The sequence below is a fragment of the Cucurbita moschata genome, unplaced genomic scaffold (assembly GCF_002738365.1).
Source record: "Cucurbita moschata cultivar Rifu unplaced genomic scaffold, Cmos_1.0 Cmo_Scf00001, whole genome shotgun sequence".
Classification (NCBI taxonomy): domain Eukaryota; kingdom Viridiplantae; phylum Streptophyta; class Magnoliopsida; order Cucurbitales; family Cucurbitaceae; genus Cucurbita; species Cucurbita moschata.
The window spans coordinates 5,430,501-5,502,589 of record NW_019268517.1 but is presented as its reverse complement, the minus strand read 5'-3'; the positions used below and the strand labels follow the sequence as shown (position 1 = coordinate 5,502,589).

Here is a 72,089-nt window from a genome sequence, read left to right as displayed (position 1 = left end):
CTAGTTTGCTGCGAGGTTGATGATTTCTTACGTGGTCTTCCTCTAAGAATGTAGCGTTTGTTGATACAAACACTCTATTTTCTTGAGGGTCATAACCACCTTTCGTCTCTTTGAGGAATCCTACGAATAGAACTAATTTTGAACGACGTTCTAATTTCTTGGGGTTTTGCAACAACACATTGTTGGCTCATTGGCCCTTGATCTCACATTAATTAATTTCAATCAATTAATTGATTGATGTTTTGATGATAACAAACCTACTTTTAATTATTAACTATTTTCAGTTTTTTGAACTGTCCACAGTATACGATCGGGAATAACGATTACAACGACTTTTCAATTACTCAAATCAGAGCTAAAACGAAGAAATTAGAGTCGAGACAACATACCTGACGTGATGATGTGGCAGCAAAATCAAAATGATGGACAAATCAAAATATATCAAAATATGACATTTATAATGTTGGAAGAGTAACAAACGGTGGAGCTTTTCTTATTATTATATTTCTAAATGAAATTATTTTTACAAAATATAAATTTGAATCTAACCGTTACTCACATCGATTTTTATTATTAGTATATTATATTATTATATTATTATATTTTAAAATTTTGGTAGTTACTCATATAATTTTTATTATTATTATATTATTATATTTATAATAAATTTTGAATTTTCATTTGACCGTTACTCACATAACTTTTTATTATTATTATATTAAAAATTGTAAATAAATGAATTTGGAAAATTTTCTTATTTATTTACTTTTAATCTCTACCTTCCATTATTCCTAACACAATCCAATGGTCAAATATTAATTCCTACATTTTGCCATTTTTCTCTTCTATATAAACTCATCTTCCCCTACATTTTCAAATACACAACTTACATACATTCTCTAATCCTCATTTGTTCAAAGTCTCCATTGTTTGTTGCTCTCTCCAAGCTTACAAGTTTATTTCTCTTCATCTTATTCTTGAGAGGGATTATTATTGTATTGTGAGGAAATAGTTGTGAGTGTCCCAAATTGTAAATCTACTATTTGAGAGAGTTGTGGTGTGTTATTATCAAACTCAAATACTTGTACCGGTTTGATCCTGCGCTGTGGAAAGAATTGAGTTTGCTCTTGAACTCGAAAAAAAAGCGGTGTAGCGGTTTGGCTCTGATCCGTGGAAAGAGTTGAGAAAGTTCTTTATTCAAATTCCCAAGAGGCGCTTGGGGAGTGGAGTAGGTCGAGTTTGACCGAGCCACTATAAAATTACGGTGTCATTTTCTCTAACTCTTTCCTATTTAATTTTAAAATTATTATTGTGAATTATTGCATGTTCTACTTGATTATTGTTTTGACTTGAATTATTTTGTTCTAGTAATTATCATCTTCTACTTCTTTGTAAAAAGTTTAATCATTAAAAAAAATTAATCACGTTTAAACACTTTTACCGTTAAAACCCTATTCACCCCCCTCTAGGGTTGCCATACCGATCCAACACACATGTGCTTGACATCCCCAAATTCTGAAGTGACGTAAACTACCTTTACGCCCTTTCCATAACTCATATCGTTTTCTAACTTATCATAGCCTTAACGTTCTTATACCTATCACAGACATATCATTACGTGAATGTACCTTAGTCATATCATCACAAGAACGTAACCTAACGCTATAGTTCTATCAATTCTAACGCTATCGTTCTATAAATCCTAACGCTATCGTTCTGTCAATCTATCACAACCTATCCCTTTCTACCCGTAACCTAACCGTATTCTTTCATCAATCTCTCTTATCCATATCACTTCGGTATGTAACCTAACCTTAACGTTTCATGAATGTATTTTACTCCTATCGTTATATTTCGTTTTGTGCATCCTTCTCGTATCCTATCTTAAGCTTATCATTGAACACATCGTACCGTAATTATTATCAAACAATTCACGTATTATAACATATACATAACAAATATCGATTCACAGACAATTTACACATATCAATATATATGACACGTGCAGAACCACGGGGCACGTGTCAACAACAAATATAACCATGCAGATAGTAAGGTCACTTACCTGGCTAGCTTAAGTCGTTGTAACAAATGTGATGTGATTTGCTAGAATTCATATAAATGATTGACATTTAGTTTCTAACTCAAAGCTAAACCATTGTAAGAATTCGAAGATCTAACTATAATTGGCTTTGATTTCTAAAAAAACAATAGGATAAAAGAAAATGAAGACGTAAATCTCCCTGTGAATTACAACTCTCTCTCTTTTTTTTTTGTCAAGTAAATTGGACTATTATTATTTTTCTGTTTTTTTTTGGAGTAATGGTTGCTTTCTGGCTTAAGGATGGGTTAAGGAATTATAATGGTGCCAAGGGATGAGAGGTTAGCAGAGAGAAGTGGGGGAAATGTTGTTTTATTTTGTTTATTTATTTATAATTATTTTTTATTTGTTTATTTCTTTATTTATTTTTGGGCTATTACAAAATCCTTCGGGCGCTTGCTTGGACCCTCTAATCAAGCTAATTTGTAACGACGTCTGGAAGTCATGGAACCCCATAGTGTCATGTACTATTCAAACTTTATAGCTTGGCTAATTATCATAGGTTTAATGTATGGAGCATAGCTGCAGAGTATAAACTATTTATTGGTCTGTTTTTTTTTAGGCTTCAACTCTAGCCGACCAAGGAGAGACTTGAAATATAAATATATCTAAGAATAGCTCAACAATCCTCACATTTGTGTAGATCAAGGTAGGTCTTAAACAAAGATACTCTAATTTTTCATACGTTAATAACTTCGCCTAAGAAATGGCTTTAATGTTGGCTTGGTTGAATGACTTGTATGATGTACAAATGACGAATTTTTCATGATTTTTTGATGTGTTTTATGTTATGTTATGTTTACGCAATGATACAAGATGTACTATAATATGATTATGTCATGTTATGGAACTATGTTGTGATATTAATATTGTATGATGCACGAACCTCCATATATTCACTACATAAACTACGATAACATGTCCGTCGTGATATTATGCACGCTCCTTTCCCTCCATAGCTCCTGCCAACGTGAGTGCAAGCTAGCCCAACTAGTAGACTTAGAGGATACATATACGAGTCTGCTAGGTGGATCTATGTGTGCATGTGTAGAGAAATATTACACATTCAACTCTATCCAGACTTAAAAATAGAGATCGTTGCGTGTATTTGCATTTTCCGACCGCAACAGTGTGATTATTTACTGAGTATTTTTTAAATTATCGAACCAAGTGCTATTTTTTTCAGGTGAAGGTAAGACAACCATGTAGTGTCACTATGTAGGCTATGAGAAGGAAGTTATGATAGTTGCATTTTCTATTCAAGTCATAGCCCTTTGGTTAGATATTAAAATTAGTTACATAACATTAATGTTTAAAATGTTAATGTTGACAAAAAAATATCGAAGTCTTGATTTTATGGAAATGTCAATGTCAATAGATAATTTTGAAAAAAAAAATATAAAACAAAAAAATAATAAATTAAATTAATTAAAAAAAATCTATTTTACGATTTTAAATATATTAAAATACATATTATTAACTCGAGATAAAAGAGGCATATGATGATGTAATTAATATGAATTTTAAAGTTTAACAATTCAAAAATTATGAAAAGGTTGTAATGATTAATTATTAGAAAAAAAACTTAATTGCCCAACTTAGTGAACAGGAATTATTCATCATCTTTTTCAAAATTAAAATTAAAGTTGGATCTATAAATAATTAAATAAAGAAAGAAAGAAAAGAAAAAGAAAAATGTAGGAATTATCTCTACAATTTGTTTTTCATGGACCGAGTATTGACAAGGACCATTATATTCTTTTTTCATTAATGTCCATATCTAATATTGTCAACCAAATCCACTTTTTAATCGTTTGTTTAAAAATTGACCTTATATTTAATGAAAATATCAACACATCATATTAATAATAATCCTCTTCCTCGTTTAAAAAAGTAAATTCTTATACGACGGTTTAAATGTTCTTATAAAATTTTCAAAAGTTCCCATAGACTACGAGATATTACGTCGGGTTGAAAATGAGAACGAAACATTTCTTAAAATAATGTGGAAACATGTCTCACAGAAACATTTTAAAACAGTGAGACTAACGGCGATACGTAATAGGCCAAACTAGATAATCCCTACTAATGGGAGCTTAGGCTATTACAAATGGTATTAGAGCCAGACACCGAGCGGTGTGCCAACAAAGATGCTAGCCCCCAAGGGGGTGGATTGTGAGATCCCACGTCAGTTGGAGAGGAGAACGAAGTATTCTTTATAGGAATGTGAAAACCTCTCCCTAACAAACATGTTTTAAAACCGTAAGGCTGATGGGGATACATAACGAGTCAAAACGGATAATATCTACTAGCCGCATACTTGGGCTGTTACACTCACATCCATATTTTCATTAAATTGAGGTCTTACATTTTTTGTCAACATTGTCATTTAAAACTTGAGTGTTAATATTACTCTCTTTAATATTTCGTCATGAAAATTTTAAAGTTAAAGGTTTATTATGATTTCATGCAAGTAACACAGATGAGACAAGATTTGAGGGTAATAGATGATAATCTAGAAATTATTTTTATCACAACAATGGGTAACAAATTATTTATAGACAAGTGGGAAAATAATTATTTTACTGTGGTTGTCATGGCTTTCTAACATTGCATGGGTAACAAATTTTGATTTGTTAACTTATTTGATTTGGTTTGGTGTTTCTTATATTTTATTTTTTACTCACTCATTCCCATTAAGGTTTAGCTTCTCCTTTAGTCTCAAGTTAATGTTTTATGTAACGATCCTAAATTTCTACATACTCAAAGTCGCTATTAAGTCTCATGCTTTTCTCTTAAATGCCGAATATAGCCCTTAGATACTCATCATAAATGACGGAAAATTTAAAACACATTAAGAAAACTTCAAGCTACTAGAACACATTGTCGGTCTTACGTGTTTCAAAACATAAGGTTGGAATTTAAAATTAAAACAAAAATAATTACAAATGAAATAAAAGCGTTCTATACTGACCTAAGACTAAGAATTTAAACATGCAACTACCCTATGCATGTGCCATAGTATCTATTTCTGATGTCGTCGTCGTCTGTACATGGGCGTCTTGTCTCTACCTGAAAAATGATATGTGGCACACGGCTTGAGTATTTCGAAAAATACTCAGTAAGTCACCCACTGTAGGGGTCATGCTGATGCAAACACATGCAACATGCTCTTGGGATTCAGCTCTAGCGCATCTAGGAGTGACCTCCAATCTCGAACAAATTGGATGTGTAGTACTTCTTTACACACGACCCACACACGACCCACACGTGCGAGTGTGAATCTGTAACGACCCAAAATCTTCTACTTAATTTAAGGTTGCTACTGTATACGTACCATAAACATTGAATGCGGAAGATTTCATTTAAATTCCATAAAACATAACCTTTATCTTAAAACATAGCCATGGACTTACGGGTTTTGAAAACATCTTTAAAACAACGCAACAAAAGACACGAAATAAAATAAATATGCGTTTAAGTTTAAAACATTCTATTCTAGCCTAAGTCTAAGAAAATTGATATGAACCACAACCAAGGAATTTCCATACCTCAAGGTCCAATTACAAGGACGAGAGCTAAGAAGCTACAACAAACCTTATACAGTTATATTCAAGTTATGGTGAGCTCATCAAAGAAAATTCTAGAAGACACAGGAGACCTCCCTTATATGTTGTGCAGAGTTACTTCAAGAAAGAGATGAATTAAATGCACTTTAAGTTGCATTTAATGAACTCTGCTGAATTTATGAAACTAGTCCAAGGATGAGTCAATAAGCACATTTTATTAATTGCATTATTTAATTATAGTTTAACTATTTGTTTGTCTAGTTTTAAATATAGAAGTTAAGGTTATATTGTAACCCACATAGGTTACTATATTCCACCATTAACTAGCCATTTTAATACGGAGGTTATGGTATTTTTCATTTACTAGCCCATTTAATTTGGGAGTTATGTATCACATAGGTTAAGGTTGTAAGGGCTATATAAAGCCTCATTTTCTTTGATTAGACATCAGATTTTGGAATTAAGAATAAAATTTCTATTTTAGCTTTGTTGAGAGCTAAACTTTCTTTGCAAATTCTTGGTTTAGAACTTGCATGTAGAGTCATTCAAGTGGTATTAATCAAACCTTTGTGGAGTGATTCGAATCATGAGTTTAGAAACGAGTTTTCTTTACTCTTGATCTTGATCATCAAGGTAATCTGAATCTTATTCTCCTTGTATTGATTCCTTATCCATATCATTTTGGTATCAGAGCTTTAGGCTCAAGATCGGATATATGTTTCATTGCGCTTATCTCTTTTAATTCTCTTATAATTTTTTTTTTGCTCAGTTTGGGTAGAATGTTCATATTCTATCACAAAAATATATAACAAAAAAAAAAATACATTTCATATGTTCTTTAAAGTGTTAGAACGGGATCTTATCAACACTTTGCTTTTCTTTAAGATATTCTAAATCAATTTTCTTGTTGGTAAATTGATTAGATTTTGCCGATGAGTAGGAAAAAAAAACCATTGAAAGAAATGAAATTTTTTGATGTTAAATGTCTTTCTTTTTTCCTCTTGATTATTATACGTAACTCTCATATGTTACTACGTCTAAATTAGTCCTTAATGATTTTCTTTCTTTAATTCGTTTCTTTGTCGTTATTCGGATTGCTCCTTCAAATACCCTTGTTTATGTGTTGAGTGTGCTGTCGATTCACTTTGAATTGCACTTAGCTCTATAACATAGCTTGTCTCACATCCCAATTTGTTTTTTGGAGTGTGATTTAGGTGTGCTCAATTGTGAGGGTGAGTTTGTAAGGGAGTGACACATTGATTCGAGTGTTGAGTGCTAAACACAAGTGAACTACATTTACAAGTGTATGCACGTGAGGAAGCGCTTGTGAGGTCTTTTCTTTTCTTTTACCTTTCTTTTGTAGCATGGAAAATCCAGACGACAATACTGACATTACTAATGCACGATTGAGAGAAGAACAACAACGAACCATGGAAAGTCTAATTCGAGGAATAAAAGAGTTGACTGATCGAATAGGAAGATTGGAGATTCAAAATCAAGCTCGACAGAGGATTCCACTACTTACGCCCTCAACCGATACATATGAGGGCGACAATTCTGATCACCATGAGGATAATCCACATGCGGTTGGTCATGGCTTGATGTGAGGGAGAGACCATGGAAGAAGGTATCATAATTTACAACAACGAGTTCCTTATGATGATAGAATTGATCGTAACGTGGGGAGCATCAAATTAAAACTTCCCAAGTTTTATGGAAAAACCGATCCAGAGTAGTACCTTCAATGGGAGAAAACGGTGGAGTCGGTGTTCAACTGCTATAATTTTAGTGATGAAAAGAAGGTACTATTATGCATTGCTCAATTCAAACAATATGCTCAAATTTGGTGGGATAAATTAATGTCAAGTAGGAGAAGAAATCTTGAAGCACCAATTGATTCATGGGTCGAGTTCAAAGAGTCCATGAGGAAGTGTTTTGTTCCACAATATTTTCCACGGGACATGGTGCAAAAGCTTCAAGCATTGAAACAAGGACGCAAATCTGTTGAAGATTATTACAAGGAGATGGATACATTGATGAATCGCCTTGAACTCGATGAGGACATGGAGGCTCTCATGGCACGGTTTCTTAATGGGTTAAACACAGAGATTGCGGACAAGACTAATTTACAGCCTTATTCTAATATTGAGGAGTTGTTGCACATTGCAATTAAGATCGAGAGGCAAATCCAATGAAGGTCTCAACGGTATTCTTCTAAAACTTTTCCCAATTCTACTTCTACATGGAAAAAGGATAGTAAGAACATTGATTATAAGCATAGAAATCAAGAGATTAATGAGAAGCCTCAAGCTAAATTTGAGAAAGGAGAGAGTTCTAGAACAGGGAAAGAAAATGTAGAAAAGTCTAATGTTCGAAATAGAGATTTAAAGTGTTGGAGATGTCAAGGGGTAGGACACTATAGTAGAGATTGCCCAAATGCAAGAATTATGACCATCAAGGAGGGAGAAATTGTTACGGATGACGAGGCACATGACGACATAAATGAGGAAACTGATGAGAGTGAGGAGTTTAGTGAGGAGGACCCTACACATATATCTTTGGTTACTCGACGAGCTCTAAACACTCACATTAAGGAGGACGACCTAGACCAAAGGGAGAACTTGTTTCAAACTCGGTGTCTTGTTCAATCTGTACCTTGTAGTGTTGTAATTGATAGCGGTAGTTGCACCAATGTTGTGAGTTCCATTCTGGTCAAAAGACTTAACTTAAAGACAACCACATCCAAGACCCTACAAGCTTCAATGGTTGAATGATTGTGGGAAAGTACGGGTAACTCAACAAACTCTTGTTTCTTTTACTATTGGAAAACATGTTGATGATGTTTTATGTGATGTTGTATCCATGCATGTTGGAGATTTACTACTGGGGAATTGCAAACTTGAAAAGAAAAGGCAAGAGGTTGATGCAAAAGCAGAGATTGAAAAAGATTCAAGTGAAAAAAAGAGCTTGAGGGAAAAGCAAGAGAGTAACACTCAGCCTAGAGAAAAAAAGGAGAGAAAAGCCAAATCAGTAAGCTTGTATGTTAGATCAAGTGAGGCTAGGAATGTTTTGCTCTCTAACCAGACTATTCTTGTACTTATGTGCAAGGGATCTTGTTACTTTACTAACATGCTTAACCCTTCTTTGCCTAATGATTTTGTGGTGCTTTTGCAAGAGCTTGAAGATTTATTTTCCAAGGAGATGCCTAGTAGTTTGCCACCAATTAGAGGGATTGAACACATGATTGACTTCATTCCTGGCGCGCCCATTCCAAACCAACCAGCTTATAGGACTAATCCAAAGGAGGCTGAAGAGATACAAAGGCGAGTAAGTGAACTCCTTGCTAAAGGGTATGTACTTGAATGTTTGAGTTCTTGTTCTGTTCCAGTTATTCTTGTACCTAAGAAAGATAATTCTTGGCGTATGTGTGTTGATTGTAGGGCTATAAACAAGATAACCATAAAGTATAGGCATCCAATTCCCAGATTAGATGATATGCTTGATGAATTGCATGGATGTAGTCTTTTTACTAAGATTGATTTAAAATCGGGTTATCATCAAATTCGCATGCATATTGGGGATGAGTGGAAAACAGCTTTTAAAACCAAGTAAGGTTTTTATGAATGGTTGGTTATGCCTTTTGGATTAACTAATGCACCTAGTACATTCATGAGACTAATGAACCATGTCTTACGAGAATACTTAGGTAAGTTTGTGGTTGTTTATTTTGATGACATCCTTGTTTACTCTAAATCTTTAAATGATCATATTACCCATGTACGCAATGTTTTGACTACTTTAAGAAACGAATGTTTGTACGTAAATTTAATGAAATGTAGCTTTTGCATGGAAAAAGTTCACTTTCTTGGGTTTGTAGTTTCATCTAATGGTGTTGAGGTTGATGAGGAGAAAGTGAAGGCTATAAAAGATTGGCCTACACCTAAAAATGTAAATGAGGTAAGAAGTTTTCATGGTCTTGCAAGTTTCTACCATAGGTTCATTAAGAATTTTAGTACAATTGCTTCACCCTTGAATGAACTTGTTAAGAAAAATGTATCTTTTATATGGGAAAAAAATCAAGAACTTGCTTTTAATACTTTGAAAGAAAAATTGAGTTCTGCTCCCTTGCTTGCATTACCTAATTTTGAGTCTAGTTTTGAAATTGAATGTGATGCTAGTGGAGTAGGGATAGGTGTTGTATTAATGCAAAATCAAAGACCTTTAATGTTATTTAGTGAGAAGTTGACTGGTGCATCTTTGAGGTATCCAACTTATGACAAAGAGTTTTATGCTTTGGTTCGTGCATTGCAAACCTGGCAACATTATCTTTGTCCTAAGGAGTTCATTATTCATACGGATCATTAATGTTTAAAGCATTTGAGAGTACAAAATAAACTCAACAGACGACATGCTAAGTGGTTAGAATTTATTGAAACATTCCCATATGTCATAAAATATAAACAAGGTAAGGAGAACATTGTTGTAGATGCTTTATCACGAAGGTATGTCCTCTTCAATACTTTGAATGCTAGGTTGTTGGGTTTTGAACTCATAAAGGATTTGTATCAACATGACATGTTCTTTTCTCCTTTTGTTGAATCTTGTGAAAAAGGACTCATTGTGGATAATTACTTGTTGTTAGATGGATTTTTGTTCCGAAAAGGCAAACTTTGCATACCATCTTGTTCCATCCGTGAGCTACTTGTGAGGGAAGCTCATGGAGGTGGTTTAATGGCACACCATGGAGTTTCTAAAACTTATGATATGCTCTCTGAACATTTTTTTTGGCCTAAAATGAGACATGATGTTCATAAAGTTTGTGCTCGTTCCATAGCATGTAAACTAGCTAAGTCTAGGCTTCAACCACATGGTTTATACTCCCCATTACCGGTTCCTAATGGTCCATGGATTGATATATCAATGGATTTTGTTTTAGGTTTACCTAGGACGATAGCATCTTTGTTGTGGTTCATCGATTTAGTAAAATGACTCATTTTATTCCTTGTCACAAAACTGATGATGCAAAACATATTGCAGACCTGTTCTTTACGGAAGTTGTACGAGTATGGGCTCACCAGCTAGTTCGCAGACCGCTGGGCCACTTTCCTTATCCAGTGGGCATACTCTAGGAGCCCCTTAGGCCGAACATCCGCTAGAACTAGTAACCGTCACGGCAGCGCAATGCAAAGCATAACGATCGTTGTCCTGCAATTGGATGTACGCGTCCGTACCCTCGTGATGGGATATGGGTATCCCCCAAATGCATGAGCACACATAATGCATGAGGTCCCAAAACTTTTCAATTTTCATTATCCTTTAATACAACCCCGCTAGCATTATGTACTTATCATGTCATTTTTCATATTGTTTCAGATATCGTTCATCATTTATATCATATCGTTTCTCATTCTTCAGTTCTCGTATCATACATAATTCCAACGGGGTTATATTTCATGTCATTTATCATAATTTCATGTCATTCATATCATGCTGTATACACAGTTTAAGAGATGTAACATAACGTTCTATGCTTTTATCATAACATTTCATCATATACACATCATACCATGACATATTGCATCACAATGTATCATATCATAAACAAGTCATAACATAAACACTTCGTAGTCATATCGTCTTCTAACTTATCATAGCCTTAACGTTCTTATACCTATCACAGACATCATTACGTGAACGTACCTTAGTCATATCATCACAAGAACGTAACCTAACGCTATCGTTCTATCAATCTATCACAACCTATCACTTCTACTCGTAACCTAACCGTATTCTTTCATCAATCTCTCTTATCCATATCACTCCGGTATGTAACCTAACCTTAACGTTTCATGAATGTATTTTACTCCTATCGTTATATTTCGTTTTGTGCATCCTTCTCGTATCCTATCTCAAGCTTATCATTGAATACATTGTATCGTAATTATTATCAAACAATTCACGTATTATAACATATACATAACAAATATCGATCCACAGACAATTCACACATATCAATATATATGACACGTGCAGGACCACGGGGCACGTGCCAACAACAAATATAACCATGCCGATAGTAAAGTCACTTACCTGGCTAGCTTAAGTCGTTGTCACAAATATATCATTAATGAATGTTCGATTCCATCCTTTAGAATCCGAGTCAACCTATATGAGCGCATGTAATCAGTTTCAGGTTTGAACTCTATAACATTATTTCTCTAATTTACATTGGTCCATTCTTAAAAGTCTTGAAATGTTATATATCTATATTTATATTTTTATTAAAGATCTTATTTTTCGGTTATGTTGTATAAGAGAGTAGATACTGCTATTTTAAGCCTTTACTACTTTCTGTATTTACCTTTCCCTCTATATTTAGTTTCTGTATTTACCTTTACTACTCTCTGTATTTACCTTTACTACTCTCTATCTTTACCTTTCCCTCTATATTTAGTTTGTGGTTTTGAATTCCCTAATCTTCTCTTTTTATCTGTTGCAATTTGTTCTCATGTGTTGAGGAATTATAATTGAGGGAATGGATGAGAGGTTAGTGGAGAGGAGTGGGGAAATGTTGTTTTATTTTGTTTATTTATTTATTATTATTATTCTTTTAACCATTTTTTTATAATTTTTTTTATTTGTTTATTTCTTTATTAGTTTTTGGGCTATTACAGAATCCTTGGGGTGCTCGCTTGGACCCTCTTATCAAGCTAATTTGTAACGACGTCTGGAAGTCAACGGAACCCCATAGTGTCATGTACTATTCAAACTTGATAGATTGGCTAATTATCATAGGTTTAATGTATGGAGCACAATTGCGAGTATAAACTATTTATTAGGCTGTTTTTCTTGAGACTTCAACTCTAGCCGAGAAAGCAGAGACTTAAAATATAAATATATCTAAGAATAGCTCAACAATCCTCACATTTGTGTAGATCAAGGTAGGTCTTAAACAAAGATACTCTAATTTTCCATACATTAATAACTTCGCCTACGAAATGGCTTTAATGTTGGCTTGGTTGAATGACTTGTATGATGTACGAATGATGAATTTTTCATGATTGTTTGATGTGTTTTATGTTATGTTATGTTTATGCAATGATACAAGATGTACTATAATATGATTATGTCATGTTATGGAACTATGTTGTGATATTAATATTGTATGATGCACGAACCTCCACATCTTACACTACATAAACTATGATATCATGTCCATCGTGATATTATGCACGCTCCTTTCCCTCCATAGCTTCTGCCAACGTGAGTGCAAGCTAGCCCAACAAGTAGACTTAGAGGATACGTATACAAGTCTGCTAGGTGGATCTATGTGTGCATGTGTAGAGAAATATTACACATTCAACTCTATCTAGACTGAAAAGTAGAGATCGTTGCATGTATTTGCATTTTCTGACCGCAACCGTGTGATTATTTACTGAGTATTTTTTAAATTATCAAACCAAATGCTAGTTTCTTCAGGTGAAGGTAAGACATGTTGAATTTTATGTTCTAAAACTCATAGTTTTTAAACAAAAATATATTCTATTTTCAATAAAGTTATTATTGTTGTTTATTCAATAAAGATTGTTACTGAATAAAGTGAACTTTACGATCATTAATCTAAATCCAATAAACTAAGAATACTCTGGTTATAGTATGATTACTTGAACTATATGTAGAGACATAAGAGTGGATCATGTTCAAGTATATAGTCAAAATGATCTATAGTATAAGGATAAGGCTGAGTACCTTATTCTAGGGACACTATGTATGCGACCCACTTTTGTATATGATATAAACAATGTGATCACTAAATTGTACATGTGGAGACATGTGAGTGAGAGCGTCCTATGCAATGAGTATTGCATAAGATCGAGAAGAAAACCACTCTCACTTTATAATGTCGTTTACTGTTGAGACTGATTTTCTTTTTATTCGATGACCTGGGTAACTCGATCTTAATCCTGAGCTAACCATGAACTCCTATTTATTCGGAATTATCCTTAGATTTGCATGGGTGAGAGTGGCTAGAGTTTGCCGACTCAATAGGCCTCCCATTTCAGGGGTAAGATTGGGTGAATAGCTGGGGACGTGGGGTGCAAGATGAAATTCGCTCCTACCCACTTTTAGGTATAGAAGAGAGGTAGTTCCCTTAAGCACTGACTCCAGGTCTTGAACAAGGGGCCCCACCCTCTCATTGGCCTGAGAGGGATTCGATTTACTGGTTGGACCACAAACCAATTGTTCATAAGAGGATCAGTGGGACATAAGGAACAAGAAGTAACTTCAAGGGTAAAATGGTAAATTGACCCAACTCTAGTTACGAACAACCTGTGAAGGATCGACTTACTAATCATGGTTATATCAAATGGACAGAAATATATCTATAGTGAGGGGAGTGCAACTACTAGGCTATAGTGGAGTGTTCTAGTAGTTAACGAATGTTGGTTAACAAGGTTAATGAGTTTAACCGGTTAATCTTGGATCGTTGGAGCCCATGATCTATAGGTCCATTAGGTCCCTCTGCTAGCTCATATCGGACTAAACCATAGAACAGTGTGACGAGTGAGTTCAAAGTGTTCGAATTCAAATTAGGGAATATGCGCTACATATATATGATATATTTAACCGCGTTTTTGTTTTATTTACGAATTAAACAAAAAGAGAGAATCTAAGATATTTAAATAAGATTTAAATATCTTAATCAAATATGTATCGGAATTGATTGAGATTGGCATTTGAATTAATATTAAATATTAATTAAATAATTTAATTAATCATTTAATATTACTTTAATTTAAAATTAATTATTCAAATTAATTGTTGAATTAAAATGAAGAAAGTCAAAATGTTGACTTGATTTAATGGAAAAATCCATGTTAGTGGAATTTTGAGGTGCCAAAATTTGGTTTAACCAAACTTGCATGCTTGTCAAATAAACCCCACAAATTTTAGTGTAATTTTGAGTGTCAAAATTTGGTTTAACCAAACTTGCATGCTTGCCAAATAAACCCCACAAATTTTAGTGTAATTTTGAGTGTCAAAATTTGGTGAACTCAAATTTGCATGAACATGCAAACATAACTCTATAAATAGAGTGATCATGGTACATGGAAGGTCTTCCTTGGTGAAAACCCTTGAGAAAAACCTCTCACAAACACTCTCTTCATACATACAAAATCCCTCCAAAGTTTAGTCACTCACCGAATTCCACAATCCCGTTCTAAGGCCGGAGGATAGTGGAGAAGACACTAGTGCTGGTTCGAAGGCAGTTCGTGAGGAAAAAGGAACTTGAACTACAAAAGGTTAGTTTTCAAACTCCTTAAGTTTTAATACTTACGAACATGCTAGTTATTTACTAACTATAATTGATGTTCTAAAAGTGCCTAAGATCCAAATTGCTTCCGCATGTGCTATATTAACACCATCAAGAAAACCATGTAGTGTCACTATGTAGGCTATGAGAAGGAAGTTATGATAGTCGCATTTTCTATTCAAGTTATAGCCCTTTGGTTAGATATTAAAATTAGTTACTTAACATTAATGTTTAAAATGTTAATGTTGACAAAAAAACTATCGAAGTCTCAATTTTATGGAAATGTCAATGTCAATAGATAATTTTGAAAAAAAATATATAAAACAAAAATAATAATAAATTAAATTAATAAAAAAACCTATTTTACAATTTTAAATATATTAAAATACATACTATTAACTCGAGATAAAAGAGGCATATGATGATGTAATTAATATGAATTTTAAAGTTCAACAATTCAAAAATTATGAAAAGGTTTTAATGAATAATTATTAGAAAAAAAAATTAATTGCCCAACTTAGTGAACAGGAATTATTCATCATCTTTTTCAAAATTAAAATTAAAGTTCGATCTATCAATAATTAAATAAAGAAAGAAAGAAAAGAAAAAGAAAAATGAAGGAATTATCTCTTTCATTGACCCTCAAGTATTCACAAGGACCATTATATTCTTTTTTCATTAATGTCCATATCTAATATTGTCAACCAAATCCACTTTTTAATCGTATTGTATAAATTGACCTTATATTTAATAAAAATATCAACACATAATATTAATAATAATCCTCTTCCTCGTTTAAAATAGTAAATTCTTACACGACAGTTTAAATGTTCTTATAAATTTTTCAAATATTCCCATAGACTACGAGATATCACGTCGGGTTGAAAAAGAGAACGAAACATTTCTTAAAATAATGTGGAAACATGTCTCACAGACACATTTTAAAACAGTGAGACTGACGGCGATACGTAATGGGCCAAAGTAGATAATCATTGCTAACGGCAGCTTAGGCTATTACAAATGGTATTAGAGCCAGACACCGAACGGTGTGCCAACAAAGACGCAGGCCCCCAAGGGGGTGGATTGTGAGATCCCACGTCAGTTGGAGAGGAGAACAAAGCATTCTTTATAGGAATGTGAAAACCTCTCCCTAAAAAACATGTTTTAAAACCGTAAGGCTGACGGCGATAAGTAATGAGTCTAAACGGATAATATCTACTAGCCGCGTACTTGGGCTGTTACACTCACATCCATATTTTCATTAAATTTAGGTCTCTACATTTTTCGTCAACATTGTCATTTAAAACTTGAGTGTTAATATTACTCTCTTTAATATTTCGTCATGAAAATTTTAAAGTTAAAGGTTTATTATGATTTCATGCAAGTAACACAGGTGAAACAAGATTTGAGGTTTCAAACATATGCATCGTCAAATTTGTAATAAGACACAAGAGAACAGACAAACAACGTTGTTTATTTGCAAAAACTACGTATCATTATGTTACATTGCATTGTAATGAAACTATAAAAAGATGGTGGAATTCTGAGAAGATTTCCAAATCCATCATAACACAACGTACGACCAAACTGATTATTTAAACACGACATTGAAATGGAAAATTGAAGAAGAAACCAGAAAGGGAAATGAAAGGATTTGGTTTCAAGCAGGGCATTGGAAGCCAGACGGAACCTTCTTTCCACAGTAGTTCAAAAGCAAGCTGAGGGAAACTGAGAGGTCAATCTGGAGTCCCAAGGCTCTGGCCTTCACCGCAGTGCAAAGGCACACAGCTGCTTCCAGGTCAACAAGGCCTTGGATTAGGGTGCAACATGGGGATTTTGGTGGTGAGCCGATCACTATGTGCACTAGACCGTCCAGCAAGTCGGCGCAGACGCCGAGCTTGAGGGTGTCCTTGTGGCACTTGAGGAGTGATGGTGGCTGCCTTGAAGGGGTGGGCTTGTGGGGCTTGGGTGGCGGCGATGGGCAAGGGACATACGTGGAGCTGACCATAGTGAAGAAGAGGAGGTTGACAAGGAGGAGGAGGGCAATGGGTGAAGAGAGCTTGGAAGCCATTGGTGGAGAGATATTGAAGGGTTTGTAGGTTTGTGTGATGGCTTGTGAAGAATTATGAGAAGGGTTAGGGTTTTTATAGATGAGGTTTGAGAATTTGTTGTATTTTAACACAAAAATTCCTTATAAATTGCTGGATACTAAACACCCAATTTTTTCATTTATTTATTAAGTTTTGAGGAATTGATTTGAGGGTGATGAGTTTTCAATTAGTTTGTCTGTTTCTAAAATATTATAAAAAATGTCAAATGGCTTGCAAAATAGACCAAGTGATGTTTGATTATAAGATATCAAATATTTTTAAAGGAAATTACGGTTGGAAAATAATATTTGATAGAAGCCATTGGAGACAAGTGGGTAACAGATGATAATCTAGAAATTATTTTTAGTACAAATAATTTTTAAAAATATAATATGGTTTTTTTTTTTTTTTAAATATAACTATGAGATCCCACATTAGTTGGAAGGAGGAACGAAACATTTTTTTTATAAGGGTTTGGAAAAATTGGCGGCCATATATAATGAGTCAAAGCGGATAAATATATGTTAACAATGAGTTTTGGCATATATTGATGTTAGTATGACACATAACAGTACAACTTCTAAAACATGACAAGACTAAGATTGTTATTACTTGCATGCTTGAAAGTCTTTTAAATTTTACTTAAGATTAAAATGGTTGTGGATAAAAGATCTATAAAAAAAAAGAAAAAAGTTAGACTTCGATAACATGAAACTCATCCTTGTCTCAAATGAAAACGAGTTTGCATGAGATATTAGAAGAATGAAAATTAGTAATATAAACAAAACTCTATTGAAACTCTCTATAGCAATCATTGTGCTGCTTAAGATTTCTTTGCTTTTACCTAAAAAATAGAAAATATTGAGTGTGAAACATATTTAGTAAATAATCATACTTCTAGGATTAGGAGATACAATCATAAACAATGGAGAAGTGCCTAGAGTTATTCCAAGCTTAAGGTGTATGTGTGTTATTTCTCAATCTCCATACTATCATTTATTTTATTTCTAGCCAACGCCAATTTGGAGAACACGATGAAGAAAAAAGAAAATGGAGGAAGTCGATTTGTAGTTAGTTTTGGAACTATTCCTCGACAAGTAGGATAAAACGAACATCAACTCAACAAATTTAGTGAACCCTGCACATGTCATTGTTATGACTGTTTGCATGTATTATGTGATGCTATGCTATGTTATAAATTACGCTATGTCCTATTATGTTCTGTTATAAGCTATGCTATAATACGACTATACCATGTTACCATGTTGTGGAATTATATTTATGATATTGATGATATGATTCATAAAACTCCATACACCAAACTAGGTAAATTATTTTAATTAGGGAAGATATGACAATTATTATGTATGCATGTCTCACAGACTTGTTATGTCATGAATGAATGGAGGTATGACTTGAATCATAAACTTGTGCCATAGTTTTAAGCTATGGAGACCTCATGCATTTATGTGTGTCATTTGCATCAGGATACTTTTCCATTGTGATTAATACGAATGCGTACATTACGATATCTATGTTTGTCCTGATATTACGTGGGTCCTTTCTCTATGTTGTTTCCGGTAGCTTGAGCGTGCACTAACCCGACGAATGAGGCCTAGGGAATATATACATGAGTCTGTCCGGTGAGGCTATGTGCGCGTGCGTAGGCCGTGTGTATGAAAGTACTACACATTCAACCCTACCCGGACTGAGTTTAAACCATGTCATGATTGTTTTATGAAATGATAGGTCCCACCATATTGCAATTGATTGCATTTTTTTTACTTCCATAGTGGGGTTACTTATGGATTTTTCTTAAAATATGAAGTCATGTGTTACTCTTTTTTTTTAGGTAAAGGTAAGGCACTCTTGTATAGATGACGACGTCTGGTGAAGGCCATGAGAATGAAGCCTAGTAGTTGCACTCCCCTCATTATAGATATATTTCTGTCCATTTGATATAACTATGATTAGTAAGTCGATCCTTCACAGGTTGTTCGTAACTAAAGCTGTGTTAATTTACCGTTTTACCCCTGAAGTTACTTCTTGTTCCTTATGTCCCACTTATCCTCTTATGAATAATTGGTTTGTTGTCCAACCAGTAAACCGAATCCCTCTCAGGCCAATGAGAGGGTGGGGCCCCTTGTTTAAGACCTAGGGTCAGTGCTTAAGGGAACTACCTTTCTTCTATCCCTAAAAGTGGGTAGGAGCGAATTCCATCTTGCACCCCACGTCCCCAGCTATTCACCCAGTCTTAGCCCTGAAATGGGAGGCCTATTGAGTCGGCAAACTCAAGCCACTCTCACCCATGCAAAGCTAAGGATAATTCTGAATAAACAGGAGTTCATGGTAAGCTCAGGATTAAGATCGAGTTACCTAGGTCATTGAATGAAAAGAAAATCAGTCTCAACAGTAAATGACATTATAAAGTGAGAGTGGTTTTCTTCATGGTCCGATCTTATGCAATACTCATTGCATAGGACACCCCACTCACATGTCTCCACATGTACAATTTAGTGATCACATTGTTTATATCATATACAAAAGTGGGCCGCATCCATAGTGTCCCCAGAATGAGGTACTCAGCCTTATCCTTATACTATAGATCATTTTGACTATATACTTGAACTTGATCCACTCTTATGTCTCTACATATAGTTTAAGTAATCATACTATAGCCAGAGTGTTCTTAGTTTATTGGCTTTAGATTAATGATCGTAAAGTTCACTTTATTCAATAACAATCTTTACTGAATAAACAACAATAATAACTTTATTGAAAATAGAATATGTTTTTGTTTACAATAAGTTTTAGGACATAAAACCCAAAAAAATCCCACTTGGACTAAAACTCTAGTGGAGTTTTATAACGTTGTGTAGAGAGAAAGACATAAATACAATAAACTAGGGCATCACATACTCATGGCTTTTCTCCCACTTGCCCTAGATTACATAACTCGTAGTCCTAGACTCACTAGGTGCCCTTCAAACACTTTAGCAGTGAGGGGCTTTGTAAATGGATCAGCAATGTTGTGCTCTGAAGCTATCTGTGTGACGATCACATCTCCTCGTTGCACAATCTCCCTTATGAGATGATATTTGCCCTCAATATGTTTTCCTTGCTTATGGCTTCTAGGTTCTTCTGAATTTGCAACTGCTCCACTGTTATCACAATAAAGAGTGACAGGAAGATGCATATTTGGAATGACTTCCAAATCAGTTAAGAACTTTCTAAGCCATACAAATTCTTTCGCTGCTTCACAAGCAGCAACATACTCAGCCTCCATGGTGGAATCAGCAATGCAACCTTGCTTTATGCTTCTCCATATTATTGCTCCTCCGTTCAGAGTGAAGACAGATTCTGATGTCGATTTCCTTGAATCTACATCGGTCTGAAAACCTGAGTCAGTTTACCCTATAAGGATCAGATCCTTAGCACAGTACATTAGCATATAGTCCTCGTTCTCCTAAGATACTTGAGGATATTCTTAACGGCAGTCCAATGAGCACGTCCCGGATTGGACTGATATCTGCTGACAATTCCTACAGCATAGCATATGTCGGGTCGGGTACATAGCATGGCATACATCAGACTACCGGCTGCTGATGCATAGGGAATGTGTCTCATATCCTCAACTTCTTGAGGTGTCTTAGGACTTTGTTCCTTCGACAAATGAACTCCATGCCTAAAAGGTAATAATCTTTTCTTGGAGTCCTGCATCTTATATCGAATCAACATTTTTTCGATGTACGATGCCTGAGACAATGCTAGTGTTTTGTTCTTGCGATTTCGAACAATTTGGAGTCCAAGAACAAATTGAGCCTCTCCCAAATCTTTCATTTTGAATTGTGTCTCTAACCAATGCTTAATGTCAGTCAGAAATCCCACATCATTTCTAATGAGTAAGATATCGTCAACGTACAACACCAGGAAAGCTACTGTAGAGTTGACTATCCTTTTATAAACACAAGGTTCGTCAACATTCTGTTTAAAGCCATAAGATTTGATCGCAGTATCAAACTTTATATTCCAGGATCGAGATGCTTGCTTCAACCCATAAATGGATCTTTTAAGCTTGCAAACCCTTTACTCGTGATCCTGTTCAATGAACCCCTCTGGTTGAGCCATATAGATACTCTCTTCAAGATTGCTGTTTAAAAAGGCTGTCTTAACATCCATTTGCCAAATTTCATAATCATAAAATGTGGCAATAGACAAGAGTATTCTAATCGATTTAAGCATAGCAACAGGAGAGAAGGTTTCTTTATAGTCCACCCCCTCTCTTTGGGTATAACCCTTTACTACTAGTCGAGCTTTAAAGGTCTGTACCTTACCAGTTTTGTCTCGTTTCCACTTATAGATCTATTTCAACCAATAGGTTTTACCCCATCTGATTGATCTACAAGTTTCCAGACTGAATTGAAGTACATTGACTCTATTTCAAGATTCATGGCTTTAATCCACTGATCTCTATCTTCATCATTCATTGCCTGTTTATAGGTCAATGGATCCTCAACGCCATCATCAGGTATGATGACTTGAGTTTCTGCCAAAGCCAAGTAACGATCGGGTTGAGTTATAACCCTCCCACTACGTCGAGGCATTCTCAACTCTTGAGAAGGATGTGATTGACCAGAAGTGTCATCTCCATCAACAACTCTTGTTGAAGAACCAGCTTGATCAACAACTCTTGTTGTTCTATCAATTGCTTCGTTAGAAATCTCACTTAATACTAGTTTGCTGCGAGGTTGATGATTTCTTACGTGCTCTTCCTCTAAGAATGTAGCGTTTGTTGATACAAACACTCTATTTTCTTGAGGGTTATAAAACAAACCACCTTTCGTCTCTTTGGGATATCCTACGAATAGAACTAATTTTGAACGACGTTCTAATTTCTTGGGGTTTTGCAACTACACATTGTTGGCTTATTGGCCCTTGATCTCACATTAATTAATTGATTGATGTTTTGATGATAACAAATCTACTTTTAATTATTAACTATTTTCAGTTTTTTGAACCGTCCATAGTATAAGGTCGGGAATAACGATTACAACGACTTTTCAATTACTCAAATCAGAGCTAAAACAAAGAAATTAGAGTCGAGACAACATACCCGACGTGATGATGTGGCAGCAAAATCAAAATGATGGACAAACCAAAATATATCAAAGTATGACATTTATAATGTTGGAAGAGTAACAAATGGTGGAGTTTTTCTTATTATTATATTTCTAAAAATTATTTTTATAAAATATAAATTTGAATCTAACCGTTACTCACTCGATTTTTATTATTACTATATTATATTATTATATTATTATATTTTAAAATTATGGTAGTTACTCACATCATTTTTATTATTATTATATTATTATATTTATAATAAATTTTAAATTTTCATTTGACCGTTACTCACATAACTTTTTATTATTATTATATTATATTATTATTATATTAAAAATTTTAAATAAATGAATTTGGAAAATTTTCTTATTTATTTACTTTTAATCTCCACCTTCCATTATTCCTAACAAAATCCAATAGTCAATATTAATTCTACATTTTGCCATTTTTCTCTTCTATATAAACTCATCTTCCCCCACATTTTAAAATACACAACTTACATACATTCTCTAATCCTCATTTGTTCAAAGTCTCCATTGTTTGTTGCTCTCTCCATGCTTACAAGTTTATTTCTCTTCATCTTATTCTTGAGAGGGATTATTATTGTATTGTGAGGAAATAGTTGTGAGTGTCCCAAATTGTAAATCTACTCTTTAAGAGAGTTGTGGTGTGTTATTATCAAACTCAAATACTTGTACTAGTTTGATCCTGCGCCGTGGAAAGGATTGAGTTTGCTCTTGAACTTGTAAAAAGAGCGGTGTAGCGGTTTGGCTCTGATCCGTGGAAAGAGTCGAGGAAGTTTTTTATTCAAATTCCCAAGAGGCGCTGGGGGAGTGGAGTAGGTCGAGTTTGACCAAACCACTATAAAATTACGGTGTCATTTTCTCGAACTCTTTCCTATTTTATTTCAAAATTATTATTGTGATTTATTGCATGTTCTACTTGATTATTGTTTTGACTTGAATTATTTTGTTCTAGTAATTATCATCTTCTACTTCTTTGTAAAAAGTTTAATCATTAAAAAAAATTAATCACGTTTAAACACTTTTACCGTTAAAACCCTATTCACCCCCCTAGGGTTGCCATACCGATCCAACACACACGTGCTTGACATCCCCAAATTCTGAAGTGACGTAAACTACCTTTACGCCCTTTCCATAACTCATATCGTTTTCTAACTTATCATAGCCTTAACGTTCTTATACCTATCACAGACATATCATCACATGAACGTACCTTAGTCATATCATCACAAGAACGTAACCTAATGCTATCGTTCTATCAATTCTAACGCTATCGTTCTATCAATCCTAACGCTATCGTTCTATCAATCTATCACAACCTATCCCTTTCTACCCGTAACCTAACCGTATTCTTTCATCAATCTCTCTTATCCATATCACTCCGGTATGTAACCTAACCTTAACGTTTCATGAATGTATTTTACTCCTATCGTTAAATTTCGTTTTGTATAACCTTCTCGTATCCTATCTCAAGCTTATCATTGAACACATCGTACCGTAATTATTATCAAACAATTCATATAACCATACATATCAATATATATGACACGTGCAGAACCACGGGGCACGTGTCAAAATCAAATATAACCATGCAGATAGTAAGGTCACTTACCTGGCTAGCTTAAGTCGTTGTAACAAATGTGATGTGATTTGCTAGAATTCATATAAATGATTGACATTTAGTTTCGAACTCAAAGCTAAACCATTGTAAGAATTCGAAGATCTAACTATAATTGGCTGTGATTTCTAAAAAAAACAATAGGATAAAAGAAAATGAATATTTAATATATACCTTATTGATTAGATCTATCTTCACGTAAATCTCCCCGTGAATTACAACTCTCTCTCTCTTTTTTTTTTTGGTCAAGTAAATCTGACTATTATTATTTTTCTGTTGTTTTTTTTTGGGGGAAATGTTGTTTTATTTTGTTTATTTATTTATAATTATTATTTATTTCTTTATTTCTTTATTTATTTTTGGGCTATTACAAAATCCTTCGCTTGCTTGGACCCTCTAATCAAGCTAATTTGTAACGACGTCTGGAAGTCAGCGGTACCCCATAGTGTCATGTACTAATCAAACTTGATAGCTTGGCTAATTATCATAGGTTTAATGTATGGAGCACCGCTGCGAGTATAAACTATTTATTGGTCTATTTTTCTCGAGGCTTCAACTCTAGCCGACCAAGGAGAGACTTGAAATATAAATATATCTAAGAATAGTTCAACAATCCTCACATTTGTGTAGATCAAGGTAGGTCTTAAACAAAGATACTCTAATTTTTCATACGTTAATAACTTCGCCTACGAAATGGCTTTAATGTTGGCTTGGTTGGATGACCTGTATGATGTATGAATGACGAATTTTTCATGATTGTTTGATGTGTTTTATGTTATGTTATGTTTATGCAATGATACAAGATGTACTATAATATGATTATGTCATGTTATGGAACTATGTTGTGATATTAATATTGCATGATGCACGAACCTCTATATATTACACTACATAAACTACGATATCATGTCTGTCGTGATATTATGCACGCTCCTTTCCCTCCATAGCTTCTGCCAACGTGAGCGCAAGCTAGCCCAACAAGTAGACTTAGAGGATACGTATACGAGTCTGCTAGGTGGATCTATGTGTGCATGTGTAGAGAAATATTACACATTCAACTCTATCCAGACTGAAAAGTAGAGATCGTTGCATGTATTTGCATTTTCCAACCGCAACAGTGTGATTATTTACTGAGTACTTTTTAAATTATCAAACCAAGTGCTATTTTTTTCCGGTGAAGGTAAGACAACCATGTAGTGTCACTATGTAGGCTATGAGAAGGAAGTTATGATAGTTGCATTTTCTATTCAAGTTATAGCCCTTTTGTTAGATGTTAAAATTAGTTACTTAACATTAATGTTTAAAATGTTAATGTTGACAAAAAAAATATGGAAGTCTCCATTTTATGGAAATGTCAATGTCAATAGATAATTTTGAAAAAAAAAATATATAAAAAAATAATAATAATAAATTAAATTAGTAAAAAAAAAAACTATTTTACGATTTTAAATATATTAAAATACATATTATTAACTCGAGATAAAACAGACATATGATGATGTAATTAATATGAATTTTAAAGTTCAACAATTCAAAAATTATGAAAAGGTTGTAATGAATAATTATTAGAAAAAAAAAATTAATTGCCCAACTTAGTGAACCAGGAATTATTCATCATCTTTTTCAAAATTAAAATTAAAGTTGGATCTATAAATAATTAAATAAAGAAATAAAGAAAAGAAAAAGAAAAATGTAGGAATTATCTCTACAATTTGCTTTTCATTGACCGTGACAGAGAGTATTGACAAGGACCATTATATTCTTTTTTTCATTAAAATGTCCATATTTAATATTGTCAACCAAATCCACTTTTTAATGTATGGTATAAAAATTGACCTTATATTTAATAAAAATATCAACACATCATATTAATAATAATCCTCTTCCTCGTTTAAAATAGTAAATTCTTATACGACGGTTTAAATATTCTTATAAATTTTTCAAAAGTTCCCATACACTACGATATATCACATCGGGTTGGAAAAGAGAACGAAACACTTCTTAAAATAATATGGAAACTGTTGGGTTTTATGTCCTAATCGGGTTGGAAAAGAGAACGAAACACTTCTTAAAATAATATGGAAACTGTTGGGTTTTATGTCCTAAAACTCATAGTTTGTAAACAAAAACACTTCTTAAAATAATATGGAAACTGTTGGGTTTTATGTCCTAAAACTCATAGTTTGTAAACAAAGATATATTCTATTCTCAATAAAGTTATTATTGATGTTTATTCAGTAAAAATTGTTATTGAATAAAGTGAAATTTACGATCATTAATCTAAATCCAATAAACTAAGAACACTCTGGCTATAGTATGATTACTTGAACTATATGTAGAGACATAAGAGTGAATCAAGTTCAAGTATATAGTCAAAATGATCTATAGTATAAGGATAAGATTGAGTACCTTATTCTGGGGACACTATGGATGCGGCCCACTTTTGTATATAATATAAACAATGTGATTACTAAATTGTACATGTGGAGACATGTGAGTGGGGGCATCCTATGCAATGAGTATTGCATAAGATCGGACCATGAAGAAAACCACTCTCACTTTATAATGTCGTTTACTGTTGAGACTAATTTTCTTTTCATTCGATAACCTAGGTAACTCGGTTTTAATCCTGAGCTAACCATGAACTCCTGTTTATTCGGAATTATCCTTAGATTTGCATGGGTGAGAGTGGCTCTAGTTCGCCGACTCAACAGGCCTCCCATTTCAGGGGTAAGACTGGGTGAATGGCTGGGGACGTGGGGTGCAAGACGGAATTCACTCCTACCCACTTTTAGGGATAGAAGAAAGGTAGTTCCCTTAAACACTGACTCTAGGTCTTGAACAAGGGGCCCCACCCTCTCATTGGCCTGAGAGGGATTCGGTTTACTGGTTGGACCACAAATCAATTGTTCATTAGAGGATCAGTGAGACATAAGGAACAAGAAGTAACTTCAGTGGTAAAACGGTAAATTGACCCAGCTCTAGTTATGAACAACCTGTGAAGGATCGACTTACTAATCATGGTTATATCAGATGGACAGAAATATATCTATAGTGAGGGGAGTGCAACTACTAGGCTATAGTGCAGTGCCTTAGTAGTTAACGAATGTTGGTTACCTAGGTTAATGAGTTTAACCGGTTAATCTTGGATCGTTGGAGCCCATGATCTATAGGTCCATTAGGTCCCTCTGCTAGCTCATATCGGACTAAACCATAGAATAGTGTGACGAGTGAGTTCGAAGTGTTCGAATTCAAATTAGGGAATATGCGTTACATATATACGATATATTTAACCGCAATTTTGTTTTATTTATGAATTAAACAAAAAGAGAGAATCTGAGATATTTAAATAAGATTTAAATATCTTAATCAATTATGTGTCGGAATTGATTGGGATTGGCATTTGAATTAATAATAAATATTAATTAAATAGGAAAGCCTCTTTCTTTCAATAAGTTTTGTGGGTAATATGCAATGTATATTACACAGAAATTAGCATAATTCGCCCTTGCAAAAATATAGGATGGGTCAGAACAAAAACAAGATATGGCAAGACTTAAGATTGTGTGCTATATCACGCTTGTAATTATCATTATCATCCATGGGACGGTAAAGACGATGACAATAAGTGTCATTCGCATCCCATGTAGGATAAGACAATTACTTACACGAAAATAGCGATTCTACTGTACATGTGTCCAGCAGTCGTATATTTAGTGTTTGAGTATCGCAGAGTCGGGGTCCAATTGTGTGTTTTTCTTCCACATAATAGTGCCTTGAGAAGCCTTACTCGCCCTGCAATAAAGCAGTTACGGAAGGAAATGCCACTAAGCCTTCTGTCTTGGCGCACAGTGGATGGTGCCCTACTAAACTGTTCGTATCTCTGTAAAGTAAGTAAGCAAAAACCTTAACAGAGAGGCCAATGATATTATGGGAAAATGAAGAAAACCATAATATCAAGGTGGGGTACGTGCAGTGTCAGACATAAGGAGTATTTAGCTTTCTTTTGAGCTTCTTATATGGTCAAAAAACACGAGAAAGCAAGACTTAATAAGCTTATCGTCACTCGCCCAGCAATAAAGCTGTCACCGAAGGAAATGCCACTACGCCTTCGGCATTGGCACTCAGTGGATGGAGCCCTACGGATTGATCATTCCTGATTTATGTTAACAACAACGAAAACCATCCATCAGAAATGAATACGTACCAACCCGCGATAGGAGTATCAGATAATAGCCTATTCACAGTAAAAGGTCAAAAAGCTCAAGATGCAAGACTTAATAAGTTTTTCCTCACTCACCCTGCAGCCTTATCTCTGCAGTAACCGAAGGAAATGCCACTACGCCTTCGGCGTTGGCACTCAGTGGATGGAGCCTTACATGAAAGATTGTGACCCTGATGATATATGTTAACAACTACGTCAACCATCACATCCGAGTTTTACAAAGCAATCTTAGTAAGGAGTTAGGTGGGAGCTTATTCACTGTCTAACGTCAAACCTCAGTATCTCTACGCCGCGCTGCAGCCTTATCTCTGCAGTAAGCGAAGGAATTGCCACTACGCCTTCGGCTTGTGCGCACAGTGGAGGGTGCCTAACCGTAAAGGAGGGTCCGGTCAACGATGATCACACATCAAAACCATCGGTGTCAGAAGGTTAAGGAGTCGGTATAAATCGGTTTGACGTTAGTCGTTATTGTTATTGAGAATGGTGATGTATCTTTGATTGTGGTATCAGATAGTAGGATTTAGTGATGTTTTTATGATTTTTGATGTTTGTAATGGGGAATGTGATATGGGTAAGGATAGATGGTTTGTAGGGGTCTTATGATGAGGGCGTTTTATTGTTAGTTTGTGAAAGTGTGAACGTAGGTGGTTGTAGGTGTTTGTAATTTATGTTTCTGAAGGGGTTTATGGAGGTGTATATTTATCGTAATGTGTATTGTTTGTGTTTGTGTGTTTCCGCGGGGTGCTGTAATGGGCTTTGTACCCCTATAGGGTATCATTTTTCGTGGAGTACTTTTTAATCATTTAATATTACTTTAATTTGAAATTCATTATTCAAATTAATTGTTGAATTAATATGAAGAAAGTCAAAATGTTGACTTTCATCTAATGGAAAAATCCATGTTAGTGGAATTTTGAGGTGTCAAAATTTGGTTTAACCAAACTTGCATGTTTGCCAAATAAACCCCACAAGTTTGAGTGGAATTTTGAGTGTCAAAATTTGGTTAACTCAAACATGCATGCTTGCCACATAATCCCAAACATTTGAGTGGAATTTTAAGTGTCAAAAATTGGTGATCTCAAGTTTTCATGAACATGCAAACATGACTCTTTAAATAGAGTGATCATGATACATGGAAGGTCTTCTTTATCTTGGTGAAAAACCTTGAGAAAAACCTCTCACAAACACTCTCTTCACATATACAAAATCCCTCCGAAGTTTAGTCACTCACCGGATTCCACAATCCCGTTCTATGGCCGGAGGATAGTGGAGAAGACACTAGTGGTGGTTCAAAACCGGTTCGTGAGGCAAAAGAAGTTTGAACTACAAGAGGTTAGTATTTAAACTCATTAAGTTTTAATACTTATGAACATGCTAGTTATTTACAATAATTGATGTTCTAAAAGCGCCTAAGATCTAAATTGCTTCCGCATGTGTTATATTAACACCATCAGAAACATGTCTCACAGACACATTTTAAAACAGTGAGACTGACGGCGATAAGTAATGGGCCAAAGTAGATATCCCTGCTAACGGGAGCTTAGGCTATTACAAATGGTATCAGAGCCAGACACCGAGCGGTGTGCCAACAAAGACGCTGGCCCCCAAGGGGGTGGATTGTGAGATCCCACGTCAATTGGAGAGGAGAACGAAGCATTCTTTATAGGAATGTGAAAACCCCTCCCTAACAAACATGTTTTAAAACTGTAAGGCTGACGATGATACATAACGAGTCAAAACAGATAATATCTACTAGCCGCGTACTTGGGCTGTTACATTGACATCCATATTTTCATTAAATTGAGGTTTCTATATTTTTCGTTAACATCGTCATTTAAAACTTGAGTGTTAATATTACTCTCTTTAATATTCCGTCATGAAAAATTTGAAGTTAAAGGTTTTTTATGATTTCATACAAGTAACACAGGTGAAACAAGATTTGAGGTTTCAAACATATGTATCGTCAAATTTGTAATAAGACACAAGAGAACAGACAAACATATACATCGTCATTGCATTGTAATGAAACTATAAAAAGATGGTGGAATTCTGAGAAGATTTCCAAACCCATCATAACACGACGTACGACCAAACTGATTATTTAAACACGATATTGAAATGGAAAATTGAAGAAGAAACCAGAAAGGGATTGAAAGGATTTGGTTTCAAGTAGGGCATTGGAAGCCTGACGGAACCTTCTTTCCACAGTAGTTCAAAAGTAAGCTGAGGGAAACTGAGAGGTCAATCTGAAGACCCAAGGCTTTGGCCTTCACCGCAGTGCAAAGGCACACAGCAGCTTCCAGGTCAACAAGGCCTTGGATTAGGGTGCAACATGGGGATTTTGGTGGTGAACCGATCACTACGTGCACTAGACCGTCTAGCAAGTCGGCGCAGACGCCGAGCTTTAGGGTGTCCTTGGGGCACTTGAGGAGTGATGGTGGCTTCCTTGAAGGGGTGGGCTTGTAGGGCTTGGGTGGCGGCGGTGGGCAAGGGACATACGTGGAGCTGACCATAGTAAAGAAGAGGAGGTTGACGAGGAGGAGGAGGGCAATGGGTGAAGAGAGCTTGGAAGCCATTGGTGGAGAGATATTGAAGGGTTTGTAGGTTCGTGCGATGGCTTGTGAAGAATTATGAGAAGGGTTAGGGTTTTTATAGATGAGGTTTGGGAATTTGTTGTATTTTAAGACAAAAATTCCTTGTAAATTGCTTGATAAAAAATACACAACTTTTTCAATTAGTTTGTCTATTTCTAAAATATTATAAAAATGTCAAATAGCCTGCAAAATAGACCAAGTGATGTTTGATAATAAGGTATCAAATATTTTTAAAAGAAATTACGGTGGTATGTATGGTTGGAAAATAATATTTGATAGAAGCCCTTTAAGACAAGTGGGTAATAAATGATAATCTAGAAATAATTTTAGCACAATAATGGGTAACAAATTATTTTTAGACAAGTGGGAAAATAATTATTTTATTGTGGTTGCCATGGCTTTCTAACACTGCATGGGTAACAAATTTTGATTTGTTAACTTATTTGATTCGGTTGTGTGTTTCTCGTATTTTATTTTTTATTCACTCATTCCCATTAAGGTTTAGCTTCTCCTTTAGTCTCAAGTTAATGTTTTATGTAACGATCCTAAATTTCTACATACTCAGAGTCGCTACTAAGTCTCATGCTTGTCTCTTAAATGCGGAATATAGCTCTTAGATACTCATCATAAATAACGAAAAATTTAACACACATTCAGAACACATTTTCGGTCTTACGTGTTTCAAAACATAACGTTGGAATTTAAAATAAAAAAAAAGACAATTACAAATGAAATAATTTAAATAATGAAATAAAAGCGTTCTATACTGACCTAAGACTAAGAATTTAAACATGCAACTACCCTATGCACATGCCACATTATCTATTTTCGATGTCGTCGTCGTCCGTCATGGGCGTGTTGTCTTTACCTGAAATATGATATGTGGCACATGGCCTGAGTATTTCGAAAAATACTCAGTAAGTCACCCACTATAGGGGTCATGCTGAGGCAAACACATGCAACATGCTCTTGGGATCGAGCTCTAGCGCATCTAGGAGTGACCTCCAATCTCGAACAAATTGGATGTGCAGTACTTCTTTACCCACGATCCACACGTGCGAGTGTGAATCTGTAATAACCCGAAATTTTCTACTTAATTTAAGGTCGCTATTGTATACGTACCATAAACATTGAATGCGGAAAATTTCATTTAAATTCCCAAAACATAACCTTTATCTTAAAACACAGCCATGGACTTGCGTGTTTTGAAAACATCTTTAAAACGACGCAAAAAAAGACACGAAATAAAATAAATATGCGTTTAAGTTTAAAACATTCTATTCTAGCCTAAGTCTAAGAAAATAAATACCACTATTCTATGCATGTGCACTGGTCTCGAGTTGCGATGCCGTAGTCAGCCGTACATGAATGCCTTGCCTTAACCTGAAAAATGTAGTAGCACATTGTTTGAGTATTTAAAGAAGTACTTGGTAAGTGACCCCACTATTGAGGTTAAATGCAACAATCACATGCAATGAAATGATGGGCTTATCTTTCATTTCGTTTTGTTTTCCCTACGGTGCTGTCCTAACGGATATTTTGGACGTGTACTATATACTCTACACACAGCCCATACGTGCGAGTATGGGCTCACCAGTTAGTTCGCAGACCGCTGGGCCACTTTCCTTATCCGGTGGGCATACTCTAGGAGCCCCTTAGGCCAGACACCCACTAGAACTAGTTGTTAGATTATAGAGCCTGATGCTTATTTATAGCTTGGTCAATGGTTATATTTGGTAAAGCTATATTTGGTAAAGCTATATCCGGTAAAGCTATATATAGTAAATAGTTATATATAGTAGATGGTAAAATCGGGTAAAGCTATATATAGTAAATAGCTATATATAGTAGATGGCTAAATCTGGTAAAGCTATATATAGTAAACTAAACCATATATATATCTCGTCCGGTAGAGCTTTGAGATGTACTTTCTCTCAGTTTTGATCGAAGGGGAAGAAGTAAACCGAAGGGCCAAACAAAGCGCAATCAAAATAAAAGAACCGAGAAAAATCTTCAAATAGACCAAACGTAACGTGTTGGAATTGTGGAGAAAAAGGTTACTTTCGGACAGGTTGTACAAGACCAAAGAGGAAGCAGAATCACAAATCTGGAGATGATGATGATTCTATAAATTCAGTAGAAGACATTGAGGATGCTCTAATCCTCAGTGCGGACAATTCGATAGAATCCTGGATTTTGGATTCAGGTGCATCTTTTCATTCGTCTCCAAATAAAGAGTTGTTCCGAAATTTCAAGTCTGAAAATTTCGAGAAGGTGTATCTTGCCGACAACAAAGATTTGGAGATTAAAGGAAAAGAAGATGTCTGCATAAAAACTCCGGCAGAAAATCAGTGGACATTAAAGGATGTCAGATATATTCCTGCTCTCAAAAGGAACTTGATCTCTATTGGTCAGTTGGATAGCACAGGTTATGCAACAAAGTTAGGGAAGGGTTCGTGGAAGATTATGAAGGGTGCTACGGTAGTAGCACGTGGCTCAAAATCTGGAACCCTATACACCATTGCAGGGTGTATGAACATAGCTGCTGTTGCTGAGAGTGCTTCAAATTCAAGTCTACAGCACAATAGACTTGAACCTATGAGCGCGAAAGGAATGAAGAGGCTGGCTGCGAAAGGAGTTTTAGAAGGTCTGAAATCCGTTGATGTGGGTCGTTGTGAGAACTACGTTATGAGCAAGCAGAAACGAGTTAGCTTCACAAGGACCGCCAGAGAATTGAAGAAAGTGTGGTTGGAAATGGAACCAGATGTGGAGCAAGGTTCCAAGACCACGAAACAAGTGGGAGTTGAGCTTGAGTTGCACGGAAACTCACCTAGTGATGTTGTAGCTGATACTCAAGAAACTCTTGAGACTACTGCTGAGAAACTAGATGTGGAGCAAGGTTCCAAGACAACAAAGCAAGTGATCTTATAGCAGATACTCAACAAACTCCTGAGGTTGTTGCGGAGGAATCAACAGTGGAGCAAGTGACACTTGAACTGGTGTTGAGAAGATCATCCTGTACTATCAGAGTACCAGATATGCATGTACCTTCATTACACTATCTGTTGCTGATGAAAGGGAACCACAACCCTTTGATGAGGCCCTACAGTTGGAGGATACAACCAAGTGGGAGCAAGCCATGGATGATGAGACGTCTAGGCTTCAAAAATGCGTTGTACTGAGGCTGAGTACGTGGTAATGGTTGAAGCTGAAAAGAAGAGGATATGGATGACTGACTATCTAAAAGAATGGGCAAGAAGTAGCACGAAGATATTCTTTACAGAGATAGTCAGAGTGTCAAACAATTGGCGAAGGAACTTGGTCTATCATTTAAGGAGAAAACACATAAGACAATACCATTTCACTCGTAGGTTAGTGAAAGATGGTGATGTGTTTGAAGAAGATAGAGGGTGTAAAGAATCCAGCAAAGATGTTGACAAATTGACAAAATGTGTTGATGTTGGAATATTGAGATTGTGCAAAGCCTCAATTGATATGGTGCCATGAAGACCATGAAGATGCTCATGGTCGTTTGAGAATGAAATTCTTGGTTGACTAGATCAGTCTCCAAATGGGAGAATTGTTAGGTTATGGAGCCTAATGCTTATTTATAGCTTGGTCAACGGTTATATCTGGTAAAGCTATATTTGGTAAAGCTACATATAGTAAATAGCTATATATAGTAGATGGTTAAATCGGGTAAAGCTATATATAGTAAATAGTTATATATAGTAGATGGCTAAATCTGGTAAAGCTATATATAGTAAACTAAACCATATATATATCCCGTCCGGTAGAGCTTTGAGATGTACTTTCTATTCTCTGTACTCTCTCTTGTTGTACATACCTGAAGTCATCAATAAAAAAAATCCTTTTAGCCAAAATTCTCCTTGCAATTTTCTCTATCCTATTCTTTGTGTTCATCTAGATCGAGCGTATGCGTTGTTGTCCGATCCTAACAATTGGTATCAGAGCTAACAACTGGTATCGATCCCAACACTAGTAACCGTCACGGAAGCGCTATGCAAAGCATAATGATCGTTGTCTTGCAACTGGATCTACGCGTCCGTACCCTCGTGATGGGATAGGGGTATCCCCCCAAATGCATGAGCGCACATAATGCATGAGGTCCCAAACTTTTCCATTTTCATTATCCTTTAATACAACCCCGCTAACATTATGTACATGTCATGTCATTTTTCATAATTTCATGTCATTCATATCATGCTGTATACACACAATTTAAGAGACCTAACATAACGTTCTATGCTTTTATCATAACATTTCATCATATACACATCATACCATGACATATTGCATCACAATGTATCATATCATAAACAAGTCATAACGTAAACACTGCGTAGTCATATCGTCTTCTAACTTATCATAGCCTTAACGTTCTTATACCTATCATAGACATATCATTACGTGAACGTACCTTAGTCATATCATCACAAGAACGTAACCTAACGCTATCGTTCTATCAATCCTAACGCTATCTTTCTATCAATCTATCACAACATATCCCTTTCTACCCGTAACCTTACCGTATTCTTTCATCAATCTCTCTTATCCATATCACTCCAGTATGTAACCTAACCTTAACGTTTCATGAATGTATTTTACTCCTATCGTTACATTTCGTTTGGTGCATCCTTCACGTATCCTATCTCAAGCATATCATTGAACACATCGTACCGTAATTATTATCAAACAATTCACATATTATAACATATACATAACAAATAAGAAGCATATCGATCCACAGACAATTCACACATATCAATATATATGACACGTGCAGAACCACGGGGCATGTGTCAACAACAAATATAACCATGTCGATAGTAAGGTCACTTACCTGGCTAGCTTAAGTCGTTGTCACAAATATATCTTTCTGGCCCAAGGGTGGGTTGAGGAATTACAATTCTGGGAAGGGATGATTAGTGGAGAGAAGTGGGGAAATGTTGTTTTATTTTGTTTATTTATTTATTATTATTATTATTTTAACCATTTTTTTTATGATTATTTTTTATTTGTTTATTTGTTTATTTATTTTTGGGCTATTATAGAATCCTTCGGGCGCTCGCTTGGACCCTCTAATCAAAGCTAATTTGTAACGACGTCTGGAAATCAGCGGAACCCCATAGTGTCATGAACTATTCAAACTTTGATAGCTTGGCTAACTATCATAGGTTTAATGTATGGAGCACAGCTGTATAAACTATTTATTGGGCTGTTTTTCTTGAGGCTTCAATTCTAGCCCACAAAGGAGAGACTTAAAATATAAATATATCTAAGAATAGCTCAACAATCCTCACATTTGCGTAGATCAAGGTAGGTCTTCAACAAAGATACTCTAATTTTCCATACGTTCATAACTTCGCCTAAGAAATGGCTTTAATGTTGGCTTGGTTGAATGACTTGTAAGATGTACAAATGACGAATTTTTTATGATTTTTTGATGCGTTTTATGTTATGTTATGTTTACACAATGATACAAGATGTACTATAATATGATTATGTCATGTTATGGAACTATGTTGTGATATTAATATTCTATGATGCACAAACCTCCATATATTACACTACATAAACTACGATAACATGTCCGTCGTGATATTATGCACGCTCCTTTCCCTCCATAGCTCCTACCAACGTGAGTGCAAGCTAGCCCAACTAGTAGACTTAGAGGATACGTATACGAGTCTGCTAGGTGGATCTATGTGTGCATGTGTAGAGAAATATTACACATTCAACTCTATCCAGACTGAAAAATAGAGATTGTTGCATGTATTAGCATTTTTCGACCGCAACAGTGTGATTATTTATTGAGTATTTTTTAAATTATCGAACCAAGTGCTATTTTTTTCAGGTGAAGGTAAGACAACCATGTAGTGTCACTATGTAGCCTATGAGAAGGAAGTTAAGATAGTTGCATTTTCTATTCAAGTTATAGCCCTTTGGTTAGATATTAAAATTAGTTACTTAACATTAATGTTTAAAATGTTAATGTTGACAAAAAACTATCGAAGTCTCAATTTTATGGAAATGTCAATGTCAATAGATAATTTTGAAAAAAAATATATAAAACAAAAATAATAATAAATTAAATTAATAAAAAAACCTATTTTACGATTTTAAATATATTAAAATACATACTATTAACTCGAGATAAAAGAGGCATATGATGATGTAATTAATATGAATTTTAAAGTTCAACAATTCAAAAATTATGAAAAGGTTGTAATGAATAATTATTAGAAAAAAAAATTAATTGCCCAACTTAGTGAACCAGGAATTATTCATCATCTTTTTCAAAATTAAAATTAAAGTTGGATCTATAATAATTAAATAAAGAAAGAAAGAAAAGAAAGAGAAAAATGTAGGAATTATCTCTACCATTGGCTTTTCATTGACCCTAACAGAGAGTATTGACAAGGACCATTATATTCTTTTTTCATTAATGTCCATATCTAATATTGTCAACTAAATCTACTTTTTAATCGTATTGTATAAATTGACCTTATATTTAACAAAAATATCAACACATAATATAAATAATAATCCTCTTCCTCATTTAAAATAGTAAATTCTTACACGACGGTTTAAATGTTCTTATAAATTTTAAAAATGTTCCCATAGACTACGAGATATCACGTCGGGTTGAAAAAGAGAACGAAACATTTCTTAAAATAATGTGGAAACATGTCTCACAGACAAATTTTAAAATAGTGAGACTGACGGCGATACGTAATGGGCCAAACTAGATAATCCCTGTTAATGGGAGCTTAGGCTATTACAAATGGTATCCGAGCCAGACACCGAGCGGTGTGCCAACAAAGACGCAGGCCCCCAAGGGGGTGGATTGTGAGATCCCACGTCAGTTGGAGAGGAGAACAAAGCATTCTTTATAGGAATGTGAAAACCTCTCCCTAAAAAACATGTTTTAAAACCGTAAGGCTGACGGCGATAAGTAATGAGTCTAAACGGATAATATCTACTAGCCGCGTACTTGGGCTGTTACACTCACATCCATATTTTCATTAAATTTAGGTCTCTACATTTTTCGTCAACATTGTCATTTAAAACTTGAGTGTTAATATTACTCTCTTTAATATTTCGTCATGAAAATTTTAAAGTTAAAGGTTTATTATGATTTCATGCAAGTAACACAGGTGAAACAAGATTTGAGGTTTCAAACATATGCATCGTCAAATTTGTAATAAGACACAAGAGAACAGACAAACAACGTTGTTTATTTGCAAAAACTACGTACCATTATGTTACATTGCATTGTAATGAAACTATAAAAAGATGGTGGAATTCTGAGAAGATTTCCAAACTCATCATAACACGACGTACGATCAAACTAATTATTTAAACACGACATTGAAATGGAAAATTGAAGAAGAAACAAGAAAGGGAAATGAAAGGATTTGGTTTCAAGCAGGGCATTGGAAGCCAGACGGAACCTTCTTTCCACAGTAGTTCAAAAGCAAGCTGAGGGAAACTGAGAGGTCAATCTGGAGACCCAAGGCTCTGGCCTTCACCGCAGTGCAAAGGCACACAGCATCTTCCAAGTCAACAAGGCCTTGGATTAGGGTGCAGCATGGGGATTTTGGTGGTGAGCCGATCACTACGTGCACTAGACCGTCCAGCAAGTCGGCGCAGACACCGAGCTTGAGGGTGTCCTTGGGGCACTTGAGGAGTGATGGTGGCTGCCTTGAAGGGGTGGGCTTGTAGGGCTTGGGTGGTGGCGGTGGGCAAGGGACATAGGTGGAGCTGACCATAGTGAAGAAGAGGAGGTTGACGAGGAGGAGGAGGGCAAGGGGTGTAGAGAGCTTGGAAGCCATTGGTGGAGAGATATTGAAGGGTTTGTAGGTTTGTGCGATGGCTTGTGAAGAATTATGAGAAGGGTTAGGGTTTTTATAGATGGCGTTTGGGAATTTGTTGTATTTTAACACAAAAATTCCTTGTAAATTAATGGATACTAAACACCCAACTTTTTCATTTACTTTATTAAGTTTTGAGGAATTGATTTGAGAGAGATGGGTTTTCAATTAGTCTGTCAGTTTCTAAATTATTATAAAAATGTCAAGTGGCAAAATAGACCAAGTGATGTTTGATAATAAGATATCAAATATTTTTAAAAGAAATTACTGTTGTATGTATGGTTGAAAAATAATATAGGATAGAAGCCCTTCAAGACAAGTGGGTAATAGATGATAATCTAGAAATTATTTTTATCACAAGAATGGGTAACAAATTATTTTTAGACAAGTGGGAAAATAATTATTTTACTGTGGTTGTCATGGCTTTCTAACACTGCATGGGTAACAAATTTTGATTTGTTAACTTATTTGATTCGGTTTGGTGTTTCTTGTATTTTATTTTTTATTCACTCATTCCCATTAAGGTTTAGCTTCTCCTTTAGTCTCAAGTTAACGTTTTATGTAACGATCCTAAATTTCTACATATTCAAAGTCGCTACTAAGTCTCATGCTTGTCTCTTAAATGCGGAATATAGCCCTTAGATACTCATCATAAATAACGGAAAATTTAAAACACATTCAGAACACTTCAAGCTACTATAACACATTGTCGGTCTTAAGTGTTTCAAAACATAACGTTGGAGTTTAAAATTAAAACAAAAACAACTACAAATGAAATAATTTAAATAATTAAATAAAAGCGTTCTATACTGACCTAAGACTAAGAATTTAAACATGCAACTACCCTATGCACGTGCCACAGTATCTATCTCCGATGTCATCGTCGTCGTCCGTACATGGGCGTCTTGTCTTTACCTGAAAAATGATATGTGGCACACGTGATAAGATAAGGAATCAATACAAGGGGAATAAGATTCGGATTACCTTGTTGATCGAATATCTCAAGGCAAGAACATTGTTTGAGATTCGAATCACTCCACAAGAAAGAGCAATCATGTCTAGCTTGAATGATTCTTGTTGATCAAATATCTCAACGCAAGAACACTTGATTGAGATTCGAATCACTCCACAAAAAAGATTGATCATGTCGAGCTTGAATAATTCTACATGCAACCTAAACTACATAGAATTGCAAAGAAACTTAGCAATTGGCTAAAGAAGTGCACAAATGCTTCTTTTACTATATTTTCCAAGTCTGCTTACAAATATAACATACATGGCTTTATATAGCCTCAAAATGAAACTATTAATGGCATTCTGTAACATTCATACTTGATGACCATAATTAGCCATTATGTAAATATAACCTAAAGTAAATAAAATGTCTTAAAATACAATAATCTAAATTACTCTAAATGGTAACCCACCCAAAATTTACAACAATCAAACTTTATTCTTCTTCAATGTAGCATGAATTGAAACATCTTTTGATAATTTTGACAACCTTTTCTTCACATCTTCATTGAAGTATATTGTATGATTGATGTCTCTTGGTTCATTTCATCACGGCTTGAGTATTTCGAAAAATACTCAGTAAGTCACCCACTATAGGGGTCATGCTGATGCAAACACATGCAACATGCTCTTGGGATCGAGCTCTAGCGCATCTAGGAGTGACCTCCAATCTCGAACAAATTTGATGTGTAGTACTTCTTTACACACGACCCACACGTGCGAGTGTGAATCTGTAACGACCCGAAATTTTCTACTTAATTTAAGGTCGCTACTGTATACTTTCCATAAATATTAAATGTGGAAGACTTCATTTAAATTCCATAAAACATAACATTTATCTTAAAACACAGCCATGGACTTGCGTGTTTTGAAAACATCTTTAAAACGACGCAACAAAAGACACGAAATAAAATAAATATGCGTTTAAGTTTAAAACATTCTATTCTAGCCTAAGTCTAACAAAAATTATATGAACCACGACCAATGAAGTTCTATACCTCAAGGTCCAATTACAAGGACGAGAGCTAAGAAGCTACAACAAATCTTACACAGTTATATTCAAGCTATGGTGAGCTCATCAAAGAAAATTCTAGAAGACGCTGGAGACCTCCTTTATATGTTGTGCAAAGTTGAGCTTCAAGAAAGGGATGAATTAAATGCACTTTAAGTTGCATTTAATGAACTCCGCTGAATTTATGAAACTAGTCCAAGGAGGAGTCAATAAGCACATTTTATTAATTGCATTATTTAATTATAGTTTAACTATTTGTTTGTCATATTTAAGCTAGTTTTAAATATAGGAGTTAAGGTTATATTGTAACCCACATAGGTTACTATATTCCACCATTAACGAGCCATTTTAATATGGAGGTCATGGGTATTTTTCATTTACTAGCCTATTTAATTTGGGAGTTATGTATTAGGTTAAGGTTGTAAGGGCTATATAAAGCCTTCTTTTCTTTGATTAGACATCAAATTTTGGAATTAAGAATAAAATTTCTATTTTAGCTTTGTTGAGAGCTAAACTTTTTTTTGCAAATACTTGTATTTAGAACTTGCATGTAGAGTCATTCAAGTGTTATTGATCAAACCTCTTGTGGAGTGATTCGAATCACGAGTTTAGAAACGAATTTTCTTTACTCTTGATCTTGATCATCAAGGTAATCCGAATCTTATTCTCCTTGTATTGATTCCTTATCCATATCATTTTGGTATCAAAGCTTTGGGCTCAAGATCGAATATATGTTTTGTTGCGCTTATCTCTTTTAATTCTCTTATAATTTTTTTTTCTCAGTTTGTGTAGAATGTTCATATTCTATCACAAAAATATATAACAAAAAAAAATGAGGGTCGTCGGCAAAGCCGAAAACTCCAACACTGGAGTTTTCGCTCGCACATGACCCATAAAGGGTGGTCGAGGGCGGGGATGCCACAAATCGCGTCCCTGACCTTTCGCCACCCTGGGAGAACCTACAAAGAAATGAAAACAGTCAAAATAAAACGAGAAGGAACAGAAAAACGACGGAACTCCGGTGAAGCCGAACCATACGAATCGACGTCAGAACCCCCATTTTACACCACAAAAGTAACCTCAGAACCCTTTATACACCTCAGGAGTAGGTTTTGGACGAGTCCCTTACGCTGAACACCATCGGCAAGGAAGACGGAACGGTGAACTTCCGAGCTTCTCCAGATCCGGAAGTGTGAGGTCCTTACCAATGAAATTTGTACAAAAAACGGGGTTAGGGTGAACCGGCCCATCACCGCGCACGGCCCGTCACCCATGAGTGATCCGTTAACCCTGCCTCGACCCGAGACTCCTGCACACGCGTCGCTCTCTGATTATGCCACGTGGCACGTCTGCAGCGCGGCTCCTCTCGGCGTCGGCAGATTAATCGGCTCGGCGGCGGCTCCTCGGCTCCGACGGCTTATTCGGCTCAGAAAACCTATTTTCATCCCGTTTGACACCGTTCCGACCCTCCCGAACCTGGTTTCGGCCCTGTTTAAGTTAAAATGGAACATTTTAAGGTCGTATTTCACAAATTCCAGGTGGGAATTTATTATTATTTGTTAAATACTAACGAAAGTGACTAATGAACCAATAGGAACCAACCACCAACGGAAGCGTAGAACGTCCACGAGGAGCTAGGAGCTTACGTTATATTCTAGGGAGTACTTCGGCTAAGGCCTACCAAGTAAGTGGCTCACCCGTCGTAGGTTACGCGTTAATTGCTGTATGTTGGCACGTGTACGTGGATATGCACGTGTCATTAAATTGTATGCTAGCTTAATGTGCTTAAGTACGAAATCATGTGAATGTGAATGTATGTTATATATGCTGCTTAGTTGATGTGATATGTTATGCATGTGACGATGTGTGGCCCTTGTACAATTATGGCTTGTTTGTATGAATATTTGAATGTAGCTGTATGAATTGTATGACATGAAATACGGTAAATTGCAAACATAACCCCACTAGGAATATGTATGACATGTAACGAAATGAGAATGAGAATGACATGTAAGCATGAAAACGTGACACGAGGTTATATTCATTAATGATAACTGTAGGACTAGTGGGACCTCATGCATATTGTGTGTTCATGCATTTGGGGGGATACTCCTACCCTATCACGAGGGTACGGACGCGTACATCCAATGACAGGACAACGATCGTCATGCCTTACATAGCGTTGTCGTGACGGTTCTAGTTTTAACAGGTCCCGGTATAAAGGGCTCCAAGAGTATGCCCACCGGCTAGGGACAGTAGCCCAATGGTGTGCGAACTAGCTGGTGAGCCCATACTCGCACGTATGGGCTGCGTGTAGAGTATATGGTATACGTCCACGATTACCTGTTAGGATTACACCGTAGGAAAAACGAAACGAAAGATAGGTCCCATCATTTCATTGCATGTGTTTGTCGCATAATCCGGAAAGGGGGTCACTTACTGAGTATTCTACAAATACTCAAGCCTCATGCTACTTTACTTTTGCAGATAAGGGCAAGGCATCCATGTGACAACAACGGCGGCATCGTACATCCCAGGACCGTGGCACATGCATAGGGTAGTTATTTGTTTTTTTCCATTTCGTAGTCTAGGCTTAATTTGGTTGCATCATTAGTATAGGTTAGTATAGGTTGAAATGTATTTGCATAATAAACCATAGGGTAGAATAAAACATTCATTTTGGACTGTTAAACTTCGATAACATGAAACTCATCCTTGTTTCAAATGAAACATGTTTGGATAAGATATTAAAAGAATGAAAATTTGTAATATAAACAAAACTCTATCGAAACTCTCTATAGCAATCACTGTGTTGCTTATGATGTCTTTGCCTTTACCTAAAAAATAGAAAATATTGAGTATGAAACATATTTAGTAAATAATCATACTTCTAGACTGAGGAGATACAATCATAAACAATGAAGAAGTGCCTACAGTTATTCCAAGCTTAAGGTTTGTGTGTTATTTCTCAATCTCCATACTGTCATTTATTTTATTTCTAGCCAACGCCAATTTGGAGAACACGATGAAGAAAAAAGAAAATAGAGGAAGTTGATTTGGAGTTAGTTTTGGAACTATTCCTTGACGAGTAGGATAAAACGAACATCAACTCAAGAAATTTAGTAAACCCTGCACATGTCATTGTTATGACTGTTTGCATGTATTAGGTGATGCTATGCTATGTTATAAATTATGCTATGTCCTATTATGTTTTGTTATAAGGTATGCTATAATACGACTATACCATGTTACCATGTTGTGGAATTATATTGATGATATGATTCATAAAGCTCCATACGCCAAGCTATGTAAATGATGTTAATTAGGGAAGATATGACAATTATTACGTATGCATGTCTCACAGATTTGTTATGTCATGAATGAATGGATTTATGACTTGAATCATAAACTTATGCCATGGTTTTAAGATATGGGGACCTCATGCATTTATGTATGTCATTTGCCTCAGGATACTATCCCATTGTGATTAATACGAATGCGTACATTACGATATCTATGTTTGTTCTGATATTACATGGGTCCTTTCTCTATGTGGTTTTCGGTAGGCTGAGCGTGCACTAACCCGACAAATGAGGCCTAGGGAATATATACATGAGTCTGTCTGGTGAGACTATGTGCACGTGCGTAGGCCGTGTGTAAGAAAGTACTACATATTCAACCCTGCCTGGACTGAGTTTAAACCATGTCATGATTGTTTTATGAAATGATAGGTCCCACCATATTGCAATTGATTGCATTTTTTTTACTTCCATAGTGGGGTTACTTATGGATTATTTCTTAAAATACAAAGTCACATGTTACTCTTCTTTTTTAGGTAAAGGTAAGGCACTCGTGTATAGATGACGACTTCTAGTGAAGGCCATTAGATCGAAGCTAGGGTAGTTGCATTCATGTTTGTTTTAATAGCCCTTTGTTAGATCACGACATCATGTTATTTTTTTTTATCTCATTTAAATTCATGTTAGCTATTTTCTGCTATATTGTCATAACAATATTGTTTTAATGAATTTATTATGAACATTTAAGTCCACGACATCGTTTATGAAATATTTTCATAGACTTTTCCACACTTATTAGTCATGTCATGCATGCAGTGATATCTATATTTGATTAGGAAAATTAGGGTCACTATGGATGTTATGTATAACCGAAGATTTAATGTTAGGAATCATAGATTTAGCTACTTATATATTAGATAACATATTATGCCACCTAAAAAATGTGGAAAAGAATGTTCACCTGCCAGAGGATGAGGTAGGGATCCGAGTCTGACTCGTGAAGCTTCGATAAGTCATATAGGCCTAGCCTTGTCACTACCTAGAGTACCACAAGTGGCACCATCGGTGCCTCTAGTAGTTTCTGTCCCCACTACGACTACCCTAATGTGGGAGACCTTTCGTGAAATAATAGAGACTATGAGAACCAAATAACGAGCGTAGACAACCAACAACCCTAAGATGATACAAGAGATGAAATAATTATGAAATTGTAAGACAAACAAGCTTCGTATCATCAATAGGACCTCTAAGGACCTAACCATGGTAGAGTTATGGCTATCATTGATGATGATATTTCATCTACTGAAGAGTTTAGATTACCATAAGGTATCTTGTGCATCGTTCATGTTTTAGGATGATGCACAAATATGGTGGCAACAAACGTAGATGTTTTTAAGTCCTAATGTTCTATATTAAAACAAAGAAGGCAGAGAGATTCCTCATATACTTGGATGAAGGTGTTTGACTCGACCTAAGCTTACTCGGTAAAGCTATTCATTAAGATTTTCTCAACTCGACCAAGGTGGCCTCAACCTAAGTGACTTATTTCTAGCCTCGATGGCTTAGGCCTCGACCTAGACTCTAAGATCATCCCATTGTCATGGCTTTCTAACACTGCATGGGTAACAAATTTTGATTTGTTAACTTATTTGATTCGGTTGTGTGTTTCTCGTATTTTCTTTTTTATTCACTCATTCCCATTAAAGTTTAGCTTCTCCTTTAGTCTCAAGTTAATGTTTTATGTAATGATTCTAAATTTCTACATACTCAGAGTCGCTACTAAGTCTCATGCTTGTCTCTTAAATGCGGCATATAGTTCTTAGATACTCATCATAAATAACGGAAAATTTAAAACACATTCAGAACATTTCAAACTACTAGAACACATTGTCGGTCTTACGTGTTTCAAAACATAACGTTGGAATTTAAAATTAAAACAAAAACAACTACAAATGAAATAATTTAAATAATGAAATAAAAGCGTTTTGTACTGACCAAGACTAAGAATTTAAACATGCAACTACCCTATGCACGTGCCACAGTATCTATTTCTGGTGTCGTCATCGTCCGTACATGGGCGTCTTGTCTTTACCTGAAAAATGATATATGTCACACGGCTTGAGTATTTCGAAAAATACTCAGTATGTCACCCACTGTAGTGGTAATGCTGAGGCAAACACATGCAACATGCTCTTGGGATCGAGCTCTAGCGCATCTAGGAGTGACCTCCAATCTCGAACAAATTGGATATGTAGTACTTCTTTACACACGACCCACACGTGCGAGTGTAAATCTATAATGACCTGAAATTTTCTACTTAATTTAAGGTCGCTACTGTATACGTACCATAAATATTTAATGGGGAAGACTTCATTTAAATTTCATAAACCATAACATTTATCTTAAAACACAGCCATGGACTTGCGTGTTTTGAAAACATCTTTAAAACGACGCAACAAAACGATGCAACAAAAGACACGAAATAAAATAAATACCACTATTCTATGCATGTGCCATGGTCTCGAGTTGCGATGCCGTCGTCAGCCGAACAGGAATGCCTTGCCTTAACCTGAAAAATGTTGTAGCACATTGCTTGAGTATTTAAAGAAATATTTTGTAAGTGACCCCACTATTGGGGTTAAATGGAACAATCACATGCAATGAAATGATGGGACTTATCTTTCATTTCGTTTCGTTTTTCCTACGGTGGCTGTCCTAACGAATATTTTGGACATGTACCATATACTCTACACACAGCCCATACGTGCGAGTATGGACTCACAAGCTAGTTCGCACACCGCTGGGCCACTTTCCTTATCCGGTGGGCATACTTTAGGAGCCCCTTAGGCCGGACACCCGCTAGAACTAGTAAACGTCACGGCAGCGCTATGCAAATCATAACGATCATTGTCCTGCCATTGGATGTACGCGTCCGTACCCTCGTGATGGGATAGGGGTATCCCCCCAAATGCATGAGCACACATAATACATGAGGTCCCAAAACTTTTCCATTTTCATTATCCTTTAATACAACCCCGCTAGTATTATGTACATATCCTTTCATTTTTCATATCGTTTCAGATATCATTCATCATTCATATCATATCGTTTCTCGTTCTTTAATTACGGGGTTATACTTCATGTCATTTATCATAATTTCATGTCATTCATATCATGCTGTATACACATAATTTAAGAGACCTAACATAACGTTCTATGCTTTTATCATAATATTGATGGTGTTAATATAACACATGCGGAAGCAATTTGGATCTTAGGCACTTTTAGAACATCAATTATAGTAAATAACTAGCACGTTCATAAGTATTAAAACTTAATGAGTTTGAATACTAACCGTTTGTAGTTCAAATTCCTTTTTTCTCGCGAACCGGTTTCGAACAACCACTAGTGTCTTCTCCACTATCCTCCAGCCTTAGAACAGGATTGTGGAATCAGGTGAGTGACTAAACTTGGGAGGGATTTAGTATATACGAAGAGAGCGTTTGTCTCAAGGTTTTTCACCAAGGAAGACCTTCCATGTACCATGATCACTCTATTTATAGAGTTATGTTTGCATGTTCATGCAATTTTGAGATCACCAAATTTTGACAGTCAAAATTCCACTCAAATGTTTGGGATTATGTGGCAAGCATGCAAGTTTGAGTTCACCAAACTTTGACACTCAAAATTCCACTCAAATGTATGGGATTATGTGGCAAGCATGCATGTTTGGTTAAACCAAATTTTGACACCTCAAAATTCCACTAACATGGATTTTTCCATTAAATGAAGTCAACATGTTGACTTTCTTCATTTTAATTCAAGAATTAATTTGAATAATTAATTTAAAATTAAAGTAATATTAAATGATTAATTAAACTATTTAATTAATATTTAATATTAATTCATATGCCAATCCCAATCAATTCCGACACATATTTGAGTTATTTAAATATCTTAGATTCTCTCTTTTTGTTTAATTCGTAAATAAAACAAAAATGCGATTAAATATATCGTATATATGTAGCTCATATTCCCTAATTTGAATTCGAACACTTTGAACTCACTCGTCACACTGTTCTATGGTTTAGTCCGATATGAGCTAGCAGAGGGACCTAATGGACCTATAGATCATGGGCTCCAACGATCCAAGATTAATCATTAAACTCATTAACCATGTTAACCAACATTCATTAACTACTAGGACACTCCACTGTAGCCTAGTAGTTGCACTTTCCTCACTATAGATATATTTCTGTTCATTTGATATAACCATGATTAGTAAGTCGATCCTTCACAGGTTGTTCGTAACTAAAGCTGTGTTAATTTACCGTTTTACCCCTGAAGTTACTTCTTGTTCCTTATGTCCCACTTATCCTCTTATGAACAATTGGTTTGTGGTCCAACCAGTAAACCGAATCCCTCTCAGGCCAATGAGAGGGTGGGGCCCCTTGTTCAAGACCTAGAGTCAGTGCTTAAGGGAACTACCTTTCTTCTATTCCTAAAAGTGGGTAGGAGCGAATTCCATCTTGCACCCCACGTCCCCAGCTATTCACCCAGTCTTACCCTTGAAATGGGAGGCCTATTGAGTCGGAAAACTCAAGCCACTCTCACCCATGCAAATCTAAGGATAATTCCGAATAAACAGGAGTTTATGGTAAGCTCAGGATTAAGATCGAGTTACCTAGGTCATCGAAAAGTTCACTTTATTCAATAACAATCTTTACTGAATAAACAACAATAATAACTTTATTGAAAATAGAATATGTTTTTGTTTACAATAAGTTTTAGGGCATAAAACCCAACAAACTCCCACTTGGACTAAAACTCTAGTGGGGTTTTATAACGTTGAGTAGAGAGAAAGACATAAATACAATAAACTAGGGCATCACATACTCATGGCTTTTCTCCCACTTGCCCTAGATTACATAACTCGTAGTCCTAGACTCACTAGGTGCCCTTCAAACACTTTAGCCGTGAGGGGCTTTGTAAATGGATCAGCAATGTTGTGCTCTGAAGCTATCTGTGTGACGATCACATCTCCTCGTTGCACAATCTCCCTTATGAGATGATATTTGCACTCAATATGTTTTCCTCGCTTATGGCTTCTTGGTTCTTTTGAATTTGCAACTGCTCCACTGTTATCACAATAAAGAGTGATAGGAAGATGCATATTTGGAACGACTTCCAAATCAATTAAGAACTTCCTAAGCCATACAGATTCTTTCGCTGCTTCACAAGCAGCAACATACTCAGCCTCCATGGTGGAATCAGCAATGCAACCTTGCTTTATGCTTCTCCATATTATTGCTCCTCCATTCAGAGTGAAGACAGATCCTGATGTCGATTTCCTCGAATCTACATCGGTCTGAAAATCGGAGTCAGTGTACCCTATAAGAATCAGATTCTTAGCACCGTACATTAGCATATAGTCCCTCGTTCTCCTAAGATACTTGAGGATTTCTTAACGGCAGTTCAATGAGCACGTCTCGGATCAGACTGATATCTGCTGACAATTCCCACAGCATAGCATATGTCCGGTCGGGTACATAGCATGGCATACATCAGACTACCGACTGCTGATGCATAGGGAATGTGTCTCATATCCTCAACTTCTTGAGGTGTCTTAGGACTTTGTTTCTTCGACAAATAAACTCCATGCCTGAAAGGTAATAATCCTTTGTTGAAGTCCTGCATCTTATATCGAATCAACATTTTGTCGATGTACGATGCCTGAGACAATGCTAGTGTTTTGTTCTTGCAATTCCAAACAATTTGAATTCCAAGAAAAAACTGAGCCTCTCCCAAATCTTTCATTTGAGATTGTGTCTCTAGCCAATGCTTAATGTCAGTCGGACATCCCACATCATTTTCAATGAGTAAGATATCGTCAACGTACAACACCAGGAAAGCTACTATAGAGTTGACTATCCTTTTATAAACACAAGGTTCGTCAACATTCTGTTTAAAGCCATAAGATTTGATCGCAGTATCAAACTTTATATTCCAGGATCTAGATGCTTGCTTCAACCCATAAATGGATCTTTTAAGCTTGCAAACCCTTTACTCGTGATCCTGTTCAATGAACCCCTCTGGTTGAGCCATATAGATACTCTCTTCAAGATTGCCGTTTAAAAAGGTTGTCTTAACATCCATTTGCCAAATTTTATAATCATAAAATGTGGCAATAGACAAGAGTATTTTAATCGATTTAAGCATAGCAACAGGAGAGAAGGTTTCTTCATAGTCCACCCCCTCTCTTTGGATATAACCCTTAGCTACTAGTCAAACTTTAAAGGTCTGAACCTTACCGGTTTGGTCTCGTTTCCTCTTATAGATCTATTTCAACCAATAGGTTTTACCCCATCTGGTTGATCTACAAGTTTCCAGACTTAATTGAAGTACATTGACTCCATTTCAAGATTCATGGCTTTAATCCACTGATCTCTATCTTCATCATTCATTGCCCGTTTATAGGTCAATGGATCCTCAACGCCATCATCAGGTATGATGACTTGAGTTTCTGCCAAACCCAAGTAACGATCGGGTTGAGTTATAACCCTCCCACTACGTCGAGGCATTCTCAACTCTTGAGAAGTATGTGATTGACAAGAAGTGTCATCTCCATCAACAACTCTTGTTGAAGGACCAGCTTGATCAACAACTCTTGTTGTTTTATCAATTGCTTCTTTACAAACCTCACTTAATACTAGTTTGCTGCAAGGTTGATGATTTCTTACGTGGTCTTCCTCTAAGAATGTAGCGTTTGTTGATACAAACACTCTATTTTCTTGAGGGTCATAAAACAAACCACCTTTCGTCTCTTTGGGGTATCCTACGAATAGACATAATTTTGAACGACGTTCTAATTTCTTGGAGTTTTGCAACAACACATGTGCTGGACATCCCCAAATTCTAAAGTGACGTGAACTACCTTTACGCCCTTTCCATAACTAATATCGTTTTCTAACTTATCATAGCCTTAACGTTCTTATACCTATCACAGACATATCATTACGTGAACGTACCTTAGTCATATCATCACAAGAACGTAACCTAACGCTATCGTTCTATCAATTCTAGCGCTATCGTTCTATCAATCCTAACGCTATCGTTCTATCAATCTATCACAACCTATCCCTTTCTACCCGTAACCTAACCGTATTCTTTCATCAATCTCTCTTATCCATATCACTCCGATATGTAACCTAACCTTAACGTTTCATGAATGTATTTTACTCCTATCGTTACATTTCGTTTTGTTCATCCTCTCGTATCCTATCTCACGCTTATCATTGAACACATCGTACCGTAATTATTATCAAACAATTCATATATTATAACATATACATAACAAATAAGAAGCATATCGATCCATAGTGTAACAGAACCAAAAAAAAAAATGATGGTCGTCGGCAGAGCCGAAATCTCCAGCGAACGCTGGAGTTTTCGCTCGCACACGACCTACAAAGGGCGGCCGAGGGCTAGGATGCCACAAATCGCGTCCCCGACCTTCAGCCACCTTGAAAGAACCTGCAAAGAAACAAAAACGGTGAGAAAAAAGGAGAGAGAACCTGATATGATAAGGAATCAACTACAAGGGGAATAAGATTCGGATTACCTTGTCGATCGAATATCTCAAGCCAAGAACACTTTGTTTGAGATTCGAATCACTCCAGAAGCAAGATCGATCATGTCTAGCTTCAATGATTCTTGTTGATCAAATATCTCAAACACTTGTTTGAGATTCGAATCACTCCACAAGCAAGATTGATCATGTCGAGCTTGAATGATTCTACATGCAATCTAAACTACATAGAATTGCAAAGAAACTTAGCCATTGGCTAAAGAAAAGCACAAATGCTTCTTTTGATATATCTTCTAAGTCTTATTACAAATACAACATAAAAGGCTTTATATAGCCTCAAAAATGAAACTACTAAAGGCATTCCAAGAGTGGTAGCATTCACACTTTATGGCCATAATTAGCCATTATGTAATTGTAACCTAAAGTAACTAAATAGTCTTAAAATACAATAATGAAATACAATAACTCTAAATTGTAATCCACCCAAAATTTATCATATGAAACTTTATTCTTCTTCAATGTTGCATGAATTGAAATATCTTTTGATGATTTCAACAATATTTTCTCTGTTTTACTCTGTTTTTCTGAAATTTGAAAGGTGAAAGTTCCTCTTTGTTCATCATCACCGTTTGTGATTTCTTCCTAACACCACTTTTTCTCCTCTTCGAACACCACATCCCTGCTCACCATAATTCTGTTCTTTTGTGGATCCAATAGTCGGTAAGCTTTGGTTCCTTCTTCATATCCTAACATAATTGTCTTCACACTCCTATCAGCAAGTTTAGGAATGTGTGAATATGTATTCTTGGCATGAGCAAGACACCCGAAGATTTTAAAGTGATGAACCTTTAGTATCTTGTCAAACCAAGCTTGATACGGTGTACCATCTGCAACTCCTTTTGTTGGCGATCTGTTCAGAATATACACGGCAGTTTTGATAGCCTCTCCCCAAAATTTTGCAGGCATCTCTTTGCTCTTTAACATACATCTGGCCATCTCTACCACCGTTCGATTACGCCTTTCTACTACGCCATTTTGCTGTGGTGAAAATGGTGCAGTAAGAAGTCTCTTCATGCCAACATTCTCGCAATAGTCTTTAAAAGCAGTAGATACAAACTGTCCTCCACGGTCCGTTCTAAAGCTCTTAATCTTCCTGCCTTTCTCTACCTCCACACTGATCTTGAATTTTTTAAACACCAGCAGTGTTTCATTCTTGTTTTTCAACATAAACACCCACATAAATCGTGAACAATCATCCACTAGTAACATAAAATATTTGTTACCTCCATACGTCATTGGCGAAATAGGTCCACATAGATCTCCATGGACAAGATCCAATGACTCCTTCGCACGATATGTTGTTGTTCGGGGAAAAGGAGTCCTATGCTGCTTTCCAATTAAACACCCATCGCATAATTGATTGACCTGGGTGATTCTCGGCAACCCTTCAACCATTCTCTTGTCATTTAATTGCTTTAAAGAGTGAAAATTTAGGTGTCCATACCTCGCGTGCCAGAGCCAACCTCTGTTACTGATATTTGTCATTAAACACACCTGATCGGCAAGCTTCAGCTTTACTACATACAATCTGTTGGATTGTCTGGTCACCATAATAATCAGGCTCCTAGCTCTGTCATATATCTTCATCACACTGTTCTCTATGACAATTTTATTTTCACTCTCATCCAGTTGTCCCAAACTTATAATATTGCTCTTGAGTTTAGGTATGTAATAGACTTGCGATAAGATCAAGTGCTCATCCGTTTTGTATTTGAAGAGCACTATTCCTCGACCACAAATGTCTATTACAGAGTTATCAATGAAGCGTACCTTTCCAACAATAGATGTGTCGAGCTCACGAAAGACCCTCCTTTCTCCTGACATGTGGTTGCTTGCTCCAGTATCTAGGAACCAGGAATTTTCAGGTTCAATATTGTCTAGTGGCGGCACTATAGTTTCATTCAACATCACAAAATTAGGCTCTTTGTCATGTGTGGTTTTAATTTCACGCGCCTCTATCATCAGCAGTGAAGACTCCTCATCCTTTTGCATCTCTATCAGGTTGAGTTGTTCGTCTTTTGTGGAACACTTTGATGCGAAGTGTCCCATTTTCTGACACCTGAAACATTTAATTTTACTTTTGTCAAATCTCTTCTTTTGAGTTTGCGACTCTCCTTCATCTCCTCGATGCCAGTCACTTCTCCCACGGCCTCTCCATCTTCCGCGACCATGTCCCCTGCCTCCTCTGGAACTGCCTTGATCCTTCCATTCTTTCTTTGAGGATTTTGCAGTCTCTCGTTCCTTTCATTCTGCATGAGTGAGGAGAACGGTTTCATCTTTTTCTCCAAACCCTTGCAACCTTTCTTCATGTGCCTTGAGTAATCCAATAATCTCGTCAACGAATTTCGTTTTGAGATCACTGAACTCCTCAATCGTTGAGGTAATTTGAAGAAACTTTGCAGAGGTGGATCGTAGAAGTTTCTTAGCTACTTGGATATCATCCACAGTATTGTCGAGGCCTCTCAATTTGTTGACAATAATGGTGAGTTTTCTAGAATACTCATCAATACTTTCTGAATCACCCATCCTCAACGCTTCAAACTCCCGCCAGAGAGTCTGCGTTCTAACTTCTTTCACTCTTTCCGCACCTAGATTCATATTTTTCAGCATGATCTAGGCTTCCTTGGCCGTTTTCTTGGCACCCAACTGTAGCAACGTATCTTCTCCAATACTTTGATAAATAGCTGCTAAAGCCATCATATCTTTACGGTTATCTACTGTTTCGGGTGACTCAATTGCCTCCCAAACACCTTGTGCCGTCATAAATACCTCCATCTTAATCGCCCAAGCTGCATAGTTGCAGCATCGGGTATTTGAGTGTGACAGATCCCTCCTTTTCTTGAATCCGTACACTCACCTCATGTGAGGCATCACCTTCTATCGCATCGGTGTTTTGGCTCCTGTCACTCGATTCCTGTCTCATTTTTTATCTCTCTCCCTTCTTGACCACTCAATCTCTAAGTGAGACATGATTGAAAACTGGCCTTGATCTTAACGCTCTGATACCAATTGTAAGAAAAAAAACGCAATAGAAGGGGAGAATAAACGAAGACACACAAATTATTTCTTGTTTTTGTGGTGTCTTTAGAACTTGGCACCATTTTCTTTATATACTAAAAAATTTACCTATTTCTGCTACAAATCAGCAAGCACTTCACCACTCCTTCCACTCCTACTACTCCACTCCCTAAAAATTAGTTCCTTCCCCTACTTACAATATTTCCGACCTTTCTTCATGGAGAAATAAACAACAGAAATAAAATAATAATAATAATAAAAAACAAATAATAAAAACAAGTTTATAACCAACAGTTTCGACGTCGAAAATCCCCATTTCACACCACAAAAGTAATACTAGAACCCTTTACACACATCAGGAGTAGGTTTTAGACGAATCCCGTACGCTGAACACCGTCGGCAAGGAAGACGGAACGGCGGACTTTCGAGCTTCTCCAGATCCGGGAGTGTGAGGCCCTTACCCACGAAATATGTACCAAAAACGAGGTTAGGATGAAGGATAAGCTCGGGAATGGGGGCAAAAAAAGGGGAAAAAGGACGTCGAGACGACGTTGTTGAGGAGAGAGAGATCTCTAGAAAATCGCGCAGGCAGTCGGGCGAAGAGGACGAAGTCCGACCCGAGATCTGGATCTGGAAACCCAAACCGAACCCCGTCCCTTCGGTCAGCCCAGAACCCACGTTACCCGCAGCCCAAACACCCGACCTTCACCCGCGAGCCGACCCATCACCCCGCGGCCCGTCACCCGCGAGCCGGCCCATCACTGCGCGGCCAGTCACCCGCGTTCGGCCCGAGACCCGCGAGCGACCCGTTAACCTGCGCCTCGACCCGAGACGCCTGCACACGCGTCGCTCTCTGATTGTGCCACGTATCACGTCTGCCGCGCAGCTCCTCTCGGCTCAGGCGGCTTCATCGGCTCGGCGGCGGCTCCTCGGCTCTGGCGGCTTATTCAGCTTATTCGGCTCAGGAAACTTGTTTCCTGCCCGTTTGACACCGTTTCGACCCTCCAAGACCTAGTTTTGGCCTTGTTTAAAGGAAAAAGGGAACATTTTAAGGTCGTATTTCACAAATTCCAGATGGGAATTTATTATTATTTGTGGAATACTAACGGAAGTGACTCATGAACCAATAGGAACCAACCACCAACGGAAGCGTAGAACGTCCACGAGGAGCTAGGAGCTTACATTATATTCTAGGGAGTACTTCGGCTAAGGCCTACCAAGTAAGTGCCTCATCCGTTGTAGGTTACGCATTAATTGCTGTATGTTGGCATGTGCCCGTGGTTATTCACGTGCCATTAAATTGTATGCTAGCTTAATGTGCTTAAGTACGAAATCATGTGAACGTGAATGTAGATTATTTATTCTGCTTAGTGGATGTGATATGAATGCATGTGACGATGTGTGACCCGTGTACGATTATGGCTTGTTGTATGAGTATGGGAATGTGATTGAATGAATTGCATGACATGAAATATGGTAAATTGCATGATACATAACCCCGCTAGAAATATGTATGATATGTAAGGAAATGAGAATGAGAATGACATGTAAGCATGAAAACGTGACACGGGATTATGCTCATTGAATGATGACTGTAGAACTAGTGGGACCTCATACATATTTTGTGTTCATGCATTTGGGGGGATACCCCTATCCCATCACGAGGGTATGGACGCGTACATCCAAATGGTAGGACAACGATCGTTATGCCCTGCATAGCGCTGCTGTGACGGTTTTAGTTTTAACGGGTCCCGATGGGCCCCTAGAGCATGCCCACCAGCTAGGGACAGTGGCCCAGCGATGTGCGAACTAGCTGGTGAGCCCATACTCGCACGTATGGGCTGCGTGTAGAGTATATGGTACACGTCCACGATTACCTGTTAGGATTACACCGTTGGGAAAACGAAATGAAACGAAACGAAACGAAATGGAACGATAGGTCCCATCATTTCATTGCATGTATTTGTCGCATAACCCCGATAGGGGGTCACTTACTGAGTACTCTAGAAATACTCAAGCCTCGTGCTACTTTACTTTTGCAGATAAGGGCAAGGCACCCATGTGACAACGACGACGGCATCGGACACCTCAGGATCGTGGCACATGCATAGGGTAGTTGGTTGTTTTTTTTCCATTTCTAGTATAGGTTAGAATAGGATAAAATGTATTTGCATAATAAACCTTAGGGTAGAATAAACTATTCATTCTTGTAATCTTTTTTTTTTTTTTTGAGGTAATAAAAAGGCGAGTGCGAAAAGCATTTATGAATAGGGTCCATTAAATGTATATTCCGCATTTCAAAGTATGGTAATGACCTTAGATTAAATAGGTAAAATATTATGGTCGTTACAGTTGGTATCAGAGCCAAGTTATAGATCTTGTAGACTAGCCTACAGAGTAGGCTTGGCATGTTCCACGGTCCAATTACCGATGCCCCGTCGTTGCCAGGTACACCTTATATAGAATGAGGAATGTATGACATGCGTGATGTATTTAATGTGGTTGGCTTTAAATCATGCATGACATGTTACTGTATGAAAAAAGGTTGATGTTATCTAATGTCGATGTGATTTGATGTAATGCATATCTTTATGTTACGATATTTATGTTTTTCTTTTATATGTATGTATACATATGAATTATATGGTAGGATGTAGGGAATGTTATAAATCATAAACTTAGCTAGAATTCTTTCTTGGTTTCTAGAACCATGCCACACAGAGGACGTAGAAGAGGTAGGAGAGGGAGGGGACGACCTCCCATTAGAAGAGGAGGAAGAGGAGACGCCGATAGAAGTTCTTACCAAGAGGGGTCGACTACCGGCCCATATGCGTTTGTACCCCCTCCTGAATATGCACCTCCTCCACAAGCTGTACCCCTCCTGAATATGCACCTCCCCCACAAGCTGTACCCCCTCCGGAATATACACCGCCCCCTCAAGCTGCACCACAGACCAGGTTAGACCCCGCCATAAAGTTACTGTTGGAATCTCTTCAAAAAAATATGCAAACCATGCTAGACACACAACAGGCCACATTGTTGGCTACGCAACAAGTCGCGGCAATAGCCACGCAACCAGCTAACGCGATGGCCACGCAACCAGCCAACGCGATGGCCACGCAACAAGCCAATGCGACGGCCCCACAATCGGTGGATGCGGTAGCTATCCAATTGGTAAACAACCCACACCCGAATAGAGGCGCGAGTTGGTTAAAGGATTTCAGGCGGTACAACCCCCGTCCTTTTGTCGGTTCAAAGGAAGATCCCACAGCGGCTCAGATGTGGATCGCAAACATGGAAACAACCTTTGAATCAATGAGATGCCCTGATGAACATAAGGTGGCATGTGCGACATACGTGTTACAAAAAGATGCAGAAGTGTGGTGGTCGGATAACAAACAGAGCATCAACCCGAGCGGGGGAATTACAACATGGGAGACCTTCAAGGAAGCCTTTCTAAAATACTATTATCCAAAGAAAACCCGTATAAAGAAACAGCAAGAGTTTAACCACTTAACCCAAGGTGATCGCACGGTGGATCAGTACGATCAGGACTTCATGAGATTGAGAAGGTTTACACCGTCTTTAGCCGACACTGAAGAGAAACAGACAGAAAAATTTGTGTTAGGATTGAATCCGAAAACCCGCCGCATGTTAGAGGCCTTTAACCCAAAAACCAATGAAGAAGCCCTAAGGACGGCCAAGGCCCTAGAGGAACCCCCAGAGGAAAAGAAAACAGAGCCAACAGTCACCACGGGGAGGAAACGCCCTGTCGAGGTCGATACCACAGAGTTCCAACCACCGTTCCAGAGACCTCGATATTAGAGAATGCCACCTGCTCCACCTCCAATAGGTCGACACCTAGCAATGGAGAAGCCCCTGTGCTGTAACTGTGGAAAGCAACATGTTGGGAGATGTTTGGCAGGCTCAGGTATGTGTTATATCTGTGGTCATGCAGGTCATGTGGCCAGAACTTGCCCTACAAAGAGCCCGGGAATTCCAAGGGAACCCCTTAGAGGACCGGTCATCCGAGAGCCCACCTTATAAACCCGTCCATAGACCAAGGCATATGTAACGACCAGTAAAGAGGCGGGAACATCTGGCACCGTGGTGACAGGTACGCTTTCTATACAAGGACACTTTGCGTTGACATTGTTTGATTCTGGTTCTACCCATTCCTTTGTTGCTTTACCATTTGTTAAACAAGCAGGGTTCGTAGTAGAACCCTTAATGCATGCATTGTCGGTCGGTACCCCAGTAGGGGTAGACCTAGTTACGAAAAATAGAGTAAAGGACGGACAAGTGGTAATAGCTGGAGAAACCATCCACGTAGACTTAAAGGTAGTGGATATGACGGATTTTGATTGGACTGATTAGCAGAAAACTTTGCTACCATAGACTACCATAAGAAGGAGGTGATATTCACACCTCCCAACGGACTTACCTTTAAGTTTAAAGGAACCTCCACAGGTACCACCCCAAAAATAATATCGTTGATGAAAGCGAGATGCTTGATACAACAAGGGGGGTGGGCGTTTCTAGCCTGTGTAGTAAATACAAAAGGAAAGGAAAACCCATAGATACAGTACCCGTAGTAAACGAATTTATGGATGTCTTCCCAGAGGACCTCCCGGGAATTCCTCCATCGCGAGAGGTAGACTTTGGAATAGATCTGGAACCAGGAACGAGACCCATCTCTAAGGCCCCATACTGCATGGCACCAGCAGAACTAAAAGAGCTTAAAACACAACTGTAAGACCTGCTAGATAAGGGCTTCATTCGACCTAGCGTGTCCCTTTGGGGTGCGCCAGTGTTGTTTGTTAAAAAGAAAGACGGTTCAATGCGTTTATGCATTGATTATAGGGAATTAAACAAGAGGACGGTAAAGAACAAATACCCGTTACCCTATATTGAGGACCTATTTGATCAACTACGTGGGGCGACAATGTTTTCTAAAATAGATCTTCGATCAGGATACCATCAAATTAAGATTAAAAATGAAGACATACCGAAAACAACCTTTTGAACCAGATATGGCCACTATGAGTTTGTGGTGATGTCTTTTGGTCTCACCAATGCCCCAGCGGTATTTATGGAACTAATGAACCGAGTATTTAAGGAGTGCCTAGACTCGTTTGTGATCGTGTTCATAGACGATATCCTAATATACTCGAAAACGGACCTAGAACACCAAGAGCACCTTCGCCAAGCCTTAACTATCCTAAGAGAGAACAAGCTGTATGCCAAATTCACCAAGTGTGAATTTTGGCTACGACAGGTTTCGTTTTTGGGGCACGTAGTGTCTAAAGACGGAATCTTCGTAGATCCCAATAAGATAAAAGCGGTCACGAAATGGAAATGCCCAACAACGGTCACTAAGATACGAAGTTTCTTGGGATTGGCGAGTTACTATCGAAGGTTTGTCCAGGACTTCGCTAGAATAACCACGCCTCTCACCCAATTGACAAAAAAAAGGTGTACCTTTTGTTTGGGACGATACTTGTGAGGCCAACTTTCAAGAACTAAAACAAAGACTAGTATCCAAAAAGGGATTAGTTCCAGAAAGTTCTGTGGGATATGTGATTTACAGTGACGCATCCAAAAAGGGATTAGGTTGTGTACTGATGCAACATGGCAAGGTGGTTGCGTATGCGTCACGCCAACTAAAAGATTACGAGAAAAACTATCCCACACAAGATTTGGAGCTCGCAGCAGTGGTGTTCGCGTTAAAAATTTTGCGACACTACCTGTATGGTGAAAAGACCCAAATCTACACGGACCACAAAAGCCTAAAATATTTGTTCACCCAAAAAGAATTGAACATGAGGCAACGTAGATGGTTAGAGCTGGTAAAAGATTACGACATAGACATCCAATACCATCCTAGAAAAGCAAATGTAGTCGCTGATGCACTGAGTCAAAAAGCAGTACACTCGTCAGCCCTCATCACCAGGGAGCCATGAGTGCGAACTGATTTCGAACAGGCTGATATCGCGGTAGTAACCAAAGAAGTTGTCGCCCAAATAGCCCGACTGACAGTGCGCCCCACGCTCAGACAAAGGATCATAGACTCACAACGTGGGGATCCAGGCCTAAGTAAAATCCTAAACCAATTGGAAGTTGGCCCAGTGGACGGATTCACTAAATCAACGGATGACGGATTATTATGCCAAGGGTGTTTATGTGTCCCACCCATGAGTGTAATAAAAAATGAAATCCTAACAGAGGCACACAACTCAACCTTCTCGATACATTCAGGTGGAACAAAGATGTATCAAGACTTGAAACAACATTTCTGATGGCAAAGTATGAGGAAGGATATCGTGGAGTACGTGAGTAAGTGTCTAGTGTGCCAACAAGTAAAAGCCCCTAGGCAGAAAATCGCTGGGCTACTACAACCTCTAAGTATACTGGAATGGAAATGGGAAAACATTGCCATGGATTTCATAGTAGGCCTACCCAAAACATTAAAGGGCTATACGGTAATCTGGGTGGTCGTGGACCGCCTGACAAAGTCGGCTCACTCCCTACCGGGTAAGGCAACATATACAGTAGACAATTGGGCACAACTGTCTGTTAAAGAAATTGTGAGGTTGCATGGAGTACTGGTGTCAATTGTGTCAGATCGGGACCCGCGTTTTACGTCGACCGTTTGGCGCGGACTCCAAAAAGCGATGGGTACCTGCCTCGACTTTAGCACCGCCTTCCACCCACCAACGGATGGCCAAACAGAACGATTAAACCAAATTCTAGAAGACATGCTTCGGGCATGCGTTATGGATTTCACAGGGAGTTGGGACACCAAACTGCACTTAATGGAATTCTCTTACAATAACAGCTTCCAAGCAACCATCGGGATGGCACCCTTTGAAGCATTGTATGGAAAACGATGTAGATCCCCTGATAAGATAAGGAATCAATACAAGGGGAATAAGATTCGGATTACCTTGTCGATCGAATATCTCAAGTCAAGAACACTTTGTTTGAGATTCGAATCACTCCAGAAGCAAGATCGATCATGTCTAGCTTCAATGATTCTTGTTGATCAAATATCTCAAACACTTGTTTGAGATTCGAATCACTCCACAAGCAAGACTGATCATATCGAGCTTGAATGATTCTACATGCAACCTAAACTACATAGAGTTGCAAAGAAACTTAGCCATTGGCTAAAGAAAAGCACAAATGCTTCTTTACTATATTTTCAAAGTCTGATTACAAATACAACATAGATGGCTTTATATAGCCTCAAAATGAAACTATTAAAGGCATTCCAAAAGTTGTAACATTCACACTTTATGGCCATAATTAGCCATTATGTAAATGTAACCGAAATTAAATAAAAAGTCTTAAAACACAATAACTCTAAATTATAACCCACCCAAAATTTACAACAATCAAACTTTATTCTTCTTCAATGTAGCATGAATTGAAACATCTTTTGATAATTTTGACAACCTTTTCTTCACATCTTCATTGAAGCATATTGTATGATTGATGTCTCTTGGTTCATATCATCCCCATTGTGTTGGGACGAAGTAGGAGAACGAGAACTGGTAGGACCCGAGTTGGTCCGGGTCACCAACGAGGCAATCCAGAAAATTCGAGTAAGAATGCGTACCGCGCAAAGTAGGCAAAAGAGCTACGCCGACGTTAGGCGTAGGAATTTAGAGTTCGAAGAGGGGGACCCAGTGTTCCTAAAAGTAGCCCCCATGAAAGGTATTCTAAGATTCGGACACAAGGGGAAGCTCAGCCCCCGATTCATTGGACCGTTCGAAATTTTAGAAAGAGTAGGTCCGGTAGCTTACAAACTAGCTTTACCACCTTCACTTTCAAGCGTACACGATGTATTTCATGTGTCCATGTTAAGGAAATACATTCCAGACCCGACGCACGTAATAGACTACAAACCTCTCGAAATTGAGGAAAAATTAAGTTACCAGGAAAAACTTATTAAAATTCTAGCCCGAGAGGTGAAAGCCTTACGTAATAGGAGTATAGGTTTCGTTAAGGTATTGTGGCGTAACCACCAAGTCGAGGAAGCTACATGGGAATGAGAGGAGAAAATAAAGGAAAATATCCCAAGTTGATCCACGAGTTCAAGACTTTCGAGGACAAAAGTCCCTTTTAGGAGTAGGTAATGTAACGAAACTGAAAAAAAAAAAAAGAAATAAAATGATGGTCGTCGGTAGAGCCGAAAACTCCGGCGAACGCCAGAGTTTTCACTCGCACACAACCCACAAAGGGCGGCCGAGGGCTGGGATGCCACAAATCGCGTCCCCGACCTTCAGCCACCCTGAAAGAACCTACAAAGAAACGAAAACAGTGAGGAAAAAGGAGAGAGAACCAAAAATCGACGAAACTCTGGCGAAGCCGAACCGTACGAATCGACGTCGAAAACCCCCATTTCACACCACAATAGTAATCCCAGAACCCTTTACACACATCAGGAGTAGGTTTTAGATGAATCCCGTACGCTGAACACCGTCGACAAGGAAGATGGAACGGCGAATTTCTGAGCTTCTCCAGATCCGGGAGTGCGAGGCCCTTACCAACGAAATCTGTACCAAAAACGGGGTTAGGGTGAAGGATAAGCTCGGGAACGGGGGAAAAAAGGGGGAAAAGGACGTCGAGACGACGTTGTCGAGGAGAGAGAGAGATCGACGGAAAATCGCGCAGGCAGTCGGGCGAAGAGGACGAAGTCCGACCCAAGATCTAGATCTGGAAACCCGAACCGAACCCCGTCCCTTCAGTCAGCCCAGAACCCACGTTACCCGCAGCCCAAACACCCGGCCTTCACCCGCGAGCCGGCGTATCACCCCGCGGACCGTCACCCGCGAGCCGGCCCATCACTGGGTGGCCCGTCACCCACGTTCGGCCCGAGACCCGCGAGCGACCCGTTAACCCGCGCCTCGACCCAAGATGCCTGCACACGCGTTGCTCTCTGATTGTGCCATGTGTCACGTCTGCATCGCGGCTCCTCTCGGCTCAGGCGGCTTATTCGGCTCGGGAAACTTGTTTCCAGCCAGTTTGACATCGTTTTGACCCTCCCGAACCTGGTTTCGGCCCTGTTTAAGGAAAAAGGAAACATTTTAAGGTCGTATTTCACAAATTCCAGTTGGGAATTTATTATTATTTGTGGAATACTTACAGAAGTGACTCATGAACCAATAGAAACCAACCACCAACGGAAGCGTAGAACGTCCACGAGGAGCTAGGAGCTTACGTTATATTCTAGGGAGTACTTCGGCTAAGGCCTACCAAGTAAGTGCCTCACCCGTTGTGGGTTACGCATTAAATGCTGTATGTTGGCATGTGCCCGTGGTTATGCACGTGCCATTAAATTTTATGCTAGCTTAATGTGCTTAAGTACGAAATCATGTGAACGTGAATGTATGTTATTTATGCTGCTTAGTGGATGTGAAATGAATGTATGTGACGATGTGTGACCCGTGTACGATTATGGCTTGTTGTATGAGTATGGGAATGTGATTGAATGAATTGCATGACATGAAATACGGTAAATTGCATGATACATAACCCCGCTAGGAATATGTATGATATGTAACGAAATGAGAATGAGAATGACATGTAAGCATGAAAACGTGACACAGGGTTATGCTCATTAAATGATGACTGTAGGACTAGTGGGACCTCATACATATTGTGTGTTCATGCATTTGGGGGATACCCCTATCCCATCACGAGGGTACGGACGCGTACATCCAAATGGCAGGACAACGATCGTTATGCCCTGCATAGCGCTACCGTGACGGTTTTAGTTTTAACGGGTCCCGGTGGGCCCCCAGAGCATGCCCACCGGCTAGGGACAGTGGCCCAGCGGTGTGCGAACTAGCTAGTGAGCCCATACTCGCACGTATGGGCTGCGTGTAGAGTGTATGGTACACGTCCACGATTACCTGTTAGGATTACACCGTTGAGAAAACGAAATGAAACGAAATGAAACGAAACGGAACGATAGGTCCCATCATTTCATTACATGTGTTTGTCGCATAACCCCGATAGGGGGTCACTTAGTGAGTATTCTAGAAATACTCAAGCCTCGTGCTACTTTACTTTTGCAGATAACGGCAAGGCACCCATGTGACAACGACGACGGCATCGGACCCCTTAGGATCGTGGCACATGCATAGGGTAGTTGGTTGTTTTTTTTCCATTTCTAGTATAGGTTAGAATAGGATGAAATGTATTTGCATAATAAACCTCAGGGTAGAATAAACTATTCATTCTTGGTTTTATTGTTTTTCCTTTCTTTCAATAATATTTCCCTTTTTCCCTTGTAATCTTTTTTTTTTTAGGTAATAAAAAGGCGAGTGCGAACAGCATTTATGAATAGGGTCCATCAAAGTATAGTAATGACCTTAGATTAAATAGGTAAAATATTAGGGTCGTTACACACAGACAATTCACACATATCAATATATATGACACATGCAGAACCACGGGGCACGTGTCAATAACAAATATAACCATGCCGATAGTATGGTCACTTACCTGGCTAGCTTAAGTCGTTGTAACAAATGTGATGTGATTTGCTAGAATTCATATAAATGATTGACATTTAGTTTCTAACTCAAAGCTAAACCATTGTAAGAATTCGAAGATTTAACTATAATTGACTGTGATTTCTAAAAAAACAATAAGATAAAAGAAAATGAAGATTTAATATATTGATCAGATCTATCTTCACGTAAATCTCCCCGTGAATCACAACTGGGTAAAGGCTATTCTCTCTCTATTTTTTTTTGTCAAGTAAATCTGACTATTATTATTTTTCTGTTGTTTTTTGTTTTTTTTAGTAACGGTTGCTTTTTTGCTTTAAGGATGGGTTAACGAATTATAATTGTGGGAAGGGATGAGAGGGTAGTGGAGAGGAGTGGGGAAATGTTGTTTTATTTTGTTTATTTATTTATTATTATTATTATTTTAACCATTTTTTTTATAATTAGTTTTTATTTGTTTATTTGTTTATTTATTTTTGGGCTATTACAAAATCCTTTGGGCGCTTGCTTGGACCCTCTAATCAAGCTAACTTGTAACGACATCTGGAAGTCAGCGGAACCCCATATTGTCATATACTATTCAAACTTGATAACTTGGCTAATTATCATAGGTTTAATGTATGGAGCACAACTGCGAGTATAAACTATTTATTGGTCTGTTTTTCTTGAGGCTTCAACTCTAGCTGACCAAGGAGAGACTTAAAATATAAATATATCTAAGAATAGCTTAACAATCCTCACATTTGTGTAGATTAAGGTAGATCTTAAACAAGGATACTCTAATTTTTCATACGTTAATAACTTCGCCATACGAATCGACGTCAAAACCCCCATTTTACACAACAAAAGTAACCTCAGAACCCTTTACGCACCTCAGGAGTAGGTTTTACACAAGTCCCTTATGCTGAACACCATCGGCAAGGAAGACGGAATGGCGGACTTCCGAGCTTCTCCAGATCCTAGAGTGTGAGGTCCTTACGAATGAAATATGTACCAAAAAATGGGGTTAGGGTGAAGAATAATCTCGGGAATGTAGGAAAAAAGAGGGAAAAATGACGTCGAGACGACGTTGTCAAGGAGAGAGAGAGGTTGACAGAAAATCACGCTAGTAGTCGGGCGAAGAGGACGAAGTCTGATCCGAGAGCCTGATCTGGCAACCCGAATCGAACCCCATTCCTTCGGTCGGCCCAGAACTGACGATTCCCGCGGCCCAAACACCCTAACCCTTCACCCGCGAACCGGCCCATCACCGCGTTCGGCCCGAGACCTGCGAGCGATCCGTTAACCCGTGCCTCGACCCGACACTCCTGCACACGCGTCGCTCTCTGATTGTGCCACGTGGCACGTCTGCAGCGCGGCTCCTCTCAGCTTCATCGGCTTAATCGACTCTGCGGTGGCTCCTCGGCTCTGGTGGCTTATTCGGCTCGAGAAACCTGTTTTCAGCCCGTTTGACATCGTTTTGACCCACCCGGACCTGGTTTCGGCCCTATTTAAGGTAAAATGGAATATTTTAAGGTCGTATTTCACAAATTCCAGTTGAGAATTTATTATTATTTGTGAAATACTAACGAAAGAGACTAATGAACTAATAGGATCCAACCGCCAACGGAAGGTAGAACGTCCACGAGGAGCTAGGAGCTTACTTTATATTCTAGGGAGTACTTTGGCTAAGGACTACCAAGTTTTGGTTCACCCGTCGTAGGTTACGCGTTAATTGTTGTATGTTGGCACATGTCCGTGGATATGCACGTGTCATTAAATTGTATGCTAGCTTAATGTGCTTAAGTACGAAATCATGTGAACGTGAATGTATGTTATGTATGCTGCTTAGTTGATGTGATATGTTATGCATGTGACGATGTGTGGCCCATGTACGATTATGGCTTTTTTGTATGAATATTTGAATGTAACTGTATGAATTGTATGACATGAAATACGTAAATTGCATGATACATAACCCCGCTAGGAATATGTATGATATGTAACGAAATGAGAATGAGAATGACATGTAAGTATGAAAATGTGACACGGGATTATGTTCATTAATGATAACTGTAGAACTAGTGGGACCTCATGCATATTGTGTATTCATGCATTTTGGGGATACCCCTATCCCATCACAAAGGTATGGACGCGTACATCCAATGGCAAGACAATGATCGTTATGCCTTGCATAGCGCTGCCGTGACAGTTCTAGTTTTAACGGGTCTTGGTATAAGGGGCTCCAAGAGTATGCCCACCGGCTAGGGACAGTGGCCCAGCGGTGTGCGAATTAGCTGGTGAGCCCATACTCGCATGTATGGGCTGCGTGTAGAGTATATGGTATACGTCCACGATTACTTGTTAGGATTACACTGTAGGGGAACCGAAACGAAACGAAACGAAAGATAGGTCTCATCATTTCATTGCATGTGTTTGTCGCATAACCCCGATAGGGGGTCACTTACTGAGTATTCTAGAAATACTCAAGCCTCGTGCTACTTTACTTTTGCAGATAAGGGCAAGACATCCATGTGACAACGACGGCGGCATCGTATGCCCCGGGACCGTGGCATATGCATAGGGTAGTTGTTTGTTTTTTTGTTTTGTTTTGTTTTTTTGCAGTTACTTTATGGCTGAAGTATGGGTTGAGGAATTATAATTGTGGGAATGAATGAGAGGTTAGTGGAGAGAAGTGGGGAAATGTTGTTTTATTTTGTTTATTTATTTATTATTATTATTAATTTAACCATTTTTTTATAATAATTTTATATTTCTTTATTTCTTTATTTGTTTTTGGGCTATTACAGAATCCTTGGGGTGCTCGCTTGGACCCTCTTATCAAGCTAATTTGTAACGACGTCTGGAAGTCAGCGGAACCCCACAGTGTCATGTACTATTCAAACTTGATAGATTGGCTAATTATCATAGGTTTAATGTATGGAGCACAATTGCGAGTATAAACTATTTATTAGGCTGTTTTTCTTGAGACTTCAACTCTAGCCGAGAAAGCATAGACTTAAAATATAAATATATCTAAGAATAGCTCAACAATCCTCACATTTGTGTAGATCAAGGTAGGTCTTAGACAAAGATACTCTAATTTTCCATACATTCATAACTTCGCCTATGAAATGGCTTTAATGTTGGCTTGGTTGAATGATTTGTATGATGTACAAATGACGATCTTTTCATGATTTTTTTGACGTGTTTTATGTTATGTTATGTTTACGCAATGATACAAGATATACTATAATATGATTATGTCATGTTATGGAACTATGTTGTGATATTAATATTCTATGATGCACAAACCTCCATATATTACACTACATAAACTACGATAACATGTCTGTCGTGATATTATGCACGCTCCTTTCCCTCCATAGCTCCTACCAACGTGAGTGCAAGCTAGCCCAACTAGTAGACTTCGAGGATACGTATACGAGTCTGCTAGGTGGATCTATGGGTGCATTTGTAGAGAAATATTACTCATTCAACTCTATCCAAACTGAAAAATAGAGATCGTTGCATGTATTTGCATTTTCCGACCGCAACAGTGTGATTATTCACTGAGTATTTTTAAAATTATCAAACCAAGTGCTATTTTTTTCAGGTGAAGATCAGACAACCATGTAGTGTCACTATGTAGGCTATGAGAAGGAAGTTATGATAGTTGCATTTTCTATTCAAGTTATAGCCCTTTGGTTAGATATTAAAATTAGTTACTTAACATTAATGTTTAAAATGTTAATGTTGACAAAAAATATCGAAGTCTCGATTTTATGGAAATGTCAATGTCAATAGATAATTTTGAAAAAAAAATATAAAACAAAAATAATAATAAATTAAATTAATTTAAAAAAACCTATTTTAGGATTTTAAATATATTAAAATACATATTATTAACTCGAGATAAAAGAGGCATATGATGATGTAATTAATATGAATTTTAAAGTTTAACAATTCAAAAATTATGAAAAGGTTATAATGATTAATTATTAGAAAAAACAATTAATTGCCCAACTTAGTGAACCAAGAATTATTCATCATCTTTTTCAAAATTAAAATTAAAGTTGGATCTATAAATAATTAAAGAAAGAAAGAAAAGAAAAAGAAAAATGTAGGAATTGTCTCTACAATTTGCTTTTCATTGACCGAGAGTATTGACAAGGACCATTATATTCTTTTTTCATTAATGTCCATATCTAATATTGTCAACCAAATCAATTTTTTAATCGAATTGTTTAAAATAGTAAATTCTTATACGACGGTTTAAATGTTCTTATAAAATTTGCAAAACTTCCCATAGACTACGAGATATGACGTCGGGTTGAAAAAGAGAACGAAACATTTCATCAAATAATGTGGAAACATGTCTCACAAACACATTTTAAAACAGTGAGACTGACGGCGATACGTAATGGGCCAAACTAGATAATCCCTGCTAACAGGAGCTTAAGCTATTACAAATAATATTAGAGCCAGACACCGAGCGGTGTGCCAACAAAGTTGCTGGCCCCCAAGGGGGTGGATTGTGAGATCCCATGTCAGTTGGAGAGGAGAACGAAGCATTCTTTATAGGAATGTGAAAACCTCTCCCTAACAAACATGTTTTAAAACCGTAAGGCTGACGGTGATACATAACAAGTCAAAACGGATAATATCTACTAGCCGCATACTTGGGCTGTTACACTGACATCCATATTTGGTCATGAAAATTTTAAAGTTAAAGGTTTATTATGATTTATGCAAGTAACACAGGTGAAACAAGATTTGAGGTTTCAAACATATGCATCGTCAAATTTGTAATAAGACACAAGAGAACAGACAAACAACATTGTTTATTTGCAAAAACTACGTACCATTATGTTACATTGCATTGTAATGAAACTATAAAAAGATGGTGGAATTCTGAGAAGATTTCCAAACTCATCATAACACGACGTACGACAAAACTTATTATTTAAACACGACATTGAAATGGAAAATTGAAGAAGAAACTAGAAAGTGAAATGAAAGGATTTGGTTTCAAGCAGGGCATTGGAAGCCAGACGGAACCTTCTTTCCACAGTAGTTCAAAAGCAAGCTGAGGGAAATTGAAAGGTCAATCTGGAGACCCAAGGCTCTGGCCTTCACCGCAGTGCAAAGGCACACAGCAGCTTCCAGGTCAACAAGGCCTTGGATTAGGGTGCAGCATGGGGATTTTGGTGGTGAGCCGATCACTACGTGCACTAGACCATCCAGCAAGTCGGCGCAGACACCGAGCTTGAGGGTGTCCTTGGGGCACTTGAGGAGTGATGGTGGTTGCCTTGAAGGGGTGGGCTTGTGGGGCTTGGGTGGTGGCGGTGGGCAAGGGACATAGGTGGAGCTGACCATAGTGAAGAAGATGAGGTTGACGAGGAGGAGGAGGGCAATGGGTGAAGAGAGCTTGGAAGCCATTGGTGGAGAGATATTGAAGGGTCCGTAGGTTTGTGCGATGGCTTGTGAAGAATTATGAGAAGGGTTAGGGTTTTTATAGATAGGGTTTGGGAATTTGTTGTATTTTAACACAAAAATTCCTTATAAATTGCTCGATACAAAACACCCAACTTTTTCATTTACTTTATTAAGTTTTGAGGAATTGATTTGAGAGAGTTTGGTTTTCAATTAGTTTGTCTGTTTCTAAAATATTATAAAAATGTCAAATGGCCTACAAAATAGACCAATTGATTTGAGAGTTTGGTTTTTATTTACTTTCTAACACTGCATAGGTAACAAATTTCTTGTATTTTATTTTTTATTCACTCATTCCCATTAAGATTTAGCTTCTCCTTTAGTCTCAAGTTAATGTTTTATGTAACATATCCTAAATTTCTACATACTCAAAGTCGCTACTAAGTCTCATGCTTGTCTCTTAAATGCGGAATATAGCCCTTAGATACTCATCATAAATAACGAAAAATTTAAAACACATTCAGAACACTTCAAGCTACTAGAACACATTGTCAGTCTTACGCGTTTCAAAACATAACGTTGGAATTTAAAATTAAAACAAAAACAATTACGAATGAAATAATTTAAATAATGAAATAAAAGCGTTCTATACTGACCTAAGACTAAGAATTTAAACATGCAACTACCCTATGCACATGCCACAATATCTATTTCCGATGTCGTCGTCGTCTGTACATGGGCGTCTTGTCTTTACATGAAAAATGATATGTGGCACACGTGATAAGATAAGGAATCAATACGAGGGGAATAAGATTCGGATTACCTTGTTGATCGAATATCTCAAGGCAAGAACATTGTTTGAGATTCGAATCACTCCACAAGCCAGATCAATCATGTCTAGCTTGAATGATTCTTGTTGATCAAATATCTCAACGCAAGAACACATGATTGAGATTCGAATCACTCCACAAGCAAGATTGATCATGTCGAGCTTGAATGATTCTACATGCAACCTAAACTACATGAATTGTAAAGAAACTTAGCCATTGGCTAAAGAAGAGCACAAATGCTTCTTTTACTATATTTTCCAAGTCAGCTTACAAATATAACATACATGGCTTTATAGAGCCTCAAAATGAAACTAGTAAAGGCATTCCGTAACATTCATACTTGATGACCATAATTAGCCATTATGTAAATGTAACCTAAAGTAAATAAAATGTCTTAAAATACAATAACTCTAAATTACTCTAAATGGTAACCCACCCAAAATTTACAACAATCAAACTTTATTCTTCTTCAATGTAGCATGAATTGAAACATCTTTTGATAATTTTGACAACCTTTTCTTCACATCTTCATTGAAGTATATTGTATGATTGATGTCTCTTGGTTCATTTCAACACGGCTTGAGTATTTCGAAAAATACTCAGTAAGTCACCCACTGTAGGGGTCATGCTGATGCAAACACATGCAACATGCTCTTGGGATCGAGCACTAGCGCATCTAGGAGTGACCTCCAATCTTGAACAAATTGGATGTGTAGTACTTCTTTACACACGACCCACACGTGCGAGTGTGAATCTTTAACGATCCAAAATT

The 72,089-nt window shown here is 37.3% G+C and overlaps 5 protein-coding genes across 5 annotated transcripts; 1 reads left to right on the top strand and 4 right to left on the bottom strand.

Annotated features, from left to right (window-relative positions):
• Window positions 1-16,569: 16,569 nt before the first annotated feature.
• On the bottom strand, window positions 16,570-17,133 carry LOC111450021 (14 kDa proline-rich protein DC2.15-like). The gene has a single exon (XM_023090158.1). It carries the CDS (start codon window positions 17,055-17,057, stop codon window positions 16,647-16,649), a length of 411 nt encoding a protein of 136 aa, XP_022945926.1. The 5' UTR covers window positions 17,058-17,133; the 3' UTR covers window positions 16,570-16,646.
• A 13,098-nt stretch (window positions 17,134-30,231) lies between these two features.
• LOC111450005 (14 kDa proline-rich protein DC2.15-like) lies at window positions 30,232-30,642 on the bottom strand. The gene has a single exon (XM_023090134.1). It carries the CDS (start codon window positions 30,640-30,642, stop codon window positions 30,232-30,234), a length of 411 nt encoding a protein of 136 aa, XP_022945902.1.
• A 7,407-nt stretch (window positions 30,643-38,049) lies between these two features.
• Window positions 38,050-38,548, bottom strand: LOC111449610 (14 kDa proline-rich protein DC2.15-like). Its single transcript, XM_023089586.1, has one exon. The coding sequence runs from the start codon at window positions 38,517-38,519 to the stop codon at window positions 38,109-38,111; it is 411 nt and encodes a 136-aa protein (XP_022945354.1). The 5' UTR covers window positions 38,520-38,548; the 3' UTR covers window positions 38,050-38,108.
• Window positions 38,549-57,636: 19,088 nt separating this feature from the next.
• Window positions 57,637-58,374, top strand: LOC111445192. Its single transcript, XM_023083475.1, has one exon. It carries the CDS (start codon window positions 57,637-57,639, stop codon window positions 58,372-58,374), a length of 738 nt encoding a protein of 245 aa, XP_022939243.1.
• Window positions 58,375-70,082: 11,708 nt separating this feature from the next.
• LOC111449686 (14 kDa proline-rich protein DC2.15-like) lies at window positions 70,083-70,509 on the bottom strand. The gene has a single exon (XM_023089691.1). The coding sequence runs from the start codon at window positions 70,491-70,493 to the stop codon at window positions 70,083-70,085; it is 411 nt and encodes a 136-aa protein (XP_022945459.1). The 5' UTR covers window positions 70,494-70,509.
• Window positions 70,510-72,089: the final 1,580 nt, after the last annotated feature.

Bases quoted from the DNA above. Each gene is read 5' to 3' on its own strand.
- LOC111450021 (XM_023090158.1), bottom strand. From the start codon at position 17,057: ATGGCTTCCAAGCTCTCTTCACCCATTGCCCTCCTCCTCCTTGTCAAC.
- LOC111450005 (XM_023090134.1), bottom strand. From the start codon at position 30,642: ATGGCTTCCAAGCTCTCTTCACCCATTGCCCTCCTCCTCCTCGTCAAC.
- LOC111449610 (XM_023089586.1), bottom strand. From the start codon at position 38,519: ATGGCTTCCAAGCTCTCTACACCCCTTGCCCTCCTCCTCCTCGTCAAC.
- LOC111445192 (XM_023083475.1), top strand. From the start codon at position 57,637: ATGGCCACGCAACCAGCCAACGCGATGGCCACGCAACAAGCCAATGCG.
- LOC111449686 (XM_023089691.1), bottom strand. From the start codon at position 70,493: ATGGCTTCCAAGCTCTCTTCACCCATTGCCCTCCTCCTCCTCGTCAAC.